This window comes from Ornithorhynchus anatinus, chromosome 19 (assembly GCF_004115215.2).
Source record: "Ornithorhynchus anatinus isolate Pmale09 chromosome 19, mOrnAna1.pri.v4, whole genome shotgun sequence".
NCBI lineage: Eukaryota > Metazoa > Chordata > Mammalia > Monotremata > Ornithorhynchidae > Ornithorhynchus > Ornithorhynchus anatinus.
Genome location: NC_041746.1, coordinates 1630334 through 1698050, shown reverse-complemented (window position 1 = coordinate 1698050; position 67717 = coordinate 1630334). Strand labels below are relative to the sequence as shown.

The 67717-nt window shown below is 62.6% G+C and overlaps 2 protein-coding genes across 6 annotated transcripts; one reads left to right on the top strand and one right to left on the bottom strand.

Moving 5' to 3' along the window:
* Nucleotides 1-15446: 15446 nt before the first annotated feature.
* HEATR1 (HEAT repeat containing 1) lies at nucleotides 15447-52005 on the top strand. Of its 3 annotated transcripts, XR_005661116.1 has the most exons (46): nucleotides 17670-17706; nucleotides 17829-17983; nucleotides 18998-19214; nucleotides 20271-20412; nucleotides 20783-20884; nucleotides 21681-21821; nucleotides 22413-22624; nucleotides 23157-23290; nucleotides 24091-24193; nucleotides 25633-25740; nucleotides 26147-26267; nucleotides 26464-26571; nucleotides 27528-27623; nucleotides 28354-28442; nucleotides 28850-29061; nucleotides 29816-29937; nucleotides 30590-30784; nucleotides 30972-31155; nucleotides 32354-32490; nucleotides 34206-34398; nucleotides 35177-35349; nucleotides 35948-36112; nucleotides 36706-36948; nucleotides 37176-37307; nucleotides 38239-38342; nucleotides 39177-39320; nucleotides 40227-40345; nucleotides 40447-40568; nucleotides 41876-42004; nucleotides 42778-43008; nucleotides 44204-44333; nucleotides 44818-44978; nucleotides 45565-45611; nucleotides 45954-46077; nucleotides 46305-46445; nucleotides 46597-46892; nucleotides 47345-47495; nucleotides 47647-47805; nucleotides 48468-48602; nucleotides 48816-48920; nucleotides 49344-49512; nucleotides 49640-49791; nucleotides 50042-50200; nucleotides 50297-50405; nucleotides 50857-50996; nucleotides 51028-52005. XR_005661116.1 is itself a non-coding variant. In XM_039914825.1 (45 exons), the coding sequence occupies exons 2-45, from the start codon at nucleotides 17842-17844 to the stop codon at nucleotides 50943-50945; spliced, it is 6447 nt and encodes a 2148-aa protein (XP_039770759.1). In that variant the 5' UTR covers nucleotides 15447-15507; nucleotides 17829-17841; the 3' UTR covers nucleotides 50946-52005. The 3 variants fall into 3 exon arrangements, 2 of the variants coding, with proteins under 2 accessions (XP_039770759.1, XP_028903501.1); XM_039914825.1 differs by lacking the exon at nucleotides 17670-17706 and adding an exon at nucleotides 15447-15507 and having other exon boundaries at nucleotides 50857-52005; XM_029047668.2 differs by having other exon boundaries at nucleotides 50857-52005.
* LGALS8 (galectin 8) lies at nucleotides 51661-65787 on the bottom strand. 3 transcript variants are annotated; one of them, XM_029047671.2, is made up of 10 exons: nucleotides 65710-65787; nucleotides 56908-57028; nucleotides 56264-56352; nucleotides 55326-55536; nucleotides 54900-55019; nucleotides 54656-54697; nucleotides 54232-54258; nucleotides 53561-53649; nucleotides 52716-52884; nucleotides 51661-52296 (listed from the first exon to the last, which is right to left on the bottom strand). In XM_029047671.2, exons 2-10 carry the CDS (start codon nucleotides 56980-56982, stop codon nucleotides 52147-52149), a joined length of 972 nt encoding a protein of 323 aa, XP_028903504.1. In that variant the 5' UTR covers nucleotides 56983-57028; nucleotides 65710-65787; the 3' UTR covers nucleotides 51661-52146. The 3 variants fall into 3 exon arrangements, with proteins under 3 accessions (XP_028903504.1, XP_028903503.1, XP_028903505.1); XM_029047670.1 differs by lacking the exon at nucleotides 65710-65787 and adding an exon at nucleotides 57910-57980; XM_029047672.1 differs by lacking the exons at nucleotides 54232-54258; nucleotides 65710-65787 and adding an exon at nucleotides 57910-57980.
* Between the last annotated feature and the right edge of the window lie 1930 nt (nucleotides 65788-67717).

Here is a 67717-nt window from a genome sequence, read left to right as displayed (position 1 = left end):
AACTGAGGCCCAGATAAGTTAAATGACTTGCCCACGGTCACTCAGCAGATGAGTGGAGGAGCCGGGACTAGAACCCAGATCCTTCTGACCCCCAGGCCCGGGCTCTACCACAGTTATTATTATTATCATGATTATTATAGGGACCCTACGTAGGTGAGCAGACCCTCAGAAAGGCATCTGGAAGGTTTGGTCACTTTGTAAGGCATCATAAAATATGGTTTATCTGAGGAATTTAATTTTCCCTCCCATGACTACGTGGGAGAGGGACTGTGCCCATCTTCATTAGCTTGTATCTACCCTAGCGCTTAGAACAGTACTCGGTACCTAGTAAGCGCTTAACAAGTACCGCAATTATTATTATTATTATTATTATTACTATTATTATCTGTCGTGATGCCCCATAGATGCCCCATAGAGAACGATTCGTTTTCAGCACCGCGGATTGTACAAAACCGCCAGCAATCGCCAACGTTCTGCACTTACGAATCCCTACTCCGGGACTTCCGTGTGCTCTTCGACTGTACGGTCATTTTCTTTGGTGACTCTATTTGTAAATATTTTTTCATGTCCGTCTCCCCGATTAGAATGCGAGCTCCTTGCAGGGAGGGAACCGCTTTGTATTTCCCAAACGCTTAGCACGGTGCACGGCCCCCCAGGTGGCCGCTCAATAAATGCATCTCTAACTACGGTGCTAGGCCACGCTGCTGCTATTATTATTATTATGACTAAGACTATTAATTACAGCTCTAACGGATTACTCGGCGCCACTCCCACTCTCTCACCCCCGCCAGCTGTATTCTCACCGGGCCCCGAGCGCTTAGCGCCGTGCTCTGCACGCAGTCAGCGCTCAATAATAATAATAACGATAGATTCCGGGACGACCCCATTAAAAGCTGAAGATAGGGTCCCCGAGCTCGAGGAGCTTCCGATCTCGGACGGAAGGGTTTCCCGTCCCTCGGTCGAGAGCGGAAGCGTCGGCTTCTCCGCCGAGCCTCTTCCCGCCCAAGGAGTTGAAGGAAAGAGCCGAAAGGCCCAACGCTCCACCCTGCTCAGCGCGGCCGTGACCGGGGCCGGCGGGCAGGGTGGCGCTGGGCAGCTGTGGGGGCTGGAAGATCTCCCCTTCCTCCCCCCTCCGCCCCCGGCCCTGGAAACAGGTGTGGAAACCACAAATAGCTTTGGCGTAAGAATGGGAAAAACGGGGAGCCCGGGCCAGTGCTTTCCAAGGGACTCAAGGGCAGGAATGCGAAGGGGCAGACCCGGGAGGCAGAATAGCCCATTACCCACTCCCCCAAGCACCTCTCGGGGCAGGGGAGGTCCCGGCCCCGCGCCTCCGCTTCGTGCCCGCCCTTCCTCCTCGCCCCCAGATATCGGCCGGGGAAGAAGTCGGGGCCCGGCAGTGACGGGCGCCCGCTGTCGTTGTCCCTCTTTTACAGGCGAGAGCACTGAGGCGCAGAGACTCGGAGTGACCCGCCCGAGGTCACACAGCAGACCGGGGCGGAACCGGGATTAGAACCCGGGTCCTTCGGACTCCCGGGCCTGTGCTCTATCCACTAGGCCGTGCTGCTTCTCACCTCGTAAGTCCTTAACAGATACGATGATACTAGCGATGATAATGACCTTTTAGATCACACACACCCGTTGGATGGTGAGTCCCGTCTCCGTCATCATCATCGTCATTATTATTACTATTATTATAAGACTCTTTCCCCCTTCTAGACCGTTCTCCCCCTTTCTAGACTGTGAGCCCGTTGTTGGGTAGGGATTGCCTCTTCTCTGTTGCCTAAATGCAGTTCCCAAGGGCTTAGTACAGTGCTCTGCACACAGTTAGCGCTCCATAAATACGACTGAGTGAATATGGAAGCGTTAAGAGTCGTCTTTGGGTTACTATGACTCGGACAGACGGGAATTAGTTGGGAGCCCTAGTCTCAGACCCCCATCCGTCCAACGGGAACCCTAGAACTGCCATCTACGGATGGTCTCGACTTCCCCGAACTTACACTTCCTCATCTATTTAACCTTCCTTAATCCTTTACCGCTGACTCGGGCCCTTTGCCTTTCCCCTCCTCCTTCAGCTCTCTGTGAAAGTCTTCTGTCTGCCCCTCTCATTCCTTCATTCCGTCGTATTTATTGAGCGCTTACTGGGTGCAGAGCGCTTGGGAGACTACGCTACAACAAGGTACGGACACATTCCCTGCCTCCAGTGAGCTCCTCCCCCACCCCGCCACCCCTCACTAGAAGGGAAGCGCTTTGTGGGTAGCCATTCTGTCGCCTTCCTCTATCTTACTCGTCCAAGCGCTTAGTACGGGGCAAAGGATTAGGAAGTAGTGGAGGGATGGAGGGGATAGAGGGAGGGATGGATGAACGGATGGATGGATGGATGGAGGGTGGATGGATAGATGGATGGATAGAAGGATGGATGGATGGATGGATGGATGGATGGATGGATGGATGGATGGATGGATGGATGGATGGATGGATGGATGGATGGACGGACAGAGGGATGGATGGAGGGTGGATCGATAGATGGATAGATGGAATGGATGGATGGATGAATGGATGGAATGAATGGACGGATGGATGGACGGACGGACGGACGGACGGACGGGCGGACGGACGGACGGATGGATGAACAGAGGGATGGATAGGTAGATGAATGGATGGAATGGATGGATGGATGGATGTCTTCCATCAGAACAGGAGAGAGGGTAAAGAGCTAAGACAGCCCGCAGGCCAGGGAAGGCTTTAGTGATGGACAAAAATGGCACGGATGAAAGGCCTCTTGCTATTTTGGGGTTCACAGTGCATCTGGCCCTGCCTTACACTGCTGAGTTGAATAATAGTGACGGTATCTGTTAAGCGCTTACTCTGTGCCAAGCACTGATCTAAGCCCTGGGGTAGATACAAAGTAATCGGGTTTGTCCCACGTGGGGCTCAGAGTCTCAATCCCCATTTTACAGAGGAGGGAACCGAGGCCCGGAGAAGTGAAGCGACTTGCCCAAAGTCACACAGCTGACGAGCGACGGGGCCGGGATTAGAACCCACGACCTCTGATTCCCGGGTCCGGGCTCTTGCCACTGAGCCACGCTGCCTCTCGTCGAAGTTTAATGCTTTCTCTTCGTCCTTCATTCACTTTGAAGCCGTCAGATGATGAACCCCTCGCAGGTAGGGCTGGCAGCGCCGGACCGGGGATCGCGTCTTCTACGTTTGCCGCATTTTCCCAAGCACCCAAAAAAGAATCCTGCGCATAATAGAGGGTGGCCTATGGGAAAGAGCACCGGTCCGGAAGGCAGAGGACCCGGGTTCTAATCCCGAATCCGCCACTTGTCTGCTGTGTGTCCTCGAGCAAGTGGCTTCACTTCCCTTTGCCTCAGTTCCCTCATCAATAAATTGGGGGACTCCCACCTAGAAATCGGGGGGAAGCTCCCACTCCCCAATAAGTGGTTAACGAGCACCATGATGATTATCGTTAGAGCAAGCAGCATGGCCTCGTGGATAGGGCACGGCCACGGGGATCAGAAGGACCTGGGTTCTAATTCCGGCTCCGCCATCTGTCTGCTGAGTGGCCTCGGGCAAGTCACTTCCCTCCTCTGCAAAATGGGGGTTAAGACCGTCACCCCCCGACGCGGGACGGGGACCGTCGTCCGACCTGATTAGCTCGTACCTACCCCAGTGCTTCGAACAGCGCTAAAATAAGCGCTTAACAAACGCCATCACTGTTCTTAGTATTAACGCCTGGGGCAGAAAGGAGGAAAAAAAAGGAGGATTATGAGTCTGGCTCCGTCCCCACGCCTGCCACGGTATGAGGGGGTGAGGGGGAGTATTTTTCTAAATTTAGCTCGCTCGTGCAGCTCTGGCTAAGGCTATCTCTCTTTCTGAGAAATCCGAGCGGCTCCCCTCGGGCGGAGGGGGCCGAGGGCCAGAGGAGGGGAAGCTGAGTCCGGGGGGAATGGAAGCTTCCACCGCTGAGTCCTGCCCACGCAGCCCGCCACCTTTCCAGTCAATCAACCGCTCGATCGATCGATCGTATCTCTGGAGCGCGAACCGTCTGCGGAGCCCTGTAGTGAAAACTGTGGCATTTGTTAAGCGCTTACAGTATGCCCGGTGCCGTACTAAGCGCTGGGGCGGATACGAGCACATCGGGTTGGACACGGTCCCCGTCCCGAGCGGGGCTCACGGTCTCAATCCCCATTTTCCCGACGAAGAAACTGAGGCCCAGAGAAGCGATGTGACTTGTCCGAGGTCATACGACAGATAAGTGGCGGAGCCGGGATTAGAACCCGTGACCTTCGGACTCCCGGGCTCGTGCTCTCTCCACTACACCGTGTAACTGGAGCATTTGGGAGAATGCCATACAGTAGAATTAGGAGACGCTTTCCCTGCCCATAATGAGCTTACAGTCTAGAGGGGGAGATGGACAAAGATACGAATGAAACGTTTATAAAATGGAATTTAAAGACGGGTACCTGAGTGCCTCACTGGCTCTGAGGAATGCTTTTGTGTTAAATCCCAGGAGGGTACATTTCTCTCATCGAGATGCAGCGTGGCTCGGTGGAAAGAGCCCGGGCTCGAGGGTCAGAGGTCGTGGGTTCTAATCTCGACTCCGCCACTTATCGGCTGTGTGACTTTGGGCAGGCCACTTCACTTCTCTGGGCCTCGGTGACCTCATCTGTAAAATGGGGATTAACTGTGAGCCTCACGTGGGGCAACCTGATGACCCTGTATCTTCACCAGCGCTTAGAATAATAATAATAATGTTGGTATTTGTTAAGCGCTTACTATGTGCCGAGCACTGTTCTAAGCGCTGGGGTAGACATAGGGGAATCAGGTTGTCCCACGTGGGGCTCACAGTCTTAATCCCCATTTTACAGATGAGGGAACTGAGGCACAGAGAAGTTAAGTGACTTGCCCACAGTCACACAGCCGACAAGTGGCAGAGCTGGGATTCGAACTCATGAGCCCTGACTCTAAAGCCCGTGCTCTTTCCACTGAGCCACGCTGCTTTCCTCTGCACGTAGTAAGTGCTTAATACCAACATTGTTATTATTATCTCTGTGCCTCAGTTACCTCATCTGTCAAATGGGGATGAAGACTGTGAGTCCCCTGTGGGACAACCCGATGACCTAGTATCTCCCCCAGCGCTTGGAACAGTACTCGGAACACAGTAAGCGCTTAACAAATATCATCGTTATTATTATTATAGGGATCACAGTTTAAAGGGGAGCGAGAACGGGTCTTTTTTTTAACAGCATGTTAGTAGAACAGCGCTCTACTAAGCGCTGGGGAAGATACGAGCAGATCAAATCGGATGCAGTCTCTGGTGTGGAGCTTGCAGTCTTAATCCCCATTTTACCGACGAGGGAACCGAGAGAAGTGAAGTGACTCGCTCGAGGTCACGCAGCAGGCGGGCGGCCGAGCCGGGAAGAGAACCCGGCTTCTTCTGACTCCCGCCACCCGCTAGGCAGCGCGGCTTCTCTGTTCCGGCAACGTTTTACGGATGAGGAAACCGAGGCACGGGGAAGAGAAGTGACTCGCCCCAGGTCAGACGGCGGAAGGGCGGCAGAACCAGGGCACCCAGACCCGTGCCCTTTCGAACACGCCAAGCTGCCGCCTGTGACCTCAGGCGAGGCACTTCACCTCTTGACTGCTGCTCGCGGATCCGCCCTCTGCCTCGGTTTGCTCTTTGGCCTTTACCCCCCTCGCCGCCCGCAGAAGAACCGGGAGGAATCGGCGCTAAAATTGGGAGCTCCCGGCCCCTCGGGGACGAAGCTGACGTTCAGCGGGCGATCCTGAAGCCGGCGATTTTAACCCCGACTCGAAATGTCCTCTCGCCGCCGAGTTCAGCGGCCCCGGGTAATGCCATTTATTCTTAGCCCCTAAAAAACGCGGCTAATAATAGCAGCCGATAGTCGTGCGGGGCAGCGGAGGATTTTCCATGAACAGATGAGGAAACCCGAGAGCCGAAAGATCCCCGCCGGCCTCTCTCGCTGAAGGGTTCGCGTCTCCCCGCCGAAAGAACGGGAGCCGGATCCTCGTCCGGCTCTTCCGGGCCCGGTTCCTTGGGGACCGGTGGTTCGAGGCGGGAGCGGAATGGGAATTCCCGGGGTCGATTCCTATCGGTCCGGTAGCTTCTGAGCGGGTCCCGCCTCCTCCTCAGATCTCGGATTCCCTCCCCGCTGGCCGCGGCCTCACCCGCGGGAAGACCAGGGTTAGGTCGGACCCGTCTCCCCCTCTGAGATCTGGGATTCCCTTCTTCCTTCTCGTGAGGCAAATCGGGATCATTGGCTTCGATGCTATTGACGCCTGTCTACTTGTTTGGTTTTGTGAGCCCGCTGTCGGGTGGGGATGGTCTCTAACCGTCGCCGAACTGTACTTTCCGGGCGCTTAGGACAGTGCTCTGCACACGGTAGGCGCTCAATAAATACCATCGAATGAATGACTGACGAGGTCGGAGAACCTGCTTGGGTTTTCGCCTCTGCCTCAGAGCCGCTAGCTCTATGACCACCACGAAATCCATGAAGTGCTTACTCCGCGCCAGGCCCTGGGCTGAGAGCTGGGGTAATGATGGCGTTTGTTAAGCGCTTACTATGTGCAAAGCACCGTTCTAAGCGCTGGGGGGGGGGGATACAAGGCGATCAGGTGGTCCCACGTGGGGCTCACAGTTTTAATCCCCATTTGACAGAGGAGGGAACTGAGGCCCAGGAAGTTAAGCGACGTGCCCAAAGTCACACAGCTGACAAGCGGCGGAGCCGGGATTGGAACCCACGACCTCTGACTCCCAAGCCCGGGCTCTTTCCGCCGAGCCCCGCTGCTTCAAGACACGAGGTCGTGCGTTCGGACACAGGGCTTGTTCTCCGTTGGCCTCACGGTCTAAGAGGAAGGGAGAGGCGGCCTGGCCTAGTGGAGAGAGCATGGACCCGGAAGTCCGAAGGAGCCGGGTTCTAATCCCGGCTCCGCCGCCCGTCTGCCGTGTGACCTTGGGCAAGTCACCTGGCTCCTCTGGGCCTCAGTTACCTCACCTGCAAAACGGGGATGAAGAGTGAGAACTCCGTGAGGGGCAGGGATTGGGTCCAACCTGACTAGCTCGTATCTCCCCCGGCGTTTAGTACAGTGCCTGGCTCAAACTAAGCGCTTAACATATACCATTATCACTATTATTATTATTATTACAGCAGGGTTTAGTAAAATGCCTGGCACCTCAAGACCTCCAAGCTTGCTGTGGTCAGAGAACACGTCCGTTTACTGTTGTATGGGACTCTCCCGAGCGTTTAGTACAGTGCTCCGCGCACAGTAAGCGCTCAATAAATACGATCGAATGAACACAGCAAATAGGACAAAAAAAGTCTGATAGATCGTTCTGTCGTCCTCTCCCAAGCGCTCTGCACCCAGCCTCGTGGGCTGCCCGCGATGTCCGGTTACGTTCGGGCCTCCCGCCGGGCCCGCCCGCCCTGAAGACTTCCTCCCGCTGGCTCGAGGATGTCACCGTTGGATCGTGCTTTCCCGAGCGCTCAGTACAGCGCTCTGCGCGCAGTCAGCGCTCAACAGATAGGATTGAATGAACGAATGAGAGACCGTCCCACCGAGGGCTCCAGCCCCGCGGCCAGTATTCCCAGAGCGGTGCTCTGTCCCCTGGAATGAGGATACGAGGATTTGCCGGGGATATTTTTCGTCGCGGGGGCGAGGCGGGGGGTCGGAGGGGAGGGACGAGAGGGCGGCCCCGCTCCGGGGGCGGCGGGAGGCACCGGGAGAGGACGGCCTTGCCAGCCGCCGGGCCCCGTTTAGACCGTGACTCCTTTATTGGGCAGGGATTGGCCCTCTCTGTTGCCCAACTGTCCACTCCGGTCGCCCGGTACAGCGCTCCGCACGTAGTAAGCGCTCAATACATACGACGGAACGAACGACCGAACGGATCGACAGCCGCTCCGGCTCCCTGCTTCTGGGACCGCGGCGGGACTGGAGTCGGCCCCCCCCACCGCCGCTCTCCGGCTCCGCGCCTGTTTCGGCCACTTCACCCATCCACCGACGCGCGGCCTAGTGGGAGCCGTAGGGACCCGGGAAATCGGAGGAGCCGGGTTCCAATCACAGCTCTGCCTCCTGTGGGACCCTGGGCGAGTCACTTCGCTTTCCCGTGCCTCGGTTTCCTCATCTGAAAAATGGGGGGGTCCACATCTTTCTTACAGTTAGACTCCCCCACTTGTCTGCTGCGTGACCTCGGGCAAGTCACTTCACCTCTCTGGGCCTCAGTGACCTCATCTGGAAAGCGGAGATGAAGACTGGGAGCCCCACGTGGGGCAACCTGCCGACCTTGAATCTACCCCAGCGCTTAGAACAGTGCTTGGCACACAGGAAGGGCTTAACGAATATCATCGTCATTATTATTATCATTAAAAGTCGAGAGAGAGAGAGCGATGAATGTAAATGGTCCCTCAGAAAAGGGCAGGAGTCAGCGCGGGGTGTAGGGGGCAAGGACATTCCGTGGGTCAACGCCGACGGCGTATGGATTTCAGTGAGTGGGTCGGTATCGTTTTCTTCTCAAATCTTGGCTTACCGCCCACAGCGGCTGTGGGTTTTGACTTGGATGGGAAGCGTCCGCCAGAGAGACGGAGAGAGACGGAGAGACAGAGAGGGAGTGAGAGACACGGAGAGACAGCACTCCGATGTCACCCAGTGCCCGAAGAGCTCGCCAGGGAGAGACAGAGACACAGAGAGAGACGGAGAGAGCGCCAATGCCACCCGGTAACTACACCCTAAGAGCTTGCCGGGGGGGGACGGAGACACAGGGAGAGACAGAGAGGGAGAGGGAGAGGCCCAGAGTCACCCAGTAGCTGCGCCCTAAGAGCTTACTAGAGACAGAGACACAGAGAGAGAGAGAGACACAGAGAGAGAGAGAGAGAGAGCTCCAGTGCCACCTAGTAGCTGCACCCTAAGAGCTTGCTAGAGACAGAGACAGAGAGAGAGAGAAAGAGAGGGGACTCTGATGCCACCCAGTAGCTGCGCCCTAAGAGCTTGCCAGGGAGAGACGGAGACACAGAGAGAGACAGAGACACAGAGGGAGAGAGAGAGCTCCAATGCCACCTAGTAACTGTGCCCTAAGAGTTTGCCAGGAAGAGACAGAGACACAGAGAGAGACAGAGACACAGAGAGCGAGAGCTCCAATGCCACCTAGTAACTGCACCCTAAGAGATCGGTAGAAACAGAGACGGAGAGAAAGAGGGGACTCTGATGCCACCCGGTAGTTGTGCCCTAAGAGCGTGCCAGGGAGAGACAGAGACACAGAGAGAGACAGAGACACAGAGAGAGAGAGACACAGAGGGAGAGAGAGAGAGGTCCAATGCCACTCAGTAACTGTGCCCTAAGAGTTTGCCAGGGAGAGACAGAGACGCAGAGAGAGACGGACACAGAGAGAGAGAGAGCTCCAATGCCCCCTAGTAACTGCACCCTAAGAGCTCGGTAGAAACAGGGACACACAGAGAGAGCTCCAATGCCACCTAGTAAATGCACCCTAAGAGCTTGCCAGGGAGAGACAGAGACACAGAGAGAGACAGAGACACAGAGAGAGAGACACACACAGAGGGAGAGAGAGGGGTCCAATGCCACTCAGTAACTGTGCCCTAAGAGTTTGCCAGGGAGAGACAGAGACACAGAGAGAGACGGAGGCACAGAGAGAGAGAGCTCCAATGCCAGCTGGTAGCTGCGCCCTAAGAGTTTGCCAGGGAGAGACAGAGACGCAGAGAGAGACAGAGAGAGACAGAGAGAGCCAATGCCACCTAGGAACTGCACCCTAAAAGCTTGGTAAAGACAGAGACACACAGAGAGAGCGCCAATGCCACCTAGTAGCTGTGCCCTAAGAGTTTGCCAGGGAGAGACAGAGACACAGAGAGAGAGACAGAGAGGGAGAGAGACACAGAGGGAGAGAGAGAGAGCTCCAATGCCACTTAGTAACTGTGCCCTGGGAGCTTGCCAGGGAGAGACAGAGACACAGAGAGAGAGCTCCAATGCCAACTGGTAGCTGCGTCCTAAGAGTTTGCCAGGGAGAGACAGAGACACAGAGAGAGACAGAGAGAGCTCCAATGCCACCTAGTAACTGCGCCCTAAGAGTTTGCCAGGGAGAGAGAGACACAGAGAGAGACAGAGACACACAGAGAGAGACACAGAGGGAGAGAGAGAGCTCCAATGCCACTTAGTAACTGTGCCCTAGGAGTTTGCCAGGGAGAGACAGAGACACCGACAGAGACACAGAGAGAGCAGAGACACACAGAGAGAGACACAGAGGGAGAGAGAGAGCTCCAATGCCACTCAGTAACTGGGCCCTAAGAGTTTGCCAGGGAGAGACAGAGACACAGAGAAAGACAGAGACACAGAGAGAGAGAGAGAGAGAGAGAGCTCCCATGCCACCTGGTAGCTGCACCCTAAGACTCTGTCAGGGAGAGACAGAGACACAGACAGAGACAGAGACACACAGAGAGAGACACAGAGGGAGAGAGAGAGAGCTCCAATGCCACTCAGTAACTGGGCCCTAAGAGTTTGCCAGGGAGAGACAGAGACACAGAGAGAGACAGAGACACAGAGAGAGAGAGAGAGAGAGCTCCCATGCCACCTGGTAGCTGCGCCCTAAGACTCTGTCAGGGAGAGACAGAGACACAGACAGAGACAGAGACACACAGAGAGAGACACAGAGGGAGAGAGAGAGCTCCAATGCCACTCAGTAACTGGGCCCTAAGAGTTTGCCAGGGAGAGACAGAGACACAGAGAAAGACAGAGACACAGAGAGAGAGAGAGAGAGAGAGCTCCCATGCCACCTGGTAGCTGCGCCCTAAGACTCTGTCAGGGAGAGACAGAGACAGAGACAGAGACAGAGACACAGACAGAGACACAGAGAGAGACAAAGAGAGAAGGCGGGGCGCTCCAGTGCCACCTAGTGGCTACGGCCCTGCACTGCAGGATAGATAGTATTTCTCAATCGGATCAATCAGATGATCAATCGGTGATATTTTATTGGGCGCTTACTACGTGCAGAGCACCGAACGAAGCGCTTGGGAGAGTTTACTACCACGGAATCGGCGTGGGGGGACGTTCATGACTTTATCATCACCACGCGTTGTGCAGAATAATCATTATAATAATATTAATAATTACCGCTATTTGTTAAGCCCTTACTATGTGCCAGGCACTGTTCTGAGCGCTGAGGTGGATGCAGATGGGATTGGATACAATCCATCTCCCACGGGGGCTCCCAGTCTCTATCCCCTTTTTGCAGACGAGGTAACCGAGGCACGGAGGAGCCAAGTGACTTGCCCAAGGCCACCCGGCAGACAAGTGGCAGATTCGGCATTAGAACCCAGGATGATGATAATTGTGTTTATTAAGTGCTTACTATGTGTCAAGCTCTGTGCTAAACAGAGGAGCTGTTTATTGAGGAGCAGCGTGGCTCAGTGGAAAGAGCCTGGGCTTTGGAGTCAGAGGTCATGAGTTCAAATCCCAGCTCTGCCACTTGTCAGCTGTGTGACTGTGGGCAAGTCACTTCACTTCTCTGTGCCTCAGTTCCCTCATCTGTAAAATGGGGATTAAGACTGTGAGCCCCACGTGGGACAACCTGATTCCCCTGTGTTTACCCCAGCGCTTAGAACGGTGCTCTGCACATAGTAAGCGCTTAACAAAAACAAATACCAACATTATTAAACCCATGACCTTCTGACTCCCAGGCCCGTACTCTGTAATTTATTAAATTTAGAAATCGACGTTGCTAGAAGCATCGTGACTCAGCGGAAAGAACCCGGGTTGGGGAGTCAGAGGTCATGGGTTCAAACCCCGGATCCGCCGCTCGTCAGCTGTGTGACTTTGGGCAAGTCACTTCACTTCTCTGGGCCTCAGTGACCTCATCTGGAAAATGGGGATTGAGACGGTGAGCCCCACGTGGGACAACCTGATCACCTTGTATCCACCCCAGCGCTTAGCACTGGGTTTTGCACATAGGAAGCGCTTAACAAATGCCATTATTATTATTATTATTATTATATGCCAAGCACTGTTCTAAGCACCGGGGTAGGTATAAGATGATCAGTTTGTCCCACGTGGGGCTCACGGTCTTAATCTCCATTTGCCAGATGAGGGAACTGAGGCACAGAGAAGTTTAGCTTCAATCCTCGAAACGGAGTCCACGGGACCCGAATTGTACTTTCCAAGCGCTTAGTCCAGTGCTCTGCACACAGTAAGCACTCAATAAATAGGACTGAATGAATGGAGATGCAGCGTGGCTCAGTGGCAAGAGCACTCGCCTCTGCCCCTTAACAGCTGTGTGACTGTGGGCGTGTCACTTCACTTCTCTGTGCCTCATTTACCTCATCTGTAAAATGGGGATGAAGATTGTGAGCCTCCCGTGGGACAACCTCATTCCCCTGTATCTATCCCAGCGCTTAGAACAGTGCTCTGCACGTAGTGGGTGCTTAGCAAATCCCAACATTATTATTTTGGAGTCAGAGGTTGTGGGTTCAAGTCCCGACTCCCCCACTTGCAGCTGTGTGACCTTTGGCAAACCACTTCACTTCTCTGTAATAATAATGTTGGTATTTGTTAAGCGCTTACTATGTGCAGAGCACTGTTCTAAGCGCCGGGGTAGATACGGGGTCATCAGGTTGTCCCACGTGAGGTTCACAGTTAATCCCCATTTTACAGATGAGGGAACTGAGGCCCAGAGAAGTTAAGTGACTGGCCCACAGTCACACAGCTGACAAGTGGCAGAGCCGGGATTTGAACCCATGAACTCTGACTCCCAAGCCCGGACTCTTTCCGCTGAGCCACGCTGCTTCTCCTTGCCTCAGTTACCTCATCTGTCAAATGGGGACGAAGACTGTGAGCCGCACGTGGGACAACCTGATGACCTTGTATCTACCCCAGTGCTCAGAACAGTGCTCGGCACATAGTAAGTGCTTAACAAATACCATAAAAATAATAATAATAATGACCCATCTAGAATGGCTAGTTTGAGAGTCCCCGATTGCCTCTCACTAGACGGAGCCTTAAGAATCTGATATTAAGAAGAACTTTATTAAGCAGTAGCAACCCCGAAGGCCAAAGGCGTTAAATTCCATTATCCAGAATGAATAATTGATTGTTTCCCTGGCAATGGCTCAATCCCAACCTCCTCAAGGTAAGACAGGCAAATATACTTTTAAAAACTAATAGGAGATCAGAAGGCCTTTGAGACCACATCTCATGTGATGCCTTAATAATAACAATAATGCTGGCATTTGTTAAGCGCTTGCTATGTGCAAAGCACTGTTCTAAGCGCCGGGGGGATACAAGGTGATCGGGTTGTCCCACTTGGGGCTCACATCTTCATCCCCACTGTACAGATGAGGGAACTGAGGCACAGCGAAGCGACTTGCCCAAGGTCACACAGTTGACGAGGGGCAGAGGTGGGATTAGAACCCACGACCTCTGACTCTCAAGCCTGGGTTCTTTCCACCGAGCCACGCTTATAGGGTGCTTATAGGCTTGATAGTGCTCGATAAATAATAAATCAGAAATTATTGTTTCTGGATTTGGGGGACCTGTGGGGTGGTGAAAAGAGCCCGGGCTTGGGATTCAGAGGTCATGGGTTCGACTCCCGCTCTGCCACTTGTCCGCAGTGTGACTGTGGGCGAGTCACTTCACTTCTCTGTGCCTCAGTGACCTCCTCTGTAAAATGGGGATTAACTGTGAGCCTCCCGTGGGACAACCCGATGACCCTGTATCTCCCCCAGCGCTTAGAATGGTGCTCTGCACGTAATAATAATAATAATAATAATGTTGGTATTTGTTAAGCGCTTACTATGTGCAGAGCACCGTTCTAAGCGCTGGGGTAGACACAGGGGAATCGGGTTGTCCCACGTGGGGCTCACAGTCTTAATCCCCATTTTACAGATGAGGGAACTGAGGCACAGAGAAGTTAAGTAACTTGCCCACAGTCACCCAGCTGACAAGTGGCAGAGCTGGGATTCGAACTCATGAGCCCTGACTCCAAAGCCCGTGCTCTTTCCACTGCGCCACGCTGCTTCTCTAAGTAGTAAGCGCTTACAAATACCAACATTATTATTGTTATTATTATTATTATTATTGTTATTAATGCCGCCTCTGCCACTTATAATGTTGGTATTTGTTAAGCGCTTACTATGTGCCAAGCACCGTTCTAAGCGCTGGGGTAGACACAGGGGAATCAGGTTGTCCCACGTGGGGCTCACGGTCTTCATCCCCATTTTACAGATGAGGTCACTGAGGCCCAGAGAAGTGAAGTGACTTGCCCCAAGTCACCCAGCTGACAAGTGGCCGAGCCGGGATTCGCACCCATGAACTCTGACTCCAAAGCCCGTGCTCCTTCCACTGAGCCACGCTTGTCAGCTGGGTGACCTTGGGCGAGTCACTTGACTTCTCTGGGCCTCAGTTGCCTCATCTGTCAAATGGGGGTGAGGACTGTGAGCCCCACGTGGGACGGCCTCATTCCCTGTATCCACCCCAGTGTTTATGACAGTGTTCGGCACATAGCAAGGGCTTAACGAATGCCATCATTATTATTATTATTATTATTAACAAAATAAATGAGGTGAAGACGGGGAAGGGTTTGAGAAAGACTGAAAGACTGTAAGGACACTAGTAATGTGGATGATGGTTGCACTAGGCCGCGACATGGGTCGAAGGCCACCGAGGGCTGAGGTGAAGGCGGGAAAACCGTCCCGTCAGCCTCTGCGCATGCGTGAACGATGCCCTTCTAGGCGGAGAGGCGGGAAAATCCTGCCAGTCAGCCTCGGCGCATGCGTGGAAGAACAGGGAGGCGGGAAAAACCCCTCTAGTCAGCCTCGGCGCATGCGTAGAAGAAGCCCTTTGGGGCGGGAAAGATCGTCCAGTCAGCCTCGGCGCATGCGTGGAAGGCGCCCTGCGGGGCGGAGGGGCGGGAAAGATCTGCCAGTCAGCCTCGGCGCATGCGTGGAAGGCTCCCTGCGGGGCGGGGGGGCGGGAAAGATCTGCCAGTCAGCCTCGGCGCATGCGTGGAAGGCGCCCTGCGGGGCGGAGGGGCGGGAAAGATCCGCCAGTCAGCCTCGGCGCATGCGTGGAAGGCGCCCTGCGGGGCGGAGGGGCGGGAAAGATCTGCCAGTCAGCCTCGGCGCATGCGTGGAAGGCGCCCTGCGGGGCGGAGAGGCGGGAAAGATCCGCCAGTCAGCCTCGGCGCATGCGTGGAAGGCGCCCTGCGGGGCGGGAGGGCGGGAAAGATCTGCCAGTCAGCCTCGGCGCATGCGTGGAAGGCGCCCTGCGGGGCGGGGGGGCGGGAAAGATCTGCCAGTCAGCCTCGGCGCATGCGTAGAAGGCGCCGTTCGGGGCGTGGGCGGGGCGGGTTGAGCGAGGGAGGGGCGTCCCGGCCGGCGATTGGTCCAGCCCGGAGTCAGTCGGGCGGAGGTCCCGCCCCCGCCGGCGGCGGGAGCACTTCCGGGTCAGAGGGCGCGGGGCTAAGCCCACGCGGGAGCGGCGGAGGCGGCGGCGGTGAGGCACCGGGGGCGGGGGGAGCGGGGACCCCGCGAGGGGCTCATTTCGCCTGTCTGGGCCTCAGTTTCCCCATCTGCGCCATGAGGACGGAGGCCGCAGTGGCGGGGGGGGCGGGGGGCCCAGGCCCAGGCCCAGGCCCCTGACCTCGTGTCTGCCCCAGCGCTTAGAGCAGGGCTTGGCGCCGAGCGAGCGCTCCGTCGACGCCGTCATCGACGTCGTCATTATTGAGAGGGGCGGGTGGGGCCCCGCAGGAGCGCTTAGCACAGTGCTCCGCACAGAGTGAGCGCCCGCTGGGCGGGGATGGTCCTCCTCTGCTGCCCAGATCGCCTTTCCCAGCGCTTAGGACAGGGCTCTGCGCACAGCCGGCGCTCCATAAAGGCGATGGGAAGGAAAAATGATAAACATGTGGGTATTTGTTAAGCGCTTACTCTGTGCAGAGCCCTGTCCTAAGCGCTGGGGGAGAGACGGGGGGATCATCAGGTCGTCCCACGTGGGGCCCACCGGCTTCATCCCCATTTTATAGATGAGGTCACCGAGGCCCAGAGAAGTGGAGTGACAATAATAATGTTGGTATTTGTTAAGCGCTTACTATGTGCACAGCCCTGTTCTAAGCGCTGGGGGAGATCCGGGAACATCGGGTGGTCCCCCGTGAGGCCCACAGGCTTCATCCCCATTTTACAGAGGAGGTCACTGAGGCCCAGAGGATAATGGTATTTGTTAAGCGCTTATTACGTGCAAAGCACCGTTCTAAGCGCTGGGGGGGATAGAAGGTGATCAGGTTGACCCACGTGGGGCTCACAGGCTTAATTCCCGTTTTATAGATGAGGTCACCGAGGCACAGAGAAGTGGAGTCATAATAATAATGGTGGTATTTGTTAAGCGCTTACTATGTGCACAGCACTGTTCTAAGCGCGGGGGGGGGGGATACAGGGTCATCAGGTCATCCCACGTGGGGCTCACCGGCTTCATCCCCATTTTATAGATGAGGTCACTGAGGCACAGAGAAATGGAGTAATAATGTTGGTATTTGTTAAGCGCTTACTACGTGCAGAGCACCGTTCTGAGCGCTGGGGGAGACAGGGTGATCGGGTTGTCCCCCGTGAGGCTCACAGGCTTCATCCCCGTTTTACAGAGGAGGTCACTGAGGCCCAGAGTATAGTAATAATAATGGTATTTGTTAAGCGCTTACTATGTGCAGAGCACTGTTCTAAGCGCTGGGGGGGATAGAAGGTGATCAGGTGGTCCCACGTGGGGCTCCCGGGCTAAATCCCCTTTTCATAAATGAGAGAACTGAGGCACAGAGGATAATAGTGATGATGGCATTTGTTAAGCACTTACTATGTGCCGAGCACTGTTCTAAGCGCTGGGGGGGGATAGAAGGTGATCAGGTGGTCCCACGTGGGGCTCACCGTCTTAATTCCCATTTTATAGATGAGGTCACGGGCACAGAGAAGGGAAGTAATAATAATGTTGGTATTTGTTAAGCGCTTACTATGTGCACAGCCCTGTTCTAAGCACTGGGAGAGATAGAGGGTGATCGGGTCGTCCCACGTGAGGCTCGCAGTCATAAGCCCCATTTTATAGATGAGGTCACTGAGGCCCAGAGAAGGGAAGTGACTCGCCCACAGTCCCACAGCTGACGAGTGGCAGAGCCGGGATTCGAACCCACCGCCTCTGACTCCCAAGCCCGGGCTCTTTCCACCGAGCCACGCTGCTTCTCTCATGACAGGGACCTTTGACACATGACTCCACTCCAGCGCTTAGTACAGTGCCCGGCCCATAATAAGCGCTTTAACGCATGCCACAATTACCAGTAGTCGTCTATTCTCCGTGCCTCAGTTCCCTCGCCCGGAAAATGGGGATTAGGACTGTGAACGTGGCTCCGACCCAATTACCTTGGGTCTTCCTCGGCGCGAAGTACAGTCCCTGGCACGTAGTATAAAATGGTGGTATGGGTTAAGCGCTTACTCTGTGCAGAGCACTGTTGTAAGCGCTGGGGGATACAAGGTGATCAGGTTGTCCCACGTGGGGCTCACAGTTTTAATCCCCATTTTACAGATGAGGTAACTGAGGCCCAGAGAAGTGAAGTGACTTGCCCCAAGTCACCCAGCTGGCGAGCGGCGGAGCCGGGTTTCGAACCCACGACCTCCGACCCCCGAGCCCGGGCTCTTTCCACCGAGCCGCGCCGCTTCTCTCGTATGTGCTTAAATACTGTTAAATTATGATTCTTTTCATGATTCTTGTTATTGGAGAGGTGGCAGTAAAGTGTGTCTGTGCATAACCTCCCCCGCGTTGGGCGTTGGGTCTTTTGGGGTCAGGCAGTAGACGAAAATGACGTCCTTAGCTCACCAGCTGAAGCGCCTCGCGGTGCCGCAGACCGACTCCACCCTCTTCTCGCGACACGAGGTGGCCTCTCTGTTGTTCGAATCCAAGGAAGCCGCGACCGTCGACCGAGACACTTTCTTTGCCATTGGTAAGGAAGAGCCGCCCCTCCCGGTCCCACCGACCCCCTTCCCACCCGGGCTGGTCTTCATCCGGTCGTGTTTACCGAGCGCTTCCTGGGTGCGGAGCACCGGACCGAGCGCTTGGAACGGACGGTTGGGCAACAGACGGAGACCGTCCCTGCCCGCCGACGGGCTCACGGTCTAATCGGGGGAGAGGGACGGACAAAAACGAGACAGCATCATCACGATGAATAGAATCAAGGGGATGGACGCCTCGTTAGCCAAATAAACAGGGGAATAAAAATATAGACCAGTGAGCACGGTGCTGAGGAGCGGAGGAAAAGGGGGGCTTAGCTGAGGGAAGGTGAAGGGGGGAAGGAGGAGAGGGAGCGGAAGAGTCTTCCCCGTCCGGCCGTGGCAACGGGATAATAATAATGATATTTATTAATAATGTTGGTATTTGTTAAGCGCTTACTATGTGCAGGGCACCGTTCTGAGCGCCGGGGTAGACACAGGGGAATCGGGTCGTCCCACGTGGGGCTCCCGGTCTTCATCCCCATTTTCCAGATGAGGTGACTGAGGCCCAGAGAAGTGAAGTGACTCGCCCGCAGCCACACGGCTGACAAGTGGCAGAGCTGGGATTCGAACTCGTGACCTCTGACTCCAAAGCCCGGGCTCTTTCCACTGAGCCACGCCGTTAATACTTACTAATAATAAATAATAATAATAAACGCTTACTAGGTTTTGTTCTCTTTTGCTTTGCTCTCGGCCTCCCCCGTTTAGACCGTGAGCCCGCTGTTGAGCGGGGATTGCCTCTGTTGCCGAATTGTCCATTCCCAGCGTTTAGTCCAGTGCTCCGCACATAGTAAGCACTCAGTAAATATGAATGAATGCAAAGCACTGTTCTAAGCGCTGCGGAGGGGGATACAGAGTGATCAGGTCGTCCCGTATCTTGGATTCGGCTTGCAGGAGCGGGATCGGGTGGCTTCCGGAGGGGAAAAAATACCTTACCACCCAAACGTTCCTCCCCTCTCCCCCGACAGGCTGCAACGGCATCGAAGAGCTCCTCGGGATCGATTCTTCCTTCGAGCAGTTCGAGGCCACGCTGTTCAGCCAGGTGGCCAAGAACCTGGAGCGCAGCGTTCAGACCCAGGCCGTGAACAACCAGCTGGATGAAAACATCGGCTTGTTCCTCATCCACCTGTCGCCTTATTTCATGCTCAAGCCAGCCCAGAAATGCCTGGAGTGGTTGATTCACAGGTAAGCAACACTCAGCTCCCCGTCGCCGACTCCGGATGGCCCGATTCCTTGTCCCTAGGGAAGCGGGGCTTGGCGGCACGGTAGCGTGGATCTCTGTAGGGAGCAACGTCTCCGGTGGTATCTGTTGGGCGCTTGCTCTGTGCGCGACACTGTACTGAGCGCTTGGGAGGGTGTAGTACGACGGCGTCTCCTCCCTCCCCACAACGAGCTTACCGGGGCCTCACGTACGTCGTCACGGTTGAGACCGTGAGCCCCCGTGCGGGTCAGGTCCGACTCGATGTGCTCGTGTCCTCCCCGGCGCTCAGTTCATAATAATAATGTTGGTGTCTGTGAAGCGCTTACTAGGTGCAGAGCGCTGTTGTAAGCGCCGGGGGAGACACGGGGTCGTCGGGTCGGCCCACGTGAGGCTCACGGACTTCATCCCCATTTGACGGATGAGGTCACCGAGGCCCAGAGAGGTGAAGTGACTCGCCCACGGTCACACAGCTGACAGGTGGCGGAGCCGGGATTCGAACTCATGACCTCGGACTCCATAGTACGTCCACGGCGGCGCGTTCATAGTACGCGCTTAACAAATACCTCAGTTGTTGTTATTGCAGTTCAGAGGGAGAGGCGGTCATTAATATGAAGACGTAATTCCTGTACAGTTTCAGTAGGAGAAAGAACGGGTAGTGAATCCCCATTTTGCAGATGAGGGAACAGAGACGTGAAGCGACTTGTCCGAGGTCACCCAGCAGGTAGGTGGCAGAACAGGGATCAAAACCCAGGTCCTCTTAACTGCCGAGCCTGGGCTCTTTCCACTAGCCCACAGTGCGGCTTCTATTTATTGTGTGCAGAGCACTGTACGAGGCGCTTGGGAGAGTATAATACAAAAGAGTTGGCAGAGGAACCTTCCCAGTGCCGGGCACGTAGTCGGCGCTTAATAAACACCGTCCTTATTGTTGCAGAATAGGCCAGGTCTTGTATTGATGGGGATTGCAGATATTTTTTTTTTTGAAAAAACCAAGCCAGCGTAGCCGGATCTGACGCGGCTTTCTCCGTTTACTCTCTCGTTAGATTTCACATCCATCTTTACAACCAGGACAGTCTGATCGGCTGTGTCCTGCCCTACCATGAGACGAAAATATTTGTGCGGGTCATACAGCTTTTAAAAATCAGCAACCCGACGCACAGATGGAACTGGATGGAGCCGGTGAAGGTGGGGTCTTCGCAAGCCTTCCGCACGCGCGTCTTCGAGGAGGAATTCCCCTGAAGACTATCCTTTCCTTGGCTCTCTGGCTTGTGTTCTTGTCTGTTTTGTGGATGTTTCCGTTCGGTACATTTTTTAAAGATGTTTCTAAGGCAGGCAGTGGCGGTGTGGGGGGGAAAGGGAATAGTTTACGAGGGCTTAGGTTTGAGGGAACGAACGTCTTTGCGCTCTCGTCATTCCGGAACCCTTACCGTCGTCAACTCCTCCTTTCCACTTCGGTTTGGAGCCTCTCTTTGGTCCTACCTCGTGTCATCGGCCGGGACGGTTTGATTTTGCAGAGGGGCGACTGTGTTTATTCTGCTTCTCTTCCCATTGACAGAATTCCGGAATCCCCCTGGCCAAGGGGACTTTAATTACCCACTGCTACAGAGATCTTGGGTTCATGGACTTCGTCTGTAGCCTGGTGGCCAAGTCGGTGAAGGTTCGTGCCTTGTTGCGGAACGTTCTCGTGAGCGCCGGAGGGCTGTTTCAAAGACGAAATGTGCTTGGCCGATATAATGGAGGGAGGGCTGTCTTTAAGCCCAGATCAGGCAGGGTTTTGCCCTTTTTCCGGGAGATAAATGACTTCGAGCCACCGACCGAGACTCGTGACTCCCAACAAAACTCTGGTTAAAAGTGAAATGATTTTCGGGGCTCTGTGAGGTGGCGGTGGCGGGGTGGGGGGACTATTCCACTTTAAAAACCTCCGACTTGTAAAAAAAAAAAAAAAAAAAAAATCGGCGTCGGGAAGCAGGGCTAAGTTGTAGTGAAGCAGATGACTTGGTCATGGCGTTTGAGAAGAGAAAGAGAAAAATTGCGAAGGTGGAGGCCCGCGGAAATATTGTGAGCCGGAAACGTAAGACGGTGCTTGGCCCGGAGCCAACGCCTCGGTTACCTCGTCTGTAAAATGGGGGTAGAGACAGTCCAACTCGATTTGCTCGTATCCACCCCACCTGGCACGTGGCAAGTGCTTAACAAATACCACAGTTGTTGTTATTCTCTGTGCCTCGGTTCCCTCATCTGTAAAATGGGGATTGAGACGGCGAGCCCCACGTGGGCCAGGGACTGTGTCCAGCTCGATTTGCTCGTATCCACCCCGGCGCTTAGTACAGTGCCTGGCACGTAGTAGGCGCACAGCAGATATTATCGTACTCTCCGGTGCGCTTGGCACAGCGCCCCGCGCAGAGCGAGCACCGAAGGAATACAGCTGACTGACACCAGCGGGCTTGGGGTTTCAGGTGTTAGCGGAGGATCCCCAGCACACGGCTCAGTTGCGGGTACTTCTGGCCTTCTACGCCTCCACCGTCGTGTCCGCCCTGGCGTCCGCCGATTCCGTATCAGACTCCACCGTCGCCAAGCTGCTCCCCTTCATCCAAAAGGTCGGCCGTCCGCTCGGTGGTTTTGGAGGCTGCCTCTCTTGAGGGAGTTGGCTATCTCTAAGGAGACGGGGGGGGGAACAGCGGGCTGCGGCGTGGAGGCGGTGGGCCGGGGGGAAGAGCGAATCCGGACCGAGTGGCGTGGCAGGGGTTGGAATAGCGTTTATTACGCGCCCAGGTGGAGCTGACGTAGTTGCCTGGGGGGGGGAGGGGAGGGACGGTCGCGCCGTCCCAAGCCCTCGGGAGGTTCTAGAGGCCCACGCCTCTGGTTCGGCTGAGCTCGGGCGACCGGGGGAAGGCGATCTCCAGAGCGTGAGCTCGCCGCGGGCAGCGAACGTGTCGGTTGCTGTGCTCCGCGCTCGGGAACTCCGTCCGACCGACCGGCGGTTCTGCGGACAAATCCTGAAACGCCCCGGTCACCTGCCGGCGTGCCGGCGCCTCGGGCGGGGAAGACGCGTTGGGTCCCGCCGTCCTCCTGCGCGGCGTGGAGCCCCGGTGGCCGGGGACGCGGGTCTCCCCCGGGGCGGGACGCGGCCACGGGGAGCGCGCTGGGGTCCTGACCGCCCCCTCCCTCCGTCGCCTCCTGTTTTCCAGGGCTTGAAATCCTCCACTGCAGATTACAGAGCCGCCACCTACATGATCGTCTGCCAGCTCTCGGTGAAGGTGCCGTTGGAGGCGACGGTGGTGCACTCCCTGGCCCTGCAGATCAGCAAAACCTTGGCCAAGATCCCCTCCCTCGTCAAGGACGGGCTCTGTTGCCTGGTGGTGCTTCTGCAGAGGCAGAAGACGGACGGGCTGGGGAAGAAGTGAGTAGAGCCTCTTGAGGAAGAGAAGCGGCGCGGCCTGCCGGATCGATCGGGCCCGGGAGTCGGAGGGACCCGGCTTCGCGTCCCGGCTCCGCCGCCCGTCTGCTTTGTGACCTCGAGCAGGTCACCTCGGGTCCCTCCGCGTGACCCTGAGCGAGTCGCCTCGGGTCCCTCCGCGTGACCCTGAGCCAGTCGCCTCGGGTCCCTCCGCGTGACCTTGAGCGAGTCGCCTCGGGTCCCTCCGCGTGACCCTGAGCCAGTCGCCTCGGGTCCCTCTCTGTGCTGTTTTCGAGCGAATCGCCTCGGCTCCCTCTCCGTGACCTCGAGCGGGTCGCCTCGGCTCCCTCATCTGTAAAACGGGGTTTAAGACTGTGAGCCCTACTGTGGGGCAGAGACTCTGTCTAACCCGATGAGCTTGTGCCCGCCCCAGCGCTTGGAACAGCGCCCGGCACGTAGCGACTCGAGAGATACCACGGTCATCATTATCGTCGTCGTCGCTGCTAAAGGCAGTGCGCCCTCTTCTTCCCGACAGGCCTTTCAACTACCTGTGTAGCGTTCCCGACCTCGTCCCGACCCTGCGGGAGATGGCGACGGCCTTCGACATCTCTCCTCTCCTGCGATACGTGCTGCCCATCCTGATCGGCACCACCTACCGCCACGCCGCCGGTACGGTCCGAGCTCACGGGACCACCCTCAACCTCCTCCCTCCGTCGCGCCCGCCTCTTGGGCGGGGCCATCGGGGTCGATGGTCGAGTTGCCCCCGGGGTGCCGAACGCCGTCCTAACCCCGGGGAGAGGGGACGAGGACCGGGGTCGGCTCCCGGCCTGGGCCCTAGAGGGGCTCACGGTCCCCCGCGTGATTCGCCCTCCGGTTTCCCGGCGTGGCACGACGCTGGGGATTCAAAATTATCCACTCCTAGTACAGTCTGGCACGTGGGACCGGAAGGAAGGCGGCCTTCTGTTAAAAATAATAAGAACGATAATATTTGTGAAGCACTTACTACGTGTCAGGCACCGGTCCAGAGAGTCAGCCCACCCAGTCCTCTCAGCGAAAGAGACGGGGAGAGCAGACACCTCCATTTTACAGAGGAGGAGACCGAGGTCTTAAAGAGGTTAAGTGATTTTCTCGAGGTCACACAACAGGCCAGGGGCCGAACTGGATTCGAATCCAGTGTCGGGAGTCTGGGGCCGGGGTTTTCTTTTTTAGCCTGCAGCGTTGCACCACGGCGCTACTTTGTTCTGTCCTCGAGTTAACGTTCCTTTCTTGGGTCAAAAAACCAAAAAATGACCCGCCTACAGATGGTGAGCCAGACATTCGTGGTTTTCTTCCCCCACGTTCCGATTCGCTCCCTTTCACGCGTTTAAACGACTTTGACGAGACATTTTTGAAGTGTTAGTACTTGACCGGTAGCCCAGGGGTTCCCCACCCCCCCCTAAACTGGCGGTTGTGCATCCTTGCGCGCTAAGGAGAAGACTCCAAAGAGGTGGACGGCCAGAGCGACCCCGAATATCTAGAAGCAATACTGAAAGAAATACCACTGGAAAACAACCTGGACCGTTTGGTAGCCAGGTAAGCTCGCCGCACGATGAGCACCTTTCAGTACGTCCCGTGAGCCTGCCTTGCGACGTCCAGTTCAGCCGGCCGAGTCTCCGGGGGCGGGTAGGATGGGGCGTTCTTCCCGTTTGCCCCTTAACCGAGACCCCGGCTCGGCCGCTTGACCTCGGTGCCTGCCGGTGGCCCCCGTGAGGGGCTGAGGCCGAGGCAGAGATTATAGCACGGCCCAGCGATTATAGATTGCAGGCCTGGGAGTCGGGAGGAGCCGGGTTCTGATCCTGGCTCCGCCATGCGTTGCGACCTCGCGCAAGTCACTTCGCCTCTCTGGGCCTCGGTTCCCTCATCTGTAAAATGGGGGTCGAGACCCTGAGCCCCATGCGAGACCAGGCCCGAGTCCAACCCGATTTGCTTGTCTCCACCCCTGCGCTTAACAAGCACCGTTATTATCATCGTTACACAGGCGATTAATACCGGGAGGGCTTTAATGGGGGGCGCTTGTGCCCCAAACCGTCCGGAGAGACCCGGTGACCAGGTAGAGAGTTGGGGAGCCAGTGGTCCATCCCAGCAGGAGCCCATGGCGAGAGCCTCGGGCAGCTGCGTTCTTTGAATTGTATTTCCTGAGCGCTTACGGTGTGCAAAGCACCGTACCGAGCGCTCGGGAGAGTACGGCACAACAGCGAACGGACCCGTCCCCCGCCCACGACGGGCTCGCGGTCTGTATCTGCGTCCCTGCATGGCCTTGGGCTCCCGGCCTCCGTCGGCCGTTGAGTAAAGGGCGACATCGCAGCTGTGCAGTTTCCTCCCCTGGGCCTGCCGGGCCGCGGGAGCGACCGACTCCTTCCCACTAGGCGCGTGGGGACAGGTCGGGTGGACCTCGGAAGCGCTCCACCGAGTCTCCTCGCCGATCCGGCACGTGGTCCCCCTCCCGGTCCCCTCGGCCCGCTCACCCGGTCATTCGGACCTCCCCGAGGAGAGGCAGCGGTGAACTTTTGCCGCCCGGAGGTGGCGGTCCCGGTCAAGAAGTAACAATAATAATAATCGTGGTATCTGTTCTACACTTACCGTGTGCAGGCGCCCGGGTGAAATCGGGTTGGACGCGGTCCCTGTCCCACGTGAGGCGCTCAGTTGGGGCCCCGTTTTCCAGATGAGGGAACCGAGGCCCAGAGAAGTGAAGCAACCCGCCCGAGGTCCCGAAGCGGACAAGTGGCGGGGCCGGGATTAGAACCCATGACCTTCGGACTCCCGGGCCCGAGGGGTTTTCCCCTTCCTGGAAAGAGTAAGGAGAGCCAGTAGCTCATCTCCAGACCGGAAGCCGGCGACGGGCAGGGAACGTGTCCGCTATTCCTGCTGCATCGTACTCTCCCGAGGGCTTAGGGTAGTGCTCTGCACGTAGTGAGCATTCACTCGACAGCGGGATGGATTCGGTCTCCTGATTTTTCTCTTTGGTTTCGCAGCGCTCTTCTAGAAGAGTTTATCTCCTACGGTTCCGAGAAGATGGGCGCAAAGAAAGTCGCTACGTTCGACAGACGGCTTCTTCCCCTCGTCAGACTCTTCGAGAGCAAGTAAGTTTCTTTCGCCCGACCGTCCCTTCCCCCCGGTGTGGATCGCCTGCTCAGGTCCCGCTCCCTCGGGGAAATCGAGTCACCTCGCCTGAACGGGAGATGCAGCTCAGCCTAGCGAGAGGAGCCCGGACCTGGGAATCATCATAATAAAAATGTTGGTATTTGTTAAGTGCCTTCTATGTGCCAAGCACTGTTCTGGGCGCTGGGGTAGATCCAAGGTCCTCAGGTTGCCCCACGTGGGGCTCGCGGTCTTCGTCCCCGTTTTTACCGAGGAGGTCACTGCGGCAGAGAGGCGCTCCCGCGGGCGGAGCGCCGAGCCCGAGCGTCGGGGAGGGTCCGGTAGGCTAGCTGGAGGGGAGGACAGCGGCCGCGGAAACGCCCGGCGAGCGGCTTCTGGTCGTTGCAGGTACTCTGGGGCGCTGGACTGGGTCTTAGAGAAGCACCTGAAGGAAATGAGCGACGACGCAAGCAAGCGGAACTGTTTCCACCGGTTTATCTCTCTCTCCACCGGCGGGGGCAAATATCAGGTGAGGCCCAGGCGAGATCCGTGGCCGGGCCCCACTCCGGACGCCGGTCCTCCCGGTCTTGGGTCGTCGTCCCCCGCTCCGGGCGCTCGATCGAGCGGCGGTCCCCTGGGCGGGGGCGGTCCCGGCTGCGGGGAAGCGGGCGGCCGGTGGGCGTTTCGGCCGCGGGACGGGCCGCTGACGGCCGTCCGCTCTCCAGATCGTGGCAGACTCGGCCACCTCCCTGCTGCTCAGCCTCAACCATCCCTTGGCCACCGTGAGGTTGCTGGCCGTGAAGCATCTCCGGAGCATCGCCAAGACGTCCAAGGTCAGCGCCCGGCCGGCCCCTCCGGGACCCCGTTGGTACAGAGACGCGGCGGGTTGGGGGGGCCCGGAAGGACCTGGGTTCTAATCCCGTTCTGCCGCTTGGGCAGGTCACGTCACCTCCCTGGGCCTCAGTTCCCTCGTCTGTAAAATGGGGATTATACCGGGAGCCCCACGTCGGAAAACGGACCGTGTCCAACCCGATTTGTATCCACCCTAGCTCTTAGTACAGGAGCTATTGAGCACGCGGTAAGCGATTAATGAATAGCACTGTGATCGCCGTCGTCATTGTTACTGAGGAACCAAAGAGCGGCAGTGCAGTCGGCAGCCGGGTGGTTCGGGAGCAGCGCGGCGTAGTGGTTAGAGCCGGGCCTGGGAGGCCGAATCACCGGGTTCTAATCCCGGCTCTGCCGCTGGGCGACCTTGGGCAAGTCGCTTCACTTCTCTGGGCCTCGGTTCCCTCTTCTGGAAAACGGGGATTCAGACCGAGCCTCGTGCGTCCAACCTAACTCGTATGTGCCCCGGCGTTCAGTACAGTGCCCGGAAACGTGATAAGAACCTAACAGATAGCGTTTCAAAAACCAAAAACCCGGAGCAACCGTTCCGTCTCGCTACGCCTCAAGTTGGCTCGGACCGACAGAAGGGGAATCGCACTTTCCCTCCTCACTTGGACTGTCGGTTCCTCGGGGGCGGGCAGCGCGTCTCCCCCGCTCCTTTGTTTTGGACCCTCCAAAGCGCTTAGTACAGTGCTCTGCACCCAGTAAACACTCCGTAAGCACTATTTGATGGAATGGTCGATTAGCTTCTCGAGGGAGGGCGGGCGAAACCTCATCGGCGGACGGGGGAACGTGCCTGTTGCTGTACCGTACTCTCCGAAGCGCTCGCTACGGTGCTCTGTACACACCGAGCGCCCAGTAAATGCAACCGACCGAAGAGCGGCCTTGTCCCCTGACCTTGCAGGAGAGCATCGACGACTCCTTCGTCAGGGAGGCCATCCTGGCTCGCCTGGGGGACGACAACTTAAAAGTGGTTCTGTCGGCACTGAACGCCTTTAAGGTGAGCGGGCGGGGAGTCCCGGCCGGCCGGAAGGCGGTCTCGGCTCCCCGGGTGGCGGGGAAGCCCACCCGCGGCTGGCGGGAGAAGTCGGCCCGGCCCGGCCGGAGGTCGGGACGTCCGTCATTTGTCGGACGGCTGACGCGGTCGGAGGAAGTGGGTTGGGGCCAGCTGGGGACCGGGGAGCTGTAACCTCAGTCCTGAATTCTGGGGCGCAGCGGAGGGGCGACGACGACTCCCCTCCTTCAAAGCCTTATCGAAGGCCCATCTCCTCCGAGAGGCCTTCCCTGACTAAACCCTCCTTCCCTCTTTTCCCACTCCCGTCTACGTCACCCCGAAATGCTCCCTTTATTCATCCCACCGTCCGGCCCCGCAGCACTCACGCCCGTACCCGTCGTTTACGTGAACGTCTCTCCCCACCTCTAGACTGAGCCTTTTGGTGGGCGGGGAACGGGGAGCATTCTTTTGAACTCTCCCAAGGGCCCAGGATTACGCTGCGCGCACAGCAAGCGCTCAGTGAATACAACCGACCGGCCGACTGACGGGGCGGAAGTGTCAGTCCCCGGTGTTCTTTTCAGAAGCGGCCCGGCCGACGGGTCTCTCCGACGGGTCGCCGGGGTGCGGTGTGAGTTGAGTTCTGGTCCCGTGGAAAAGCGAAGCAGTTTCCCCTCGGCCAGAGGGGAGCGGAGAGGCTCCGACACCGGTGCTGATTCCCCGCGGGTCTCGTTCGTAGGAATTTAAGGAGCAGTTTAGTCCCGAAGCCACCGTTTCCAGCCTCCTGGGCGTCTTCCAGAGAGCGGAACAAGCGGAGGTCGGGGAATGGTATGTAGTCGCCTTTCGTTTCTGCTTGCGGCCGGTCACGTGTTTGCCGAGAGCTTCCCCTGGGCCCCCGGTGTCTTCCCACCCTCACCCCCTGCATGTGGTCCCGGAGAATCTCGCTCCTGACCCCGCTAGGTGCTCGGCTCCTCGCGGCGGGGGGATCACGTCCGCCGGGGCTGGATGTAGACGAGGACCCGCCGGCCCGAACCGGACCCTCCTGTGCGAGGACGGAGTCCTGGCCGGGCTGGTCCCGGGACCTTTCTGCTCAGCTGCTTCGGGGCGGACGTGTGTGTACGTGTGTGAGGCAGACGGACGTGTGCATCAGGGCGAGGGAGATGACCGTGGGCCGGGCGGGCCGGGAAGCTTCCCCGGCCGGGCCTCCCAACCCACGGACCGGAACTCCGTCCCAGGTACGAGATCCTCGAGTTGGCCGGCAGCATTTTGGTCAAAGAAGGGATTCTGAGCCGAGACGCTCCGGCCCCCAACCCGGTGGTGGTCCGCCTGCTCCCTTTCATGATCCTGACCAGCTCCGACCCCAGCTCCCCGGAACGGAGACTGGCCTTCCAGCTAGCCGGATCGGGCATCTGCTCCCTGCACCCGTTACTCGAAGGCTGGCAAGAAGGTGAGAAACCGAGCCCCGTCCCGCCGGAGAATAACCGGAGGGGTGTCGTCGTCCCCCCCCCCCCCCCCGACCTGATTCGACCTCAGATCCTGACCAGATCTGGGCGGAGGGGCGGGGGCCGCGTTCAGCGTTTAGTACAGCTCTCTGCCCGCACACCTAATAATCACTCAGTCGGCGGTATTTGGTGGGTGTTGACCGTGTGAGGAGCACTGTACTAAGTGCTTGGAAGAGTCCAGGACAGCAGAGTTGGCTGAGAGGCGTGGATAGAGCACGGGCCTGGAGTCAGAAGGACCGGGGTTCTAAACCCTCCCACTTGTCTGCTGGGACCGTGGACGAGTCACTTCTGTGCCTCAGTTATCGCCGGTGAGGATTAAGACTTGTGAGCCCCATGTGGGACCTGGGCCGTGTCCAACCCGATCAGCCTGGATCGACCCCGGCGCTTAGTAAAGTGCCTGGCACGTAGGAAGCACTCAATACCGTCCCCCAAAAAATAAAGTCGTTAGGCGTGTGCCCTGCCCACGAGGAGCTCTCGGCCTAGAGGGGGAGTAAACGCCATCACCCCCGACCCCTCCTGGTGATAACACCGGGGTAGAGGGGCGGCCCAGGGATCGCTCCTCCCCCGGGGGTGTAAGCGAGGGGTTGTGACCCCCCGAGAAGGGTCCCCGGCCGGAACGGGAGAGTCGGTGGAGTTTTCCCACGAAAGAGCAAGAGGCCCGGCCATCCCCGACGGCGTCTCCGTGGCCTTGCCCCGCAGCTCTCGAGCACGTGCTGAAGACCTCCAGGCCAACGGAGTCGGTGGGCGCGGCCAACCGGAAGATGGTCCAGCTGCTGGCCGGCAACATCAGCTCGGGAGACCGCTCTTGGATGCTGCAGCTGGTAAGTGCCCTTCCCCTCCGTTCTCCGAGACGGGCGCGTCCCTCCGGGGTGATTTCAACCGGCCGAAAACCCGAACGAACCGTCGCCGAGTCGCCCCGGGACCCACGGCTCCTCACCCCGCGTTTCTGCCGCTGTCGTGGTGGTGGTTGGGGGCGCAGCGGAGGAGTAAGAGGAGGTAATGGATCATCCAGACGGGAGATCGACTCTTCATCAGGCGAAGGAAAGCAATGGCGTCTTTAGTTCCTTTTTTCCTCCCCCCATCCCCAAATCACCCCTCAGTTTGAGGGTCGACGAAACTCATTTGAAAGTATCTTCTGAGTGCTTGAAGATCTTGCATTCCGGGAATGCGTCTGTCGTATCGCCCTCTCCCAAGTGCTTAGTACAGTGCTCTGCACCCAGTAAGCGCTCGATACGTACGGCCGGCCGACCGGCTTGAGGTTTAGAGCGGTCTCGGGTTCTGTCCCGGCCCCAGAGGCGGTTTGGCCGCTTCTTCAAGCTCCTCGTGTACGGCAGAAACAGCTTCAAACTGGAACGGGCGGGACGGACGGGCTCCCGCCGTTTTCAGCCCGGGGACCCGCGGGAGGAGGAGCCGGAAAGCGGGTCCTGGCGAGGCAGGGTGCCGACGGGCACCGACCGGGTCCTCGCTTTGAAGGTGGAAGATCTGATTAGCGTTGCCGAGCAGGAGGTCTACGCAGTGAAGCAGAAAATGACCTCGACCGTGGTCACTTGGGTGCTGGTCGGCTGCTGCTGCTCTTCACGAAAGGAAACCCACTTTCCCTTCGCCCGGAGAGTCCTCGGTCTGCTGGAGAAGAAGATGAAGCAGCTTGAACACATCGTGTCCGCGCTGGTGAGTGCCGGGGAACCCTCTAGACCGTGAGCTGGTGGTGGGCGGGGAACGCGGTCTTATTGGACGGCGCCCGGCACCCGGCAAGGGCCCGATAGATCCGGTGGATCGTCGGATGGATTCCCCGCTCGCGCGCCGTGGCCCGAAACCCCACCGGGGTCGATCTCCGCCCCCGCCCCGTGTCCGTTAGGAAATCGCCCCCGAGTGGTACTCCGAGTTGACGTCCGACAGCCAGGTGCCGGTGGGGATGTGGTCCGGCTACCTCGACGGGCTCCGCGAGGGTCAGGTGGTGGCGGCGGAAGACTCGGCGATGGTCCTGTTCATGCTGAGGAGCTTTGTGTTGGCCCTGAAGCCTCCGCGGTCGTTCCCCAGAGGTGAGCCGCGGGCGGCGGGGCCTCCCCGAGGACCCCAACCCCGTTGGGGCCCGTGCCCGGGGGGAGGGAACGAAGACGAGGGTGGGGAGGAAGCGGCGAGGTCCAGTGGTCGGCGCACAGGTCGGGGAGACCGGGTTCTAATCCCAGCTCCGCCACCGGCCCGCTGTTGATCCGAGGCGATGATAGTAACGGTGATGACGACGACGACGACGAGGTGATTACCGGTGCCGGGCACTGGGGTAGATACGCGGTCATCGGGCTGGCCCTCGGGGGACTCTCAGTCTTCGTCCCCCTAGTGCGGATGAGGTGACCGAGGCCCAGAGAAGCGAAGCGACCCGCCCGAAGCCTCCCAGCTGACGAGTGGCGGAGCCGGGATCGGAACCCGCGGCCCCTTGACCCCCGAGCCCTTGCTCCTTCCCCTAAGCCACGCGGCTTCCCTGCTCCGTTCCTCTGGTTCTCGGTTTCCTCGTCTGTGAGACGGGGATTCGGTAGCTGCTCTCCCTCCCTCTTAGACCGAGCACCCCGGGGGGATCAGGGACTGGGTCTGATTGGATCGTATTTATTGAGCGCTTACTGTGTGCAGGGCACTGTACTGAGCACTTGGGAGAGGGCGGTTCAGCAACGCAGAGTGTCCCTGCCCACGACGGGCTCAGCAGTCTGGAAGCGGGGAGACAGGCATCAAAACAAGTAGACAGACATCGATAGCAATCAATAGAAATAAATACAACCAGAGCCGTGTATAATAACGTTGGTGTCCGTTAGGCGCTCGCCACGTGCCGAGCGCTGTTCTGAGCGCCGGCGTGGGGACAGGGTGATTTTATACACATCAGAACAAGTGAAACAGGCGTCAACATAAATCAGAATTATAGATGGGTACGTATATACGCAAGTGCTTTGGGGCTGGGAGTGTAGAGCGGAGGGAGCGAGGGGGGATCGGGGGAAGCCGAGGAAAAGGGGGGATAGTCCGGGAATCCATCCCGGCGCTTAGTACGGTTCCCGGCACGCGGCGAGCGCTTAGCAAACACCGTCATTATCGGCGGGGGTGACGGCCATTCGGAGAGAGAAACATCGAGCGAGAGGAAACCCCCGCCGTCCCGTTCCCCCACCGAGATCTTCCCGGCGCTCGGCTTCCCGCGTTCCTCGACCGGTCACCCTCTACCCCGCGCGTCTCTCTCTCCCCCGGCGGGCGTCGACGCAGGCGAGCCGTGGTGGGATCCGGAGCGCCTGAGCCAAGACGGCCGAGACTACCTACGCATACTCGTGGGGCTGTTCGAGGTCCTGCTCGGGGGCGGCGGCGCCGTCCACTTCCGACTGCTGATGCGCCTCTTCCTCAAGGTGATTTCCAGGGGGCTCCCAGCCGGCCGAGAGGACGGATCGCCGGGCCCGCCGTCGCGGGCCCGCGGATCCGGGCTGGCGTGGAGAGGGGAAGGCGGGGCGTCCGTTTCCCGGGGGCCGCAGCCCGGGCCCGGGACTCGGAAGGACCCGGGTACCGATCCCGGCTGCGGTATGACCTCGGGCGAGTCGCTTCGCCTCTCCGGGCCTCGGTCACCTCCTCTGGAAAATGGGGATCGAGACCGCGGGCCCCAGCTGGGACAGGGACCGCCCAACCCGGTCAGCTCGCGTCCACCCCGGCGCCGAGTAGAGGGCCTGGCACAGAGTGAGCGCTCAGCAAATGCCGTTTTCGTCGTCGGGGGGGGGGTCGCGGCTACTTCGGGGCCGTCGCCAGCTGAAGCGGGGGGCTCGGAAGGGGACGGGAAGGGGAGAGGGCACTGGTCGAGACGGACAGCGGCGGTCCCGTCCTTAACAATCGTACAATCCGGTCTCCGGGCCTGGAGTGGCAGGGCTTATCATTCGTATTTTTTGAGCGCCGACTGTGTGCAGAGCACTGTGCCGAGCACTTGGGAGAGGACAGCCCAGCGGTCAAACAGGCCTGTTCCCTGCCCGCAGCGAGCTTCCGGTCCCGACCGGGGGGAGGCGAGACGTTAATGCAAATAAATAAACTACAGCGGAAGCCCCTCCAGACCCCGCCTCCCCTCGAAGGCTGGGGCCGTGGCTCTTGAAAGCTCGGGGCCGGCGGTAATCATAATAATATTTAAGGGCTTGCTCTGGGCCGGGCACCGTTCTTGGCGCCGGGGTAGGTGGGAGATGATCGGGGGGTTGGACACGGTCCGATATTCCACGGGAAGCGCGCGATGCATTCCGCTCCCGGAGGCCGGTTGGGAAACTTAAAAAAACCGAGTAAAAGAACGGGCGTGTGTGTCCGTCTGTGGAGCCTGGCAGGGTTCCACCTTCTACGGGCAAGAGGCCGCGCGGCTCAGCGGCAAGAGCCCGGGCTTGGGAGTCAGGGGTGATGGGTTCGAATCCCGGCTCCGCCGCCTGTCAGCTGTGTGACTTTGGGCGTGTCCCTTCGCTTCTCGGCGCCTCACTCCCCCCATCTGTAAAATGGGGATGAAGACCGCGAGCCCCACGTGGGACGACCCGATCGCCGTGTGTGTCCCCCCCCGGCGCTTAGAACGGGGCTTGGCACACAGTAAGCGCTTAACAAATGCCAGCGTCATCATCACGGTCCCAAAAGAAGTAAAGGTGATAAGGAGAAGCCTCGCGGAAAGAGCACAGGCCTGGAAGTCAGAGGACCCGGTTCCTAAATCCGGCCGCGTGACCTTAGGCGGGTCGCTTCACTTCCGGGCCCCGGCGCCCCCGTCTGCAGAATGGGGCTTCAACCCCCGTCCTCCCTCCCTCCTCCTGAGACCGCGAGTCCCACGCGGGCCCTGACGATTCGTTCGTTCAGTAGTACTTATTGAGCGCTTACTACGTGCAGAGCACTGTACTAAGCGCTTGGAATGGACGGATCGGGAACGGACGGTCTCGTACGTAGCCCAGCACGCGGTCCGGGGCCCGGCGCAGAGTAAGGGCTTAGATACGGTTATCGCGGCCCCTTATCCGGTTTTCTCTCCGGCCCCTCTCGTCGAACCTTCCTCGGACGGTCCGGTCGTCGTCCCCCCTCCCGCCCCCCCCCCCACCCCACCTCACCACGCGCCTTTTCTTCTCAGGAACACCTGGAGGACTCGGCCGAGCTGTTCACGTTCCTCTCCACCCTGTGGACCTACCGCTGCAGCCTCTCCGACCCGCTGCACTGCTCCGTCAGCGCGGTGCTGCAGGTGCGGGCGCTGTACGCCGGGGGGGCCGTGCTGGCATCGCAGACGGCCCAGAGGAAAAAGCAGCTGGCGTCCGCCTCCTCTCCAGGTACCCGGGGGACCCCGACCCGTGGTTCCGGCCGGGAAGTTCTCCCCTCAGGGCGGCGGAAAAGAGAGGGAATTGAGCCTCGCGTTCTCCCGTGCGCAGTGACCCAGAATTTCCAGTGTTGAGTGCGGACTCCGTTATACGGCGCCGCCCTAAGTGTTTGGGAGTACAAGAACCCAAAGTGCCGCGGGGTGAGAGGACTGAATTTTAGGCTTGAAGTTCCAGCAGAGCTGGAGGAGGTCTTCCCCTCGGCCCAGTTTAGTCTTGAGCCTCCCCGGCGTTCGTGGGGGAGAACGCGAGGATTTTTTTTATATATTTACTGAGGGCTTACTGTGCGCAGGGCACCGTCCTAAGCCCCTGGGACGGTACAGTACAACCGTAAACGGGCACGTTCCCTGCCCGTGACGGGCTTACGGTCCAGAGAGGGGCCTTTTCGGGCCGGCGCTCTCCTTCCCGTCACGCGGCCGGACCTCGGGCACCTTCCCCTCGTCCCCCGCCGCCTCCCTCCGGGGCAGGGAGGGCCCGAGGCCCGGAGCGGCGAAGAGACTCGCGGGTTTGAGATTGGAACCCGGGCCCCGGGACTCCCAGCTCCCTCCTTGGACCTGGAGATCCCACCCTTCCCAGGACCCAGAGGGAGAGAGGCGTCGTCCCTCCCTTTTCGCGCCAGACAAATCTGTGGACGAGGTGCCCGGCGGGGATCGCTCCGGTTCGGGCCGGGGACCCGGCGCCGCACTCGGGGGGTGCAGGTGGCCCTCCCTCTGACCGTCTCTGTCTCCTTCAGTGGTGGTGTCCTTGCTGATCAATTTGGGCAGCCCCATCAAGGAGGTGCGGAGGGCCGCCATTCACTGCCTCGAGTACCTCGACGGAGAGAAGGGGTCTCCGTTCCACGCGGTCGTCCGTCACGTGGTCCAGAAAGCTGAGGAGATCGTCTCAGATGCCACCTATATCGTCCAGGTAAACGCCGCCTTCTCCCCGTGGCCCTCCTCCTCTCCCCCAGCGGTCACGGGCCTCTCTGCCGTCGTATCGTGTCGACGCCGGGGTTTCCGATGCACGATCTTTGGATGAGGCCGCGGGCCTGCCGCCATCCCGGAGTTTTCGGTAGACAATTCGATTGAAGGTTGAAGGAGGGGTTTTTTTTTAATCTAGTATTTTGAAAGCGCTTCCTTAGCGCCGGGCCCCGTACTAAGCGCTGGGGTGGTCGGACGTAGTCCGCCTCACCTGTTCCACGTGAGGGTGACGGTCTGAGGAGGCGAGAGAACAGGTGTTATTTTTTGGTGACGGTGTGAAGCGCACGGAGGTTCTGCCCAGATCAGCCGTCAACCTCGTCGATCAACCTCGTATCTATCCCAGCGCTTAGAACGGGGCTTGGCACAGAGGAAGCGCTTCACGCGTAGCGTCGTCGTCAAATTCAAGGAAAGCCTCGAAAAAGGACCCTCGGGTCACTTTTTGGGTCGGTCGTCCCCCGGAAATTATCTGACGTGCGCCACGAGGCCCCCGCCCCCCCCCCCCCGGCGACTCCCTTCCCCAACTCTTCGTCTCTTGGCCGTTCCAGGATCTGGAGAGCCTCTTCACAGAGCAGCAGGCGGAAAATCAGCAGAAATCTCCCCAGAAGCTGTCCGGCCCCCTCAATCACCTGCTGTCTTGCGTCCACGCCCCCGGCTGTCCGTCCTACATTGTGAAGAGCCTGTTGAAAATCCTCCAGGGAGTCAATAGCGAGGTGCGTCGGGGGCCCGGGCCGGTTGCGTTGAGGCGGGGCGACCCACGGGTTCGCAGGAAGAGCCGCGGGGTGGCCGAGTGGATGGGGCGCGGGCCCGGGAGACGGTAGGACCTGGGTTCTGATCCCGGCTCCGCCGCTTGGAGACCTCGAGGGCGAGGCCGTTCCCGCCGCAGTCGGTGAAACGGAAACACACCGAGACTTTCGATCGGCAACCGCGCGTGGGAAGGAAAGCATTCCGGGGGCGGGGGGGGGGGGGGGTTGGGGGACGAGAAAACGATTAGAAGTGACACGGCAGTGAGCTGCTCCTCCTCTAAGCTCCTTGTGGGCAGAGAACGTGTTTAGCGACTGGTACCCGCCCGAGTGCTTAGTACAGTCCTCCGCACTAAGCGCTGTCCCCCGAACAGTCCGCGGTAAGCGGAGTGGAAAGATTTCTGTCGACGTTCTGTCTCCCCCTCCAGGCTAAGCGCGTGGTGGGCGGGGAACGGGTCTGGTTGTTGCTACAGCGTACCCTCCCTAGCGCTCAGTACAGCGCTGCGCACCCAGCGGGCGCCCCATAGATACGAGCGACCGCCCCCGCTGTCCTCGCCTTTCAGGCGGTGCTGTGCCAGCTGCTGCCCACCCTGGACCGGCTGCTGGAGAAGGCGCGGACGGAGCCGGCCGCCGTGCCGGCGGACGAGGCGGCCGTCCTGCAGCTGGCCCTGGCCAAGTTCAACGAGCATTCGGCCCCGCTCCTCCGCAAGGACCCGCGGAGCCTAGAGCTGTTCGTCAAGGCGGTGCAGACCCCCCAGCAGCCCCGCAAGGGGACCCCCGCCCCCCAGCTCACCGCGCTCGGCCAGGTGAGCGTCGCCCGCCCCTGGGATCCGGCCGCGGGGCGCTCTCGATATTTGAGAGGGGAGAGCGGCGGCCGGGCGGCGAGGGAGAGGAGGAGCGAGGAGCGTGCGGGGCGCCGGGTGGATAAACGGGCCGCCCTCGGCTGTCTTTGACGGGTGGATCGTTCGCTCCTTCCAAACGGCGATGCCCGCGCCCGGCGCCCTCCTGCCCCCCGCCCCCCCCCCGCCCGCAGATGACGAAGCCGTTCTTCGCCGCGGTGTCGGACGAGAAGATTCAGCAGAAGCTGTTGGGCGTGCTCTTCGATTTACTGTTGAACTGCAAGAGCCCCGTCTGCGCCCAGACCGTCGGCAACGTTTTCAAAGGGGTGAGCGCGCCCCAGTCGGGGGCCCTTCCCATCCACGCCCCCACCCCCCCCCCCACCCCCAACGCCCCGGGGGGCAAGCGCCAGGCCGAGCCGGCGGAGCCGTGATTTCCTCCGCGGCCGGGGGAGACGGCCGCCGTGACGGACACGTAATGTTAATATTAATCGCCCCATCCGTTCAGCTCTTACCGTGTGCCGGGCCCCGTACCAAGCGCTGGGGTGGACACGAGGTAATCGGGTTGGACGCGGTCCTCGTCCCACGTGGGGCCCCCGGTCTCAGTCCTCGTCTTACGGATGAGGGAACTGAGGCCCGGAGAAGTTAGGTGACTTGCCCGAGGTCACGCAGCGGACGAGGGGCGGGCCCGGGCTCTATCCACCGTTCGCTAGTGAAGCGGCGTGGCTCGGGGGAAGGAGCCCGGGCTTGGGAGCCGGAGGCCGTGGGTTCGAATCCCGGCTCCGCCACTCGTCAGCTGTGTGACCGCGGGCGGGTCTCGGTGCCTCAGTGACCTCATCTGTAAAACGGGGACCGTGAGCCTCACGGGGGACGACCGGATTCCCCCGCATCTCCCCCGGCGCTCAGAACAGTGCTCTGCACGTAGTAAGCGCTTAACGGACACCGGCGTCGTTATCGTTCACTCACGTTCCCCGCCCGCGGGGGGCCTGCACCCGAAAGGGGGAAACGGGCGACGGGAGAAGTAAACGGCAGCTACGGACCTAAGCGGTGCGGGGCCGGGAGGGGGGGGGACGAATAAAGGGAGCGAGTCAGGGCGACGCGGAAGGGAGCGGGAGGAGAGGAGGGCTTAGGCAGGGAAGGCCCCTTGGAGGAGGCGCTCCTCGAGCGAGGCTTCGAAGGAGGGCGGGGTCGTCGTCGTCGTCGTGCGGGCGGGCTGTTTTAACGAGGGACGGGGTCGTCCGCGCTGGGACGTCGTTTCAGATTTCCGTCAACGCCAAGCAGATCAGCCTGGAGCTGGAGCTGCCGGACAAGAGCAGGGCCCCGGGGACCGTCCAGCAGGCCAGGAGACAGAAGATGCAGCAGAAGTAAGAGGCGGGCCGCTCGGTCGGTCCCCCGTGTTCATCGGGCGCTTACTCTGTGCTAAAAGCTCGGGAGGGCACGGTGAGAGGGACGCGTTCCCCGCCCGCGCCGAGCTTACGGTGTAGAGGGTGTCCCCTTCGCCCCTGCTGGGACTCAGCGGATTCCCCCGCGGTAGAATGAGACTAGAAGAGCGGCGCGGCGCGGGGCGGGGGGGGGGGGGTGTCAGGCGGTCATGGGTTCTAATCCCGCCTCCGCCACCCGTCTGCCGGGTGACCTCGGGCAAGTCGCGTCAATTCGCCGGGCCTCAGGGAATGAGGATCGTAACGGGAATTGTAACTGTAACGTGAGCCCCGTGTGGGACCGGCACCGCGTCCAACCCGATGTGCTCGTAGCCGCCGCGGCGCTACCGTTCGGTGCCTAGCGCGTAGTGAGCGCTCAGCGGGTACCACCGTCTATCCGATGGGTAAACGGAAGGGGCCGTCGGACGGGCCGACGGGGCGGGGGGAGTCGAGAACCGACGAGGCCTAGTGGAAGAAGCCCGGGCCTGGGAGTCAGGGGACCCGGGTTCTAATCCCGGCCGCGTTGACCCCGGCCCGGTCACCTCGCCGCCCTGCGCCTCGGTCTCCTCGCCGGTAAAACGGGGATCCGGTCCCCGTCGTCCCTCCCGCGTGGACCGGGGCCGCTTAGACTGCCGGACCTAACTGGCCCGTTCCCACCCCGGCGCCGGGAGCAGCGCCCGACCCGTAGCGAGCGCCTAACAAACAGAGGGGAGAAAGAACGACCGGAGCGTGTCTCCGGCTACCGCGGAGAGACCCTCAACCCCCCGCTCTGTGGCGCAGGAAGTCGCCGGACCCGGAGGCGGTCCAGGAGGTCGGCAGCGTCTCCTGGCAGAGGGTGACGCTCATCTTGGAGCTGCTGCAGCACAAGAAGAAGCTTCAGAGTCCCCAGGCCCTGGTGCCGGCCCTCTTCAACCTCCTCTCCAGGTAACGGCCCCCACGGGAGGTCACGTCGGCGGGCCGGCCCCGCTCCGCTCCCCGGCGGACCGGGGCTCGAGCGACGCTCGGATCTCTTCTCCGTGGTCGCGACGGTACAGGCCGACGGCCCTTGGGCCGGACGAGCCGGTCCGGCGGCGGGAGCCGGCCCGCGGCCGCGCCTCGGACGGGTCGCTTGACCCCGAGCTGCAGAACGGGGCCGGGTCAGTTGCGGGCCCCGTGGGGGACGAGAGAGCCGCGCCCGGTTTCCTAACCTTGAATCCGCCCCCGGCGTCCGGCGCGTAGTCAGCCCTTGGTAGCGGCCCACGTGACCGAGTCCCGAGAGGAGGCGGGTGGACTTGAGCGAAAGCGGGAGGGTTTCTGTGAGGAAGAACTCGTTAAAACGCGTCAGCGTGAGAAGATACGGGCCGTCCGAGGGAAGGAGCCGTAGGGCCTTCCTGCGGCTTGAGGGGAGAACGGACAGCGAGCGTCCCGGGAGATTAGGTTTAAGTCGTTGCCCCGCGCGGAGGCAGAGGACTGGCTCGCCTGACCCTCTCCCGTTCGTTCAGATCGTACTTATCAGGCGTCGAACGCCGTACCGAGCGCTCGGAAAGTACCGTTCGCAGACAGAGACGGTCCCTACCCAACGGCGGGCTCCGCTTCCCTCCCAGGGCTGGACCCCGGGATCTTTAAATCACTCTCGGGCCCCTCGCGGGCGCTAATCGCGTCAGATCGGAGCGGCGTTCTACACCGGGCCCTTCGGGGGCAGGGGCCCGTTGTGGAGGGAGCGTCCTGTACACGCCATGGTGCCGGGTTTGGTTTTTTTTTAGCTAGCTCAAACGGGCCGTGTCCCGTTCCCTCGTGGCCCAACGCGGCCCTCAACCGCGTCTCCCCTTTGGCCGTGCCCCCGGCCCACAGGTTCTTGGAGCTTTTGCCGGTGGAGCAGAGAAACCTGGAGTACACCAAGCAGCTGATCCTGAGCTGCCTGCTCAGCATCTGCCAGAAGCTGTCCCCGGACGGGGCCCGGATCCCCAAAGGTAAAAGAGCCGGGGCCGGCAGAGCCGGGGAGGAGGGGGGTCCGTCTCTGACCCTCCGTGCCTAGTGACCGGGATTTGGGGGGGCGGTCCCGCCTCCTCAGACGTCCTCGACGAAGAGAAATTCAACGTGGAGCTGATCGTCCAGTGCGTGCGGCTGTCGGAGATGCCACAGACGCACCACCACGCCCTCCTGCTCCTCGGGACCGCCGCCACCATCTTCCCGGTGAGTCCCGTCTCGGGGGTCTGAGGGCTGGCGGGGGGGGGGGTTGGGTCGCCAGCTCCGGGCCCGGCCCGCGACCCCGAGATCCCGGAGAGCGGCAGGAAAGCCCCTCGGGAGCCGCCGGGGAGAGAACGGGAACGAGCCGCTTTATCTCAAGCTGTTCTGTCTCGCCGGGTTGACCTCGTTCGTTCCCGGTTCGGAAACGGGCCGTTGCTGCCCGGTCCCCCTCTAAGTCACGTTCTCCGTTTCGGCTTTTTTTTTTTTTTTTTTTAAATGGTATTCGTTAAGTGTTTAATAATAGTGATAATGATGGCATCTGTTGAGCGCTTACTGTGGGCCAAGCACCGTTCTAAGCGCTGGGGAGGATACAAGGTGATCAGGTTGTCCCACGTGGGCTCACGGTCTTAATCCCCATTTTAATAATAATAATAACGTCGGTATTTGTTAAGCGCTTACTATGTGCAGAGCGCCCTTGTAAGCGCTGGGGTAGACACAGGGGAATCGGGTCGTCCCACGTGGGGCTCACGGTCTTCATCCCCATTTTACAGATGGGGTGACCGAGGCACAGAGAAGCGAAGTGACTCGCCCAAAGTCACGGCTGACGGGGGTGGGGCCGGGATTTGAACCCATGACCTCTGACTCCCAAGCCCGGGCTCTTTCCGCCGAGCCACGCTGCTTACTGTATGCGGTACTAAGCGCTGGTGTCGAGGGAAAGGTGATTGGGTTGGATGGACATTGTCCTTGTCCCACGTGGGGCTCCACGGTCTTAATCCTCATTTCCCAGATGAAGTCATTTAGGCCCAGAAAGGTGAAGCGACTTGGCCGTGGTCACACGGCAGGCGAGTGGCCCAGCCGGGATTAGAACCCACGTCCTCTGACTCCCAGGCCGCGCTACTCCCCACGGGCCACGTTTTGCCTCTCCGTCTAATGACGGTACCTCCGTGCCTGGGATACCGCGGGGAATTCCGGTCCCTGGATCTTGGCAAGGGCCTTGCGGTGGAGGAAGAGATTCTAAGGGAAAATGACCAAAGGGACGGGGCAGCTTCCGTGCCCTGGTCTGGACAGATAGCGTGATACGGTAAGCGGCATGGCCTAGGGGAGAGAGCACGGGCCTGGGAACCGGAGGACCTGGGTTCCGATCCCGACCGTTCCGCAGCGTCTCAAACCCGTGCGTCCTGTCGTGCCGTTGGGTTCCCGCCCGTCCGCCTCCGGGTCCGCGTCGTGAGCGGAGGCCCGAAACGGGGCCGGGTTTAGAAAGTTCCCCGGCTTGGACCCGCAAGTCAGAGCTCGGCCTCTCCGGTTTCTTCCAGGATAAAGTTCTGCACAACATCATGCCCATTTTCACCTTCATGGGAGCCAACGTCATGCGCCTCGACGACTCGTACAGCTTCCAGGTCATCAACAAGACGGTGGAGATGGTCATTCCGGCTCTCATTCAGGTAGGCTGGCTCGGCCACGCGCCGTCCCCGGAACGGCCAAGGCGACGGGAAGCGTCCCGACGGCCGCGAGACGCAACTTGTTTGGCCGCGGGAGCTCTCCGCCCGGCCCGGCCCGGCCGGTCGCCCGTGGCTGATTTTCAAACGGCGAGGCCGTTCCGGGCCCGGGCGCCAACGGGACCGTCGCCTCCTGGCCTCGGGTTAGGACAGGTGACGGGCGATGGCCCGTGGCCTAGTCCGAGCCGCAGAGAAAAGAGTCGAGAAGGTAAGAGGTGAGAAAGCCGCGTCGAGCCGGCTTTTGCCCGGGAAAATCCACGGATTTCAGAGCCGCCCGCCTATTCCGATCGATTTGGAAAGTACTGCGTTTCGAGGGTCCCGCCACGTGCAGGGCCCCGGGTCCCAAAGCCGGCGGCAAAGGAGCCGACGCTCGGACTCGGTCCGCGGCCCTCGGGGGGCGGGGGCGGGGCGGGGAGGGTCTCCCGATTGAAGGAATTTAACCGAAGGTCACCGAGTTTGCCGTTTCCGGGGGCGGGGACGTTTCTCCGATCCTCGGAGAGGCGGCGAGGGAGAAGATTGTAGGGGGGCCCCGTATCGCAGCGTTTTCCCGACAACCCCAGGCCGGGGACCCGGCGGGCCCCCCACGGCCCCGGCCTCTCGGGGGGCCCCCGCCCCTGATGGCGTCCTCGCCGAAGCACCCAGCACGGTGTCCTGCGCGCGGTAATCGCTCAGTAAATACGCGGGAGCGAACGTGTGAATAACGGTCCCCGTGACTGCAGGCGGACAAGAGGGGCTCGGGGGCCATCCGGGGGAACCTGGAAGAGATGGTGGTGAAGATCATGAACGTGTTCGTGGACGCCCTGCCCCACGTGCCCGAGCACCGGCGCCTGCCCATCCTGGTGCAGCTGGTGAACACCCTGGGCGCCGACAGGTTCCTCTGGGCCCTCCTCGCGCTGCTCTTCGAGCAGTACGTGACCAAGACCGTGCTGGTGGCCGCCACCAGAGAGAAGGTGAGAGCCGGGACGGGGGTCCTGGGCTTCCCGGGGGAAACACCCCAAAGGTGGGGGATTTTGCCTGGTATTTTCGAGTCAGGTCGGACACGGTCCGGCTCCCACTCGGGGCTCCCGCTCTCCGTCCCCGTTTTATAATGATCGCGGTGTCTGTCGAGCGCTCATCATGTGCCGGGCACCGAATTAAGCACTGGGGTGGCTACGGACAGATTGAGTTGGACACAGTCTCTGCCCCATGTGAGGCTCACGGTCTCAATCCCCATTTTATGGGCGAGGGGACTGAGGCACAGGTGGTAATGACGACGATGGTATTCGCCCACTCATTCATTCAGTCGTATTCATCGAGCGCTCACCGTGTGCAGAGCACTGTATTCAGCCCTTGGAATGTACAGTTCGGCAGCAGGTAGAGACGATGCCTGCCCGACAACGGGCAGCGGTCTAAAAGGGGGAGACAGACAGCAAAACCAAACAAGTAGTCAGGCATCAGTACCGTCAAAATAGATAAATAGAATCACAGATATGTGCACAATCTTAGATATATACACAAAGCGCTTACCGTGTGCCGGGCTCCGTATTAAACGTGGGGTGGATACAAACCAATCAGTTTGGATACAGTCCGTGTGCCAAGTGGGACTCACAGTCTTCATCCCCTTAGTGATAATGTTTATAATAATCACGGTGTCCGTTAAGCACTTACTGCGTACCGGGCCCTCTTCCGAGCGCTGTGGTGGTTACAAGCGAATCGAGTCGGACACGGTCCCTGCCCCGCGTGGGGCTCACGGCCCCAAACCCCATTTTGCGGATGAGGGAACTGAGGCCCGGAGAAGTGACCGCTCAAGGTCACACAGCGGTCAAGTGGCAGAGCCGGGTTTAGAATCCAGATCCTTCTGACCCCCCCAGGCCCACCTTGTAGCCGTTAAGCCACACCGCTTCTCGGTGGGGATTTAGAACCCTCCCCGCCGCACGCCGGCCCCGGCCCGGCCGCCGTCCAGGCTCCTCGGTGAACTGGGGTCTTCCGGGCCGCCCGAATGACGCGGGGAGGGCGTTGGGGGCGTCTAAAGGCCGGGCGTGCGGGCTGAGAAGCGAAGCCGCGTACGTTCGGGGGCAGAAACGCACGTCGGGATGTGTACGTGGGCTTTTCCCTCCCTCCGAGAAAACGGCCGCCTCTCCACCCTGTTCCCTTGACCTTAAGCAGGACACCGTCCTGGAGGCGGACACCGAATTCTGGATTTCCATCTGCTGTAAATTCAGGGCCGGGCAACAGATCCAGAGCCTGCTGAACATTCTCCAGTACCTCACGAAACTGCCGGAGAATAAAGAGGAAGGTAGGGAACCCGAGCGGGGGCCCGTGGGGAGAAGAGAAGCCGGGGAAAGGAGAGGCGGCAATGGGGGGAGATTTTAGCGGGGCCTCCCCGGTCCGGATGCCCTCCGGCTGACCCGAGGGGGTGAGGTCGAGTGAGCCCTTGTAGAGAAGGGAGAAGACGGGGGCTCTCCCAGGCGCCGAGTAGAGCGCTCTGCACGCGGTAGGCACTCGACAGAAACCTTGCTCGATTGGCCGTCCCTCCGCGGACTCGAAGAAGCGTGGAGCTGGGAGAGGTTTGGCCGCGGCTGGGTGTCGCGGCGTAGAGGAGGAGCAGCAGCGAGGACGTGGTCCCGCGACTTGGGTTAGGAACGGCCCCCCCCCCCCCCCCCCGAGGAGATCCGAAAAAGGGACGTGAAAAACAAAGACCGTTTCCACCGCCCTCAGACCGGCAGCTCTGGTCTCGGGGGAGGACATCGAGAACACCGTCTCGCTGTTCTCTCTGCCAGAGGAGCCCAAAAAGACAAGATTCCACAAGGCCAAAAGCCAGGCACCGGCCGTGCAGATCTTCAACGTGGAAACCCACACCAGCAAGCAGCTCCGGCACTTCAAGTTCCTGTCGCTGTCCTTCATGACGCAGCTCCTCGCCTCCCAGGACTTCATCGCCAAGGTCCGGACGGGCGTCCCCCCCCACCAGGCGACGCGGCCTCTCCCGGGGGCGTCTCCTGAGACGCCGGAGGGCCCGGGTTCTAATCCCGGCCCTGCCGCGCGGACCCCGGGGCGAGTCGCGCCGCTTCCCTGGGCCTCGGTTTCCTCGACCGCGAACTGGGGATTCGCCACCCGTCCTCCCTCCTGCTTAGTCCGTGGGCCCCAGGAGCGACGGGGACTGTGTCACCTCTGCCCCGGCGCCCGGGACACATAGTAAGCGCTTAACCGGTGCCACGGAAAAGACAATGGTGGTATTTATTGGGCCCGCACGATGACGATAATATTAACGGTGGTATTTATTACGCGCTCACACTGGGGTAGATACAAGCTGATCAGGTCGGACACGGTCGGTGTCCCGCGAGGGGCCGACGGTCTTAATCCCCATTTTACGTGTGAGGGCACTGAGGCCCGGAGAAGCGAAGCGACTCGCCCAAAGTCACAGAGCAGACGAGGGGGGGGATCCCGGGCCATCCGAGGGGCAGGCGAGGGCCCTCGTTCGGTTCAGCGTGCCGACCGGGCCATTTTCGTTCGTTTTCTCCTCACACCAGGTGGCCGAATCCGGTTACACCAGACGAGTAAAACGTCTTGAACGGAGGTACGTCCGTTTTGGGGGCACGGCGACGCTCTCCCTCTCTCTCCTTGAGCCTCCTCTTGGGTTCAGGGAAGAGGTTCCGTTGTGGTCGGGGATCGTCTCCGTGAGCCGCTTGGATTGAACGGTCCAAGCGCTCGGTACGGGCCTCTGCCCCCGGTAACCGCTCGGTTAATGCGATTGAACGAGCGAGAGGTCGAGGCGCTCTCTGGGCCCCGAGAAGCCGGCGTTGCCGTCCCGTGAAACCGTGGGTCGAGAAGAGGGTCGGGGCTCGGGAGGGCTGACCTGGGGACGGGAGGGAGGGGGTGTTGCTTTGGCCGACGGCCAAGCGTCCCCGCCCGGTTTCAGGTTCTTAGAAGAAGTTCTCTGTTACATCAACACGGTGGTCCGCTCCGTGGAGAACAACCAAGACAAGCTGACGGCCAAGTTTTGGCGGGCTCTGCTCAGCAAGGCCTACGACCTGTTGGACAAGGTGAGCTGGCTGCTCCCCCCCCCCCCCCCCCCGGTCTTGGGAATCGCGCAGACCTCGGGGCACCCCGTGGCCGGGCGCGCTCCGGGGAGGGGCTGTTCCCCGCTCACGGCCCGAAAAGCCGGCCCCCTCCCGCCCGTACGTCCGCTTACGGACCCGCGTCCTCCGCCCTCCTCGGCCGGGCCGGTCGGAGGAGGGAGACTGACCGTGGCGGCCGTTTCCGTCCGCAGGCCAACGCCCTGTTGCCTCTGAAGACCTTCCTGCCCATGATTAAAGGGCTGATGGTGAACAAGCTGCCTTCGGTGCGGCGAAAAGCAATGGAACTCTTGAATAACCAGCTGCACCTGCGCCCCAGATGGTCGAAGGACCAGGTATACGACGGGGGTCTCCCCCTCTCCGGCGGGAGTCACGCGTCGCCCCGAGGCCGGAGCCGAGGGGACCGCGGTTGTTAAAGAGCGGGCCGGCGTCTGTCTTCTCTCTCTCTCCCCGGCGCCCCTCTCCGCCCTCTCCCTCCACGCGTAGGTGGAGCTCCTGTTGAAATTGATCCCGCACCTCCTAGCCATCGCGGCGCGGAAGACCGGAGCGGAGGAGGAGGAGGAACAGGCCATCAACAGGCAGACGGCGCTCTACAGCCTGAAGCTCCTGTGCCGGAGCCTGGGGCCCGAAAACACCAAGTCCTTCGTCCCCGTGCTGGACGCGGTGATCAGGCTGATCGCCCAGGAGGGGAAGGAGGAGAGGAACGTGCTGGGCAGCGCGCTGCTCTGCGTGGCCGAGGTCACCTGCACCCTGGGCGCCCTGGCCATCCCGCAGCTCCCCAGGTACGCTCGCCGCAAGTCACCGACGAAGCGCTTGACCGCGTGCGAAGCCGCCGGACGAAGCGCTCGGGGAGAGCCCGACGGAACGGACCCCTTCCCTGACCCCCCAGCGAGCTTTCCGTCGGTCGGATCGAGCGCCCGCCGGGCGCAGAGCACCGTACCGAGTGCTTGGGAGAGCAGAGTCGAACGATTAAAAGACGCGTGCCCTGCCCACGACGAGCTTTCCGTCGGTCGGTCGTATTTATGGGGCGCTTGGGTGTGCGGAAAGCACTGAGACCTTGGGAGAGTACAGTCGGAGGGTGAACAGAAGTGTTCCCCGCCCACGGACAGCTTGTGATCTAGAGGGCGAGACGGACGTGAACAGCAATCGATAAATGATTTAGGTAGGGGTCGCGGGGGAGACGCCAGCCGCCCCCCACCGCCGGACATCACCAGTCCTCTTGTGGTTTCCCTAGCCTGATGCCCACGCTGCTGAAGACCCTGGAGCGGTCCGAGGAGCCGGTCTCGAGCGAGGTGTACCTGCTGAGCGCCGTGACGGCCCTCCAGAAGGTCGTCGAGGCCCTCCCGCAATTCCTCAGCCCCTACCTGCGCGGGATCCTCTTCCAGGTGGGCCGCCGGGGCGTCGCCCCGGGCCGAGGCGGGCGGGGGTCGATGGACGAGCGGGCTCCCGGCGTTGACCGGGAACTCTGCCGACGGGTCACCGGGGCCCGCCCCCCCCCCCCCCTCCCCCCCACCCCCCTCCCCCCCCCCCACCCAGGTGGTGCGTGTGAAGAAGATTACGGAGGGCCTGAGCCCGGCCTCCCAAGCCCACCAGCGCGTACTGGCCCTGGAGGCGGCGCTGGCCACCACTCTGTCGTCCCGGGTCTTCCTGGCCGCCGTCACCGAGTGCTACGAGGAGCTGGAGCAGAAGCGGAAGGTTCGTCCGGGGAGCCCGGGAGGGTCCGCACGGCGGGGGCCCGCCCGGGGACGGGCCCCCCGGGGCGCTACCGGCCCCTCAAACCCGTCGAGGCCTCGGCTCGAGCCGGCGTGTGGGTGCGGCTCACCGTACTGGGCCCAAAAGGAAAACCCTCTGGACTGCGAAGCTCGTTCTGATGACGACGAGGGTGACGGTATCTGTTAGGCGCTCGCTATGGGCCGAGCACAGTTCTGAGCGCTGGGGCAGATCGAAGGTAATCGGCTTGTCCCACGTGGGGCTCCCGGTCTTCATCCCCGTTTTACAGATGAGGTCGCTGAGGCACGGAGAAGGGAAGTGGCTCGCCCGAGGTCACTCAGCAGACCGGTGGCAGCGCGGGGATCAGAACCCGCGTCCTCTGCCTCCCAAGGCCGGGCTCTGGCCGTTAAGCCACGCCGCTTCGTTGCGGGCAGGGCCCGCAGCTTTATGTCGTGTTGTTCCCAGCGCCCTATACAGAGCTCGGCGCACGCGAAGCGCTCAGTACCTCCGATGGGACGAGAGACCCCGCTCCCTGCCCTCGAGGGGCTTAGGACCCGAGCGGGAGGACGGGCGCGGGCCGCCCGCCGAGGGCGGGCGAGGGGAGCCGGGGTCGCGAGCCGTGGGCTGGTGTGCCCGTGTCTCCGCAGAGCGGCCTCGGCCCGCTGATGGGCATCCTGCAGGAGCACATCGCCGTCATGGAGAAGATCCAGCTCTACTCCCACCAGTCCCAGCTGACCTCCTTCTTCTTGAAAGCCCTGGACTTCCGCGCGAAGCACCCCGAGGTGGGCCGGCCCGGGCGGGGGCTCTCGCGGGGGGGGGGGGGGGGGGGGGGGGGGGCGGGCGCCGCCAGCTTCGCTCGCCCGGGCAACGGGCGCTTCCCCGGGCGGAGCCCCACGGGCCACGGGTCGAGGGAAGGGGGCGCGGGACCGGCCCGGGAAGCTCGGCCCGGGCGCCCCTCCCCCCCCCCGGGCATCGCGGCCTCTGTCGGTCGGCAGGATGACCTGGAGGAGGTGGGGAAAACGGAGGGGGACGTCATCGGCTGCCTCGTCGCCATGGTGATCAAACTCTCCGAAGTCAACTTCCGGCCCCTCTTCTTCAAGGTGAGAAGGTCGCCGTTCCGGTTTTGTTCCCTCTCTTTGTTCTTTCTACGGGATTCGTTAAGTCCTCACTGAGAGCCCGGGCTTGGGGGGTCAGAGGTCGTGGGTCCCGGCCCCGGCCCCGCCACTTGTCAGCCGTGTGACCTGGGGCGAGTCATTCCTCGGTCCCCTCGGCCGTCAGAGGGGGATGAGGACCGAGAGGCCGCACCCCGGGGTAGATAGAGAGGAGGGTCGGAGGGGATACGCGCCGGAACCGTGTCGAGGTCTAAAAGGGAGGGCGAGCCGGGCTCTGCCCGTCCTACGGATGAAGGCGCCCGGAGGGGGTCCGGCGACTCCCGCCCGGTCGCGTCCTCGTCCCGCGGCGCCCCGGCGGCGGAGCGGAAATGGATCCCCCTCCCCGCCCCCGCCCCCCCGTCCCCCGTCCAGCTGTTCGACTGGTCCAAGACGACGCACGCCTCGAAGGACCGGCTGCTGACCTTCTCCCGGCTGGCGGACCGCCTCGCCGACAAGCTCAAGGGGCTCTTCGGCCTGTTCGCCGGCCACCTGGTCAAGCCGTTGGCCGACGCGCTGCACCAGGTCCACCTCTCCAAGACGGGTGGGTTGGGCGCGGGGCGGGGACGGGGCGGGGGGACCGGCCGCACGGACGGGAGAGGGGACCCGTCCGGCCGCCTCGGTCCCCTCCGGCCGTATCTCACGGCGGCCGCCCCTCCGCCCCGCTGCAGAGGAGCCGTTCTTCGACGCCCGGAACCCCGAGAAGAGCTGCCTGCTGCTGCGGTACGTCCTCGGCTGCCTGCACAAGATCTTCCTCTACGACACCCAGCGCTTCGTGAGCAAAGAGCGGGCCGAGGCCCTGATGATGCCCCTGGTAGACCAGGTGAGCGCGGCCGGGCCGGGGAGGGACCCACACAGGCCGCCCTCCGGGGCCTCCGTACTCGAGGACGGACGGCGCCCGCCCTCTCCCCACTCCCCCCCCCCCCCCCGCGCCCTCTCCCCGAGACGGACCGTCCGGCCTCCCGCCCTGCCGGGGGAGGGTCCCGAGGACCGGTCGGGGCCGCGTGGCCCCGCGCGGCCCCCCCCGGGAACGGGCGGGTCACGTCCGGGACCGCCCCCCTCTCTCCCGCCAGCTCGAGAACCTGATGGGAGGCGAGGAGGCGTTCCAGGAGAGGGTGGCCACCCGCGTCATCCCCTGCCTCGCTCAGTTTGCCGTGGCCATGGCCGACGACTCGCTCTGGAAGCCCCTCAACTACCAGATCCTGCTGAAGATGCGGCACGCGGCCCCGAAGGTGGGCGCCGTCGGGGAAGACGCCCCCCCCGGACCGGGGCGACGGGGCCGGCCCCGGCCGTTCCCTGACAACCCCCCCCCCCCCCCTCCACCGTAGGTGCGGTTCGCCGCCCTGTTGGCCGTGCTGGAGCTGGCCGAGAAGCTGCGGGAAAACTACGTGGTGCTGCTCCCCGAGTCCATCCCCTTCCTGGCCGAGCTCATGGAAGGTAACGGCCGGGCCGCGGGGCGGCGCCCGCTCGAGGGGGGAGGGGGAGGGACGGGCCGGCCCTCTACCCAAACCCGGGCCCCGGCCGGTCACGCCTGCCGCCGTCGGGGAGGGCGGTGAGACGGCCCCCGCTAGCTCCCGTCGGCGGTCCCGCCGGCGTATTCGAGGAGCGCTCACGGCGCGCGGGGCACCGGACTAGCGCCCGGGGGACTAGGGGAGACCCGTCGGCGGACACGGTCCCGGCCCCCGGCGCCTGGTTTGGCCGGCCCGAAGTAGCGATGATGCTCTCCTTGCCCACACTGCTCCCCACCCCTTTAGGCCCGACCTCTCTTGCCCCGCACGGGTCGGGGAGGGGGCGGACCCTCCCCCACGGCTCCGGCCGGCCCGTCGTCTCCCCCCTTGCCGCCGCCCGGGCGGCGGGGCCTAAACGGAGGTAACCGCTTTTTCCTCAGACGAGTGCGAAGAAGTAGAACATCAGTGCCAGAAGACCATCCAGAGGTTGGAGATCATCCTGGGAGAGCCGCTACAGAGCTACTTCTAGCCCCTAAGAGACATGTCCAAAAACCCAGAAAAGCGAAATTCCTCCGCTCGGGCCGGCGGCCTCGTCTCCCCCACCCGCGAGCGCCGGCGGGGAGGGCTCGGCGGCCGCCGTGGAGAACGACCCCGCGGGAGCGGGACCCAGCGCGAGGGGACGCCCGTTTCCTCAAGTCAGCGGGAGGCCCGCCCGGCGAGGGGGTCCCGGCGAGCGGCCGTGGGCCCGCCCGGTTGCCGGACCGGCCCCCTTGCCCCGGCCGAGACCCCGGCCGCGTCGGCGCGCCCAGGTCGGCTCCCTGGGGACGCGGGGTCCGCCTCCTTCCGGAGGACGTGAACGGACGGTTCCCGGGTCCCCGCCCGGGTTCCCCGCGGACACGCGCCCCGGCGGGGCTCGGGTCAGTCACGGCCTTCGGGGATCTGTGGCAAGACTGCGGCAAGGGACCGTGTCCCCCTCCGCCCAAGACGGAGCCCCGCCCCGTTTCAGGTCCGAGCGGCTCCGAAGGCAGGCCCCATCCCGCAGCCCCGCGGGGACCGGGTTCCGGAAAACCTTCCCCGACCGACCGGGCCGCCTCGCTCTCCTGGCCCTCTCCCCGTCTGCGATTCGAAGAGCGGACACCGGCTTCCCTCCGCCTTTTAGGCTCGCTTCTTTATATTCCCAAAGCCAGCCGCGCCGTCGAACCGACTCCGCCACCCTCCCAAGGAAGGACAGTCTAGCCGACGGCGGCGATCTCTCTAGGGTTTTATTTTTGACAGTGAGTGCTCCGGGAAGGGTCAGTGCTGACAGGTCTTCCCCGGACCGGATCCGTGGGACATTCCGCAGGCGAGCCAGCAGCGAGAGAGCGACGCGACGGAGGGACGTCGTCCGCGCCGCGCGCGTCTTTTATACGCGAGGCCTCCGCTGTGCCGTTTTAGGCGCCGGCTTCCCGTCCCGCGGGGCCTCGCCGCTCGGACCCCCGCCCGCTCGGCGGACGAGCGAGTTACCCCGGTCCCGGGGGCGGGCCGCCTGGATCCGCGGGGGGCTGGGGGAGCGCGGCGTCTCGGGGGCATTAAAGAGAGTCGTGGCCGTCGACCGCTTCCCGTCCGGGCGAGCGCCGAAGGCCAGGGGGCTCCGTCGGCTTCCCCCGGCCCGTCGGGAGGAGGGCGGCCCGCGGCCGGGCCCGGGGGTCCGGCCTCGGTGCCCGGCTCGCGAGGCGGGGGGGGGGGGGGGCCTACCAGTCGGCGACGTCCAGCAGGCGGACGTCCCCCTGGACCTCGACGGTGTCGACCTCGGCGAGGTCCGTGAAGCGGTGCTTGTATTCCAGGACGTGCTCGCCGTTGACGGCCACCTTGTATTGCCGGGCCTCGCAGTAGATGAGCATCTGCGGGGGGACGGGAGACGGCGTCGGCCCTTACCTTAGCCGGGACACCCCCCCCCCCCCCCCCCCCCCGGCCGGTCCGGCCACCCGTCGGTCCCCACGGGGGGCGGGGGTGGATGGAGGCCGTGCCCTTCACCGCCTCCTGGGAACCCGCCTCCTCCCGGAGGCCTGCCCTGATCCGTTTCCCCCACCCCTAGTAAGGAGGAGGACCGTATTGGTTAAGCGCTAACCCCGGGCCAAGCACTATTCTAAACCCCGGGGCGGACACGGGGCGATCGGGTTGTCCCGGGTGGGGCTCAGTCTCAATCTCCGCTTTCCAGATGAGGTGACCCGCCCAAAGTCACACGGCTGACTGACTTGCGCCCCTCCGCCCACCCCCGACCCTCCGCGGGCTTCCGGTTTCCCGCCCGGCGGCGCCCCACCTCGAAATACATCCCGGGGCCGAAGGGGAAGTCGGGGAGGCTCTTCTCCTCTTCCCCCCAGCTGTCGCGGAGGAAGGAGTTCCTCACGAACGTCCTGCTCTTCTGGCGGGGGTTGAGGTGGAGGGCGATGTCGCGGGAGCCTCCGACTCTCAGGTTGACGTGGAAGGTCCTGTCGCCGAAAGGGGGGAGGCGACGTCGGCGGGGCCGGGCGCGGACCGGAGGGCGCTCCCCGCTCCTCGGGAACCTCCGGGTTAAACTCCTCGCCCTCGGCTTTAGAGCGGTCGTTCCCCTCGCCCCCCTCCCGCCTCGCTACTCTTACTCCAACCCGGCCCGTACGCTTCGCTCCTCCGACGCCAGCCCCCGGCCCGGGATCCCCTCCTCTCCCTCCTACGATCCGACAGACGATTCCCCTCCTCCCGCTTCGGAGCCTTACCGAAGGCCCGTCTCCTCCGAGGGACGCGCCTCCCTTCCTCTGCTCCCGCTCCCTTTATTCCCTCTCCCAGCCCCACACCCCATCTCTGTCCGTATCCGTCATTTATTAACGGTGACGTCCGTCCCTCTAGCCCACGGGCTCGCGGCGAGCCGGGAACGTGTCTGTAGATGGTTACGCTGCGCTCGCCCAGCGCTCGATACGACCGACTCGCTGACTTTCCCGTGCCAGGACGCCGACGAGGCGCGTACCCCCCGCGTCCCTTCCGACGGCTAGACCCCCGCCCGGGCGGCTGCCGGACACCATCCCCCCGGCCGGGAGGGGAAAGCGGGTCACGCGGACCCCGCCCCTCTCCGACGCCCAGCGAGGAGCCCGCTGGAGACAGACCAGGGCGGGGAGGCCGCCACCGACCCACCCTTTGGGATCTTTATCCACTTCTCCTTTGATGGCCACGGTTCGCCCCGGCGCCATCGGCGAGCTCAGGCGGGCGCTGTAGGGAAGGACCTGGAACCAACACCGGGCCTCAGAGCGGGCGGCGGCGACGGTTTCCGTTGAGCGCTTGCTGCGCGCCAAGCACCGTTCCGAGCGCCGGGGTGGAGGCGAGGTGATCGGGCTGCCCCGCGCGGGGTTCACGGTCCGAATCCCCATTCGCCAGACGAGGTAACCGAGGCACGGAAGAGTGAAGCGCCTCGCCCGAGGCCACCGGGCGGACAGGGGGCGGAGCCGGGATCAGAACCCACATCCCGTGATTCGTAAGCCGGGGCTTTAGCCCCTGGGCCGCGCCGCTCCCCTGCCGGAACGTGATCCCGGCTCGTCCCGGGCCCGCCGGGCGGGCGAGCCCGGGTACGGCGCCGGACGCGCCGGGGGGGCGGGGGCCGGGCGGGAGCCGTCGGCTTCCCGCCGGGAGAGGACGGGCGACGAGGCGCGACGACCGCGTGGCGGGACGCCGGCTCCTCCCCGCGCCTCGCGTCCTCTTCCCGGGGGGCGGAAAGCTCAGGCGGCGTCCGAGCCTTCCCTGGTCTCGGCGGACGCGGGGCGGAGGACCACGTGCCACCCCCTACCCCCCCCCCCCCCCGGGACACTCACCAGCGGCCCCGGACCGGCCCGGGCGTCCTGTCGGGGGAGATGGGCGGAGAGTGAAGGGCGACACCCGGGACCCACCCTCCCTCCCCGGCCCCTCGGCTACCGCAGGATCGCGGGGGGGGGGGGGGGGTGTCTTCCCCTCCCGGTCCTCGGCTTCCGGACCCCGAGGCGGACGCCGGCTCCGGTGGGCTCCCGCGTTCACGCTGTCGGGGGACCGTATCTGCTACTTGGACTCTCCCAGGCGCTCCGTACGGTGCTCGACCCACAGCAAGCGGTCGATGAATACCACCGATCGACGGGACCGGGACACCCCCCCCCCCCCCCCAGGTGCCCCAGGCCCGTGCGGGCGAGGGGCCGCGACCCGCCCGCCCGCCCGCCCCTCGCGCGCACGGGACCGTCCCCTCCCTCCGCGAGCTCCCGCACTCACGTTCCCGGCGGGTTTCTTGGCCAGGCTCGGGGCAGGGGAGCTCTGCAGAGCGCGAAGCACAGGGAGAGGAGGGAGTCGGGCCGTGGGTCCACGGGTCCCCTCTTCCCTCACCGCCCCACGCCGAGCCTCCCCGCGTGCTCGGGTCGGCGTCCGGCCCCCGCCGGGCGCTCGGCGCCGCCCCTCCGCCTCTCCCCCGGGGTCTCCGCGGCCCGACCCCGTCCCGCGGAGGGCGCCGGAAGCGTACCGGGCCGGGGCGGAAGCCGAAGGACAGGACGCGCACTTGGCCGGAGATGCTCAGGGTGTCGACGAGCAGAGGTTCCATCCTGTGCGCGTACAGCAGGAGGTGCTTCCCGTTGACGGCCACCTGCGGGCCGGGGAGACGCCCGTCAGCGGCCCCCCCCCCGACCCCGGCCTCGGTCGCCTCGGCCGGAAAACGGGCCTCGGAGGCCGGGAGCCCCGAGCGGGCCGGGGACCGCGTCCGCCCCGACTCCCCCGTCTCCGCCCCGGCGCCCGGTACGGCGGCCGGCACGCGGCGGGCGCTTCGATGCCGCGGTTACTGTGGTCGCCCCTCGGGGGCCCAGGACTAGGCGGGCTCTCCCGAGGGGCCTCCGGGGGTCGGCGGGGGGGATCCCGGCCGGGGAGGGGACGGGACGGACGTCGCCCGGCTGACCTGGAACTTGTCTCCGAGCACCATGAACACGATCTTGAAAGGCTTCCCCTTCTCGAAGGGCATCCGGTGGGTGATCTCCTCCCGGCCCCACTTCTCCCGGCGCAGCGTGTTGCAGACCACGCAGCCGGGCCGCCGGAAGCGCGGGTTGAAGTGGAAGGCCACGTCGGCCCGGGGCCTCACGCTGCTCCCGCACTGGAAGTCGATCTGAAACCTGCCGGGGCCAAGGGTCGCCGGGCCTCCTCCCCGCCCCGAGGCCGCTCCCCGGCCGGGGAGACGCCTCTAGGGACCCGGAACCGGACACGATCGCACGGACCGTCTCCGGCGCTGCCGGCGTTCTACCCGGCGGGGGCCGGGCCCGGGAGGCGGGTGGACCCGCGTTCCCGTCCCGGCTCTAATTTCGTCCGCTGTGACCTTGGGCCGGTCGCCTCATTCGTTCAATAGTGCTCATTGAGCGCTCGCTACGTGCGGGGCACTTGCGCTAAGCGCTTGGAATGGACAGATGGGCAACAGAGACGGTCCCTGCCCGCCGACGGGCTCGCGCTTCTCGGTGCCTCGGTTCCCTCATCCGGAAAACGGGGATTGAGACCGTGGGCCCCGCGTGGGACGACCCGACCGCCTCTCTAAGCGCTCGGATCCGGGCGCGTAGTAAGCGCTTAACAAACGCCATCGTCATTCTCTGGGCCTCGGTTCCCTCATCCGGAAAACGGGGACGGAGACCACCCGACGGCCTCGTCTTTACCCCGGCGCTCGGAACGGCGCCCGGTCCCACGGTAAGCGCTCGACCGATACCGTCGTGGTCATCGCCGGCGCGCCCCGCACCCAGCAAGCGCCGGACAGATACAAGCGACCGGCCGACCGACGGATGACGTCGATCCGCGTCTCCCCTCCGGCCCCCGAGACGGCCGGGGGCCGTCCTCCTCCCTCCCAGGGGCGCTCACCTGTCCGCGTCGTCCGGCACGTGCCCGCGCACGACCAACACCTGCCCCGGGACCAGCTCCTCGGCGAGCGTGCCGACGTAGGGGATCGCCTGCGGGCGCCCGGGAAGGGAGAGGGGGCGGTCGGCGGCGGGGCGGCCGCCGCGCCGGACGCTCCGGCCGGCCCGCCGCGGTACGGCGAGGCGGCGCGGCTCGGCGGAAAGGGTCCGGGCCCGGGAGTCAGAGGTCGTGGGTTCCAATCCCCGCCCCGCCACGTATCGGCTGTTTCTCCGGGCCTCGGCGACCCGCTCCGTCGAACGGGGCCGAAGACCGCGAGCCCCGCGCGGGACGACCCGACGGCCCGTATCTCCCCTGGCCCTCGGAAGAGGGCTCGGCCCAGAGCCGGCGCTCAAACGATCACCGCGATCATCCCGGGCGGCGGCTCGGCTCGGCGGGGGGAGCCCGGGCCGGGGAGTCGGGGGACCCCGGGGACCCGGGTCCTAATCCCCGCTCCGCGACTCCGCCGGGTGACCTCGGGCAAGCCGGGACGGAGAGACGGGGGACGGAGACCGGCGGCTCCACGGGGGGACGACCCGACGCCCCGGCATCCGCCCCGGCGCCCGGCGCGGGGTGAGCGCTCGCCGGATACCGTCCATCGGCGTCGTTACCGGGCGGCGGACGGCATCCTCCGGGCCGTCGGCATCCTCCGGGCCGTCGGCATCCTCCGGGCCGTCGGCGAACATCGTCTTCCCCTCCCGCCGGACGAAGAGGGGCCCGTCCCGAGATCACCTGGGAGCGGAATACGGGTCAGGGTCGGAGCGGAAGCGGGCCGGGCCCACGATGATAATGACGACGACCGTAACGTCGGCGTCCGTCGGGCGCCCGGGGGGGATACGGGGTCACCGTGAGGGTCCCGGTCTTCGTCCCCGTTTTCCGGGCGAGGTCCCCGAGGCCCGGAGGGGCCGAGCGACCGGCCCGGCCGGGATCCGCACCCGCGACCTCCGCCTCGCCGGGCCCCGCGACCTCGAGGTCGACGGATCGAGACCCTCCCCGGGGAGGCGGAGGGAGGCCGGCCCGGGGGGTGGGGGTCGGGGGTCGCGGGTGCGGATCCCGCTCCCGCCGGCCGCCGGAGCGCGGTCGAGTCGCTTCCCTTCTCCGGGCCTCGGTGGGCTCGTCCGTAAAGTGGGGGGTGAAGGCCGGGAGGCTCCCCGGGGGAGGAGGGGGGGTCGGTCGCCCGACGACCCCGGGTCTCCCCCCTCGCCCGGAACGCACACAGTGAGCGCTTAACGGAGAGCGGCGTCACGAGGAGGGGGAGGGGACGGCCCGGCCGGGGCGGCGTCGGGATTCGAACCCGGGACCTTCGGGCCCCCGGGACCTTCGGGCCCCCGGGCCCGGCCCGAGCGCTCGGAACGAACAGGCCGGCGACGGACGGCGACGGTCCCTGCCTGCCGTCCGACGGGCTCACGGACCGAAACGGGGGACAGCGGACGCCCCCCGGACCCCCTTTAGGCGACACGCCGAGCCCCGTGAGACCGAGGGGCCCGCCCGGACCGCCGCCCCGATACCATCGCTATCGCCGTTGGTGGTAGTAGTAGGAGGAGGAGGAGGAGGAGGAGGAGGATTATTATTGTTATTATTATTCCTATTAGTATTATTCTTCTTCCTTTTACCGGATGGCGGACGGACGGCTTCGCCCCGGGCCCCGGCTCTGCTGCGTCATCGCCCGGGGGGGGGGAGGGGGAGGGGACTGGTGACGTCATCGCGCTCCGGCCATGATTGCCCCCGCCCTCTCCCCCGCCCCCTCCCCTCCCGCTCTCCTCCCTCTCGCCTCCCTCTCCCCCTCCCTCTCTCCTCCTCCTCCCTCTCCCCCTCCCTCTCTCCTCCTCCCTCTCTCCTCCTCCCTCTCCTCTCCCTCTCTCCTCCCTCTCTCCTCCTCCTCCCTCTCTCCCCCTCCCTCTCTCCTCCTCCCTCTCCTCTCCCTCTCCCCCTCCCTCTCTCCTCCTCCTCCCTCTCCCCTCCCTCTCCCTCTCTTCCTCTCTCCCTCTCTCCCCCTCTCTCCCCCTCTCTCCCCTCTCCTCTCTCTCCCTCCTCTCCCTCTGTCCTTCCTTCTTCTCCTCTCTCTCCTCCCCTCTCTCCTTTTTCTTCTCTCTCTTCCCCCCACCCTCTCTCCCCCTCCTTTTTTCTTTTTCTGTTCTCTCCATTTTTCTTTTCTCTCCCTCTTTTTTCTTTCTCCTCTCTCTTCCTCTTCCCCCCTCCCCCCTCCCCCCTTTTCCTTCTTTTTTTCTCTTTCGATTTTTCTTCTCTCTTTCCCCTTCCCCGTCTCTTCCTCTTTCTTCTTTCCTCCCTCCCTCTTCCCCCCCTCCTTTGTCTTTTTTTCTCTCCATTTTTTTCTTCTCTCTCTTCCCCCGTCTCCCCTCCTTCTTTCTTTTTTCTTTTCTCTCCTTTTTTCTTTTCTCTCTCCCTTCCCCCTCCCTCCTTTTCTCTCTCTCTTTCTTTCCTTTTCTTCTTTTCCTTTTTTTTTTCTCCCCCAAACGTGTGAGAGAGTACTCAGCTGTGTGACTTTGGGCGAGTCACTTCACTTCTCGGTGCCTCAGTCACCTCCTCTGTAAAATGGGGATGAAGACCGTGAGCCCCACTTGGGACGACCCGATTCCCCTGTGTCTCCCCCAGCGCTCAGAACGGTGCTCGGCACGTAGGGAGCGCTTAACCAATACCAACATTGTTATTGTCATTATCATTATCATTATCACCCGGCACCCCAATCTATAACAGCCCCATTCCCTGCCCACGAGGGGCTGGTTGGTGGCCGGAAAGATGAGCTCCAGCTGATGCAGCGAGTAGGTTGGCGTTGGAGGAGCGGAGGGTGCCGGCTGCGTCGTAGTGATGATGTGACCGATGGTACCTGTTAAGCGCTTACGATGCGTGCCAGGCACTGTTCTAAGCGCTGGGGCCGATACGAGGTATTCAGGTTGGACGCAGTCCCCTGTCCCACGTGGGGCTCGGAGCTAGGATTGGACTGATGATAACTGTGGTACGTCTGAAGCGCTTACTAGGTAGCGGGGACTGTACTAAGCGCCGGGGTGGGGACAGAGGAGAGGAGCGGCGTGGCTCGGTGGAAAGGGCCCGGCTTGGGAGTCAGAGGTCGTGGGTCCTAATCCCGCTTCTGCCGCCTGTCAGCCGGGTGACCTCGGGCGAGTCGCTTCGCTCCTCTAGGCCTCCGTTCCCTCGTCGGTGAAACGGGGGTGAGGTCTGTGAGCCCCACGCGCGACACCCGGATTACCTTGTACTACCCCAGCGCTCAGAACGGTGCTCTGCACAGAGTAAGCGCTTAACGAATCAATGCCATCGTTACTGTTACAAAGAAATCGGGCTGGACACGGTTCCCGCCCCACGGGGGGGGGCTCGCAGTCTCGGTCCTCGTTTTACGGGTGAGGTCACCGAGGCCTAGAGAAGCCAAGCGACTTGCCCGAGGTCACCCAGGAGGCAGGTGGGGGAGCCGGGATTAGAACCCACGACCTTCTGAGGCCCGGGCTCTAGCCACCGGGCCTCGCCGCTTCGGAGTTGGGTGGAGTTTCTTTGGTGGCGTTGTTACAGGCCTCCAGCAGGCTGGGCTATTTCTCAATTTAAGGCCCCCGCCCGCCGGGTTCGTTCATTCGGTCGGTCGGTCGTATTTATCCCCTCGATTCTATTTATTGCCACCGTCCTCGTCGGCCCGGCTCCCCCGATTAGACCGTGAGCCCGTCACGGGGCAGGGACCGTCTCTCTCTGTTACCCATCTGTCCATTCCAAGCGCTCAGTACAGTCCTCTGCACACGGTAAGCGCTCAATAAATACTATCGGATGGACGAACGAATGAAGCGCTTGCCGCCGGCGCAGAGCGTTCGCACCGCTTTTCCACGGGAGACGTGGAAGAAAGCCCCGGCGAGAAAAGGCCCGGATTTAGGAGCCCCGCAACGGGGAGACGGGAGGAAACCTCCCGGGACGTTTGTTGAGGAAGGCGTGAGGTGCCCGAACGGACGGCTTTAGTCGCTGCCGAGCGGTCACGGTACGGTGCTTGGCACGCGGTGAGCGCTCGACAGACACGATTGGATGAATTCCCCCTAAGCCGTCCGCGGCTCCGCCTGCGGCCTCCCGGACGCGCCCGAGGAATCGAGCGAACGTCTTGCGTCTGCCCCGGGGGCTCGGTCCGCGCGTCCCCTAAAGGGCATCGCCGCCTCACCCTAAGCCGGCCGGGGCCCCGGCGTCTATCTCAGGTTAACGGTTTTAAACGGGAGCTTCCGGGGCTCGATGACTTCGGAGGTCCGGGGGCCGCCCTCGGTCCACCGGACGACCGCGGGCGAAGTGGGTCAAGCCGGGACCTCCCCAGAGGGATCGTTAACGCTGATATCGGTGGCATAAGCTGTTAAGCGCTTACTCGATGCCAAGCACTGTTTTAAGCCCTGGGGTCGAGACAAGGCAAGGCAATGAGGTCGTCCCACGTGGGGCTCGCAGACTTCATCCCCATTTTGCAGATGAGGGAACTGAGGCACAGAGAAGCGAGGTGACTCGCCCGGGGTCACGCAGCTGATCAGCGGAGGGGCCGGGATGAGAACCCACGACCTCCGGTGCCCAAGCCCGGGCTCCTTCCGCCGAGCCACACTGATGGACAAGGGGGTGGAAAGAGGAGAGATTTAACGGTGGAACCTGGCGGCGTCGACACCCGGCCCACGGTAGGGTGCTCCGCGCGCGGCGTGTGCCCGGTACGGCGGCAGTCCGCCCCGAGGGGCCTCTCCGGAGGCCTTCCGGGTCGACGTTTAGAGGGTCAGCTTCACCGTCGGAAGTCTAGAGGGTCAACTTCACCGTCGGCACAAGAATTGCTTTAAAGAAAGAACGCTCTTTATTCCTAAGTACAAAAACACCATCGGAGACCCACACTAGGGCAGTAGAGCAGACACCACAGAGGAAAAACGGGATAGAGACATACAACGTCCGGGAGGGAGTCACCCACCCAGATTCAGTCGGGGTCGGGGGGATCCGAGGGGGACCCCCGTCATCCGCCGGAGGGGCGCCTCCACTGCCTGGACGCAGGATGCCGGGGAGGGAAGGCCAGCCCCCTCCGCGGTGGCCACAATCCCCGACGAGCCCCGCCCCGGGTCAGACGTCCCAGCCGACTCCGGCGGCCTCCCCAGCCCACCGGCGAGGGGACGGGGGGAGGAGGGTCCTCGTGCCTCCAGCCGAAACGGCCGCCGGCCCGGCGGGAGGAGCGAAGCGAGGGCGCCCATTGACCCGGAGGAGGGGAAAGGGTCCGCCCTGACGGGGGCCCGCCGAACGCTCCGCTCGTTCAACCCCGGCGCGGGCCTTCGCCTCCTCCCCGCCCGCCGCCCCTCCATCCGCCGGCGTCCGCGCCGACCCCAGAGGATCGTTTTCCCCCGCGTGGCCCCGGGTCCGCCTGGCGGGAAGCGAAAACCGGCTGCGACGGGAGCCGGGGTCGGCCCGGGGCCCGGGAAACCCAGCGGGTGACTGGCGGCCGGGTCGGCGTCGGCGCCGAGGCGGGGACGAGAGAATGCGGACCTGCCTTGCTACGAGAAAGCGCCGCCGACCTCCACTGATGTCCCCAGACCTGAGGATCGAGTAGGGCGACGGAGGATCCTAGGGTCACCGAGGTGGAAGGGACCTCTTGGGGTCGTTCGGGGCAGTCCCTCGCCTCCGGGCCGGGGGAACCCTCCCTCCGCCACTCGGGGCCGGGGGACCGCCTCTCCTTTCGGCGGGAGGGTCGGTCATTCCGCGGTTCCCCCCGGGCTCCCATCCCCGAGCCCGATCACCCTCACGGGGAAGACGCCCGAACCCCGCCGGTGGGATCCTCGAAGAGGCTAAGTGTACACGCAGGAACCAGATCCCCCCCAAACCGGGGCCGAGCTCGGGGGGCGAGGGTGACCGGGAGGAAGAGGCAGGGCTCGAGAGGGCGGGCGGGGAAGATGGAAGGGGAAAGAAAGGCGTTTTTCTTCAGGGGCCGGGAGATCGGTTGCTGCCGGATGGGGGAAAGACCATGGTTTGCCTAGAGAGGGAAACGATCTCTTTTCTGTATCTGTTAAGTGCTTACTGCGGGCCAGACGCTGTACTAAGCGCCGGGGCGGGTACAGGCTAATCAGGTTGGACACAGTCCCGGTTCCACACGGGGCTCACGGTCTTCATCCCCCTTTTCCCGACGAGGTAACCGAGGCACAGAACCTGGAAGCGGGGGGGGGGGGGGGGTAAGCTGTTCATTCAGGGGACGTGGGACGTCGGGAGGTGTCCCGGACACGGGTCAGAGGGATCTTGGTCGATTAGACCGTAAGCCCGTCGCTGGGCAGGGACGGTCTCTATCTGTTGCCGAACTGTACATTATAAGCGCTTAGTACAGTGCTCTGCACATAGTAAGCGCTCAACGAATGCCATCGAATGAATGGTGGACGTCTGCTACGGCGGGACGAAGGAGACGTCACCACCCGTATCTCTCCTGGGCTCCGTCCATCCGACCTACGTGGGGGTCGGAGCCGAAAAACGAACAGCAGGGCCGGAGCCGTCTCCCCTCTACCCGGGCCCAGGGAGGGCGGTTCTCCGGCCCCTCGGTGGAGCGTGCGGCTCGGAACGGCGCCGACCCAAGCGGGAGGATTTCCCTTAATCCTCTAAGGTGACAGACTCGAGAGAGAAACTCAGACGCCAAAGCGAACCCGGGCTTCATCCTTGCAGGCGACAAGGGAGTAAATGCACGACTCCCGACCCCGGGACGGGGACGACGACAGGGGAACTGAGCTGAGAGGAGCGTGAGCTCCGGGCCGGGGAGGGCGTCGTAAGGACCCGCTTAGTACGGCGCTCTGCACACCGTAAGCGCTCAATAAATATGATCGGATGAAAGGACACACACGGAAGGAACGCTGGCGGAGGCTCACGGGGTCGCCGAGCGTGGGGCTGGGGGGGGGGGGGGGGCGGTCCCGACCCCTTCCCTCCCTCGCCCCGGGCCCGGGGAACGCGGGCACCGCTTCCGAGCCGCGGCACGCGGGGGCCCAGGCAGAGGGAGGATGGCAGCCGGGGGTAAAAATACCACCCTTGGAGGCGTCCCGTGCCGGATCTGTACCGGACAGGGGTGGGACCAGCCTGTCACCGGACGGATGACCACCCGAGGGGAACGCGGGGCCGTCAGGGCACGGAAGGCCGCGGGTCCGAGAGCGGGCCTCGGCGCGGCCCCCGTCTCCCGGTCCCCGGTCTTCCGATCCTCGTTCCTCCCCGGCCCTCGCGGCTGACCTGGGCCCGAGCGACAACCCCAGTAGCCAATGGGGTTGGCCGGGGGCGGCCCGCGGCCGACAGGATCTTTCCTCCCAGCGGGGTTCGGCAACAGCCCGAACCCGTTCCGCTCCTCGGGCCGGAGTCCGGGGAGTGAGTGACCCCGACCTCGTCACGGCAGGGCCTCGCGCTCCTGGGGACGGGGGCGGGGAGAGGCCGCCCGCTCGAGACGTACCCGTCCCCGGCCGGCTACGCGTCCGCGGGCGGGTCGCTTGGCCTCTCTGGGCCTCGGTTTCCTCATCCGTAAGGTGGGGAGAAGACCCCTGCCCTCTCAGACTCTGAGCCCCCCTCCGCTCCGATGATCTCACACGGACCCCGGTGGCCGGCACCGAACGCTTCATAAAGACCACCGCGACACCTCCGGCGTTTCACCGTTTGCCTCGATGACCCGCGTCACTGAGACCCCCATCCCTTCTTCGGGTCGCTCCTAGCGTTCTCGATGTCCTCTGCGGACACCATGACATCGGGAGAGTCTCCCCCCCCCCCCCCCAGATTCGGGGAGGACAGGTCCACCTTCCGCGGGGTCTGGTTAAGACTCCCAGAGACCATCTCTCTCTCTCTCTCTCTCTCCGTCTCCACCCGAGGGATCCCCCAATAAATACCCGACCATCTCTTTCTAAGTGCTTTATAGAACCAGTGACTGTGCCAGCTAGACAAGGGCTTTTTGTTCTGTTTCATTAGGCTCACTGTAAACTCTCCTCCCGACGGAGCCAAGCCCGGGTGACGCAAGGGGAGGGTTTTGTTTTGGGTTCGGAGACCTTCCGCGTACCCTCTGTGGCGTTTTCGGTTATATCTTTCCACTTGTCCGGGGCTGGCGGGCCGGTGGGGGGGACACAAGACCGGGGCAGGTCGGCGGAACGGGCGAGCGGTCGGTCGAGCCCTCTGCCCCTTGGCTGGCTGACCCTCGGCCACCGGCTATCTGGCCCCCACTCCTGGCTAGCCAACCCTGGCTCCTAAAGAGCCAGCCCTCACTCCTGGCTAAAGAGCCTCTACCTCCTGGCTAGCCGTTCTCCACCCCCGGCCGGCCAACCCCCCAGCTCCTAACTAGCCGGTCCCCACCCCTGGCTGGATAACCTCCACTGCCGACCGGCCAACCCCAGTTCCTAACTAGCCAGCCCCTCCGCCTGGCTGGCTAGCCTCCACTCCTGGCTAGGTAGCCTCCTCTCCTGGATAGCCATCCCCCACTCCTAACTGGCCAGCTTCCGCCTCCGGCTAACCAAACCCCGCCACTAGCCAGGCAGGCCCCGCTCCCAACCTGCCATCCGCGCGATGTCGCGGGGCCCGGTTTCGGCAGCAGTTCGGCAGGGGTGCGGGGGTGGGGGGTGTCTCCGAACTCCCCTGGATCGGGGCGATCGGGCCCACCCAAGCAGCGGCGAGGTCGGACCGCTCCCAGGTCATCCGGGGCCCCCCGACCGAGACCGTTTGCCCCCGTCCCCGACCCCCCCGAGTTCTCCGCGGCCCCGGAAACGACGCCGGTCGGGGAGGGGACCCGGCCGAGCCCCGCAGCCGCCTTCTGTCCCCGCACACTTCGAAAAGAGACGGAAGAAGCCGGGGGGAAGGGCCGGCGACCGAGGTCGGGTTTCAGGTCGTCAGGGGCGGCACCGGCCCTTCGCGCGCGGGCGCCGCCGCCGGTGCCCTGCGCTCTAGCGGAGCGGCGTTCGCGGCGTGACAACCGAGCCGTGGCCCCGGGGCCCCCGGCCGCGCCGCCCCGCGTTCGCCGTCGCCGACGGGGCGGCCGGGGGTGCCCCTCTAGCCGCGTTTCCCGGCGGCCCCGCGGGGAGCGCGCCGTCGGCACGCGGCTCCGGGGGTGAGAAACGTGCCGTCGCCCCGGCTTGGCGAACCCCTCTCCCAAACGTCGGGGGCCGGCCGGGTCGGGGAGGGCGCCCGGCCGGGCTACGGGGGGGGGGGGGCGTCCCGGCTCCGTCTGACTCCGCGGCGGCGGCCCGGGCGACCTCTGACCTCGACGCCGGTCCGTTTTTCCGAGGGCGGGTGGTCCCGACGGGGCGTCCGTCCGTCGTCTCCGGGTTCTTCGGTGCGCGGCCGTCCGCCCGCCCCCTCCCCCGGGTCCCCGTCCGCCCCCGCCGGGGGCCGGGGCCGGGGGGGACCGGGCGGCCTAGAAGGGGCGCCGGAAATCCCCGTGACGCCTCTTGGGCCACTCGTCCTCCACCCACCTGAGCAGGACCTTCTCGACGTCGGCCCGGCGGTAGAGGCGGCAGAGGTCGACCAGCTGGCCCACGGTCCGCTGGCTGTTGCGGAGCAGAAACTCGAGCGTGGGGCTCTGGGGCTTCTGCTCCAGGAAGCACAGCTCGTCGTAGCCCATCCCCCACTTGCTGGCAAAATTCCTCCAGTTCTTCACGGTCGGGTGGCACGGGTCCAGCTTGATGCGGATCACGTCCAGCAGGTCCTGGTCGTTCAGCAGGTCGCCGATGCGGGGGGCCCGCGGGGAGCCGGGCGAGGGGTCCCTCCCGGGCTCTGCGGCGAGAGACGGACGGCGGGCGGGGGGTCGGAGGGGGCCGGAGCCCGGCTCGCCCCGTCCCTCCCGCCGGGCCGCACGTCAGTCGTGTTTAATCATAATAATGACAATAATGTTGGTATTTGTTAAGCGCCCACTAGGTGCAGAGCACCGTTCTAAGCGCTGGGGGAGACACGGGGGGATCGGGTCGTCCCACGTGGGGCTCACGGTCTTCATCCCCATTTTACAGATGAGGTGACTGAGGCCCAGAGAAGTGAAGTGACTCGCCCACGGTCACACGGCCGACGAGTGGCAGGGCCGGGATCCGAACTCATGACCTCTGACTCCAAAGCCCGCGCTCTTTCCACTGAGCCACGCCTTTACCGAGCGCTTATTCCGGGCGGAGCGCCGGAATGATAACCGCGGCGTTCCTTCGGCGCCCGCTGCGCGCCGGCCGCCGTGCTGAGCGCTGGGGTAGATACGAGCCGATCGGGTCGGACCCGGTCCCCGCCCCGCGGAGGGCCCACGGTCTTCGTCCCCACCGGACGGATGAGGGGACCGAGGCCCGGAGAAGCGAGGCGACCTCCCCGAGGTCACGCGGCGGACAGGCGGCGGGGCCGGGATTAGAACCCGGGTCCTCTGTCTCCCCAGCCCGGGCTCTCTGCACTAGGCCACGCTGCTTCTCGCACCGAACGCTTGGGAGATGCGCTCTTTTCCCCGCCCACGAGGCGCTTACGGTCCAGAGGGGGCAGCGCGGCCTAATGGAGAGCGCCCGGGGCCCTGGGTTTTAATCCTACCTCCTTAGTGGCCTGCTGGGCGACAGCGGGCAGGTCGCTTCACTGCGCCGGGCCTCGGTTTCCTCATCCTCGATCTGGGGATTGAATACCCTTGGATCGGTGAGCCCCGAGTGGGACGTGGACTGTGTCCGTCCAGATGACCTCGCATCTACCCCGGTGCTCAGTACAGGGCCTGGCACCTAGTAAGCACTTAAATACCGCGATCGTCATTATTATTACGTGGTTGGCAAATGCCACGCCGAGAATTACCATCGTTAGTAGGTGTTATTGCCGATGACTGGGATGAAACCATCTGGGGGGGGCGGGGAGTAGGAGGATTCGCTCATCTTGGCTGCGCAACAAGAGGAGCAAGATCTTGAGAAGCAGCATGACCTAGTGGGTAGAGCCCGGGCCCGAGAATCCAAAGGACCTGGGTCCTAATCCCGCTCCGCCAACTGTCTGCTCTGTGACCTTGGGCAAATCGCTTCACTTCTCTGTGCCTCAGTTCCCTCACCCGTAAAATGGGGACTAAAACCGTGAGCCCCCTCGTGGGACGACCTGATTGCCTTGGATCTCCCCCAGCGCCTAGAACAGAGCTTGGCACGTAGTAAGCGTTTAACGAATCCCACCGTTATTATAGTCGTTATTACTTCTGGACCTCGGTTGCCCTGCAGAAATTGGGGATCAAGACTGAGCCCCACGCGGACATTGACTGTATCCAACCCGATTTGGTCGTACCTACCCCGGCGCTTAGTACAGTCCCCGGCATGTAGCAAGCGCTTTAAAGAACGCCCTTTTAAAAAAAAAAAAAATGAAGGAATGACTGAGTGAATGAATGTTTTGCCTCTCCCCCGGGCACCATTTCCCACCTCAGTCGTCCGAGATTCCCCCACGGAACACACACACACACCCGGGGATAGTGGCGTCTTTGGTCCTAAATGCGGAGGAGGA

Bases quoted from the DNA above. Each gene is read 5' to 3' on its own strand.
- LGALS8 (XM_029047671.2), bottom strand. From the start codon at position 56,982: ATGTTCGCCGACGGCCCGGAGGATGCCGACGGCCCGGAGGATGCCGAC. The intron at 55,537-56,263 runs GTGAGCGCCCCT...TGGCCCCGGCAG, and splicing joins GTGCCGGACGACGCGGACAG to GTTTCAGATCGACTTCCAGT. The intron at 52,297-52,715 runs GTGGGGCGCCGC...GTCCCCCCGCAG, and splicing joins GCCCCGGGATGTATTTCGAG to ATGCTCATCTACTGCGAGGC.
- HEATR1 (XM_039914825.1), top strand. From the start codon at position 17,842: ATGACGTCCTTAGCTCACCAGCTGAAGCGCCTCGCGGTGCCGCAGACC. The intron at 24,194-25,632 runs GTAAGCTCGCCG...TTGGTTTCGCAG, and splicing joins CTGGACCGTTTGGTAGCCAG to CGCTCTTCTAGAAGAGTTTA. The intron at 49,792-50,041 runs GTGAGCGCGGCC...CTCTCCCGCCAG, and splicing joins TGATGCCCCTGGTAGACCAG to CTCGAGAACCTGATGGGAGG.